The sequence below is a fragment of the Lepidochelys kempii genome, chromosome 13 (assembly GCF_965140265.1).
Source record: "Lepidochelys kempii isolate rLepKem1 chromosome 13, rLepKem1.hap2, whole genome shotgun sequence".
NCBI lineage: Eukaryota > Metazoa > Chordata > Testudines > Cheloniidae > Lepidochelys > Lepidochelys kempii.
The window spans coordinates 36,752,355-36,823,603 of record NC_133268.1 but is presented as its reverse complement, the minus strand read 5'-3'; the positions used below and the strand labels follow the sequence as shown (position 1 = coordinate 36,823,603).

General features: G+C 49.1%; 2 protein-coding genes and 1 pseudogene across 2 annotated transcripts; 1 reads left to right on the top strand and 2 right to left on the bottom strand.

Annotated features, from left to right (window-relative positions):
- Positions 1-23,502: 23,502 nt before the first annotated feature.
- LOC140896771 (olfactory receptor 10D3-like) lies at positions 23,503-24,435 on the top strand. Its single transcript, XM_073308808.1, has one exon. The coding sequence runs from the start codon at positions 23,503-23,505 to the stop codon at positions 24,433-24,435; it is 933 nt and encodes a 310-aa protein (XP_073164909.1).
- Positions 24,436-30,694: 6,259 nt separating this feature from the next.
- Positions 30,695-34,655, bottom strand: LOC140896770 (olfactory receptor 10G6-like; annotated as a pseudogene).
- A 7,772-nt stretch (positions 34,656-42,427) lies between these two features.
- Positions 42,428-49,787, bottom strand: LOC140897071 (mast cell protease 3-like). Its single transcript, XM_073309351.1, has 5 exons — positions 49,721-49,787; positions 45,560-45,707; positions 44,570-44,705; positions 43,514-43,786; positions 42,428-43,198 (listed from the first exon to the last, which is right to left on the bottom strand). The coding sequence occupies exons 1-5, from the start codon at positions 49,785-49,787 to the stop codon at positions 42,986-42,988; spliced, it is 837 nt and encodes a 278-aa protein (XP_073165452.1). The 3' UTR covers positions 42,428-42,985.
- Positions 49,788-71,249: the final 21,462 nt, after the last annotated feature.

Genomic DNA, 71,249 nt, shown 5'->3' with positions numbered 1-71,249 from the left:
CCTTCACCTGATTGGGGTTAGCAGCCCGAAACACCTGATGTTGGGTTTTACCTGGGCTGGTTTCACATTGGTGTGGGGTGCCAGCCAGATGTAATCCAGCTACCCAGACTACGGGTTCCTTTCACACTTCTGCTGTGATGTTTTCTGCCTGTAGAGCCAGCAACCATTGGGCAATACGCTGCCCACTCACTGGTCCCTGTAAGACAGTGTGCATGTTTAACAGCCGCAGGGGTTGTGATGAGATCCGACTACTACTTTCTGCATTCCCGGGAGGCACTTGAATTTCCCTGCCCCGCAGTAGGTGCACAAGACCTTTCCACACCATCCCTACTTCAGTTCCACAGCACTGAAAAGTCGGTTCGGTCCTTTGCCCCATACTCCCGTGTTAACGCACGCCCAATGGTGGTGTCGGATACCAAAGGGTACAGATGAAAGGGTTTCTCCCCATCTGGGGAGGCCAGCACTGGAGCACTGGCCAGGTTTTCCTTTAGTACCCTCACTGCCTCAGGATACTCTTCCGACCACCTCCAAGTTGAGACTCGGGTTAGGTGAAATAGAGGCCGGGCTATTTCTGTATAGTTGGCCACAAAATCCCTGCAAAATCCAGTTAGATCCAGAAAACTTTGCAAACTTTTAACGTCCGTAAAAGGGATTGGCAGGGACTGGATCAAATGCATCTGTCCCTTATCGATTTCCCTTCCCATCTGGGACACTTCCACCCCTAGATAGGTCACTCTTGTCTGTTCTATTTGAGCCTTTTTCCTTTCCCATTGACCTTTAGCCCTGCTCTTGCCAAAGCTTGCAGGACCTGCTCGGTTAGTTCCCTGTCTTCCTCCTCTGTCCCTGACATTAGCAATAGGTCATCTACATATTGTGTTCACCTTGCTGAATCCACCCCCTCCAGAGCTTCTCTCATGTATCTGTGGAAAATTGCAGGGGAGTCCCGATATCCCTGGAGTAGAACTATCCTGCAGAATTGTCTGCCCTCCCATGTGAATGCAGTTTTATACTGACACGAGGTAGCTAGTGGCAGAGACCAAAACCCATTCACTATGTCCAAAACAGTGAAAATTCGGAATTGGGGTCCAATATGAGCAAGCATTTCAGGGTACGCTGCCACCGCTGAGGCTGGTAAATTGGCCAGAGCGTTTAGTGCCCTGTAATCCACAGTGAGGCACTAGGTACCATTTGGCTTCCTCATGGGCCACACAGCAGCATTACAAGGGGATGCAACCGCTCTAATCAGTCCCCTCTGTTCCAATTCCCCAGTCGTTGACCCCACCCCCACCAGTGCCTCCCGAGGAATAGGGTACCATTTCGGTGGGCAGGGTCCCCTTCTTAACAGCCTGATGTTACACTAATTTAATGTAATTTAGATAGAACGTAAGGATGTGACTTTCTGCTTCTCAGCTAATGGCTGCTGCTTTGCTTAGTCAAAGGCCTTAGCTTAAGAACAAGGCCTTACACTATCATAGCGAGAGAAGGCCTATAAACAGGCACACTGTGATTTTGGTTCTTCTTTTGTACCTCTATAACTAGCTAAGTGATAAGAATACACCTACATTCTTAGAGTATAGGCCTTTAGAGAAAGGCCTGAATATCTATATCCTAACAATAATTGGTTATACAACCACAAACTAAGAGTAACTATTAAGGGAATGATGCTGGATTGGAGGGAGGTCTCAAGAGAGGTTCCTCAGAGATCTGTTCTGTGTTAGGTGTTGCTTAACATTTGATCAGTATGCTATCTATCCCTACATACTGGTGATTAAGAAAGGACCAATATGTGAGGATAGATCACATACTGATCGAATTTGCAGGTCACACAAAAGCGGGGTGGGGTTGCTAGCATTTTAGAGGACAGCGCTAAAATTCAGAGGGAACTTCTTAAATTGGAGAACTGGGCTACAGACAACAAAATGAAATTCAACAAAGACAAATGTAAGGTGCTTTATCTGGGGAAGAAAAACCAAAGGCACAAATACAGAATGGGGGGAAACTGGCTTGTCTTCAGCAGAGGTGAAAGTGGGTCGGTGCGGGCCTGTACGGCATGCCAGGAAGAACCAGCCGCTGCTACCGGCCCATACACAGCTGATGTTCAAGCATTGCCATGGCAGCTCTTTCATGTCGCACCCTCTTTTGCTCCCCTCTGTTGGCAGCCCTGCCAGTAGGGTCCAGCAACACTGCCATGGCAGCACTTCGCTGCGGGGCAAAAGGGGCAGCAAAGTTAATGCTCCTTTTGCCCCGTTAAAGCAACATTAAAGTCCCAGGAGCCCCAGGCCCTTCAAATTGTCACCAGAGACCGGGGAGAGGCTGGGCACAGAGCACTGAGACACTTAAATATTGAGAAATTTGGAAAGAGGTTGTATGCAAATGCTAGATGTCTAAATACTAAAGTGAGTGAACTTCAGTGCCTGGTATTAAATATGGTTATTGATTTGATGCTGTAGAAAAAGGAAGCTAACTGGCTACACTAATATAGTCACCACTGTTACAAAATTGCAATAAATGTTGTACAAAGTGTGCCATGTAAGGTATCAATGGAAAAGATATAGTCTGTTAAGTATGATTATCCTGTTTAAATCCATGTACTATCATTGTATCTGAAGTTATGAATATTGGCTAGGTGTTTGTATCTCAAGGGTTAAGGTACAGCTAAGCAGAACTCAAGTTTTCCTATATAGACTGAGGTCAATCAGGAAGTAAAGGGGAGGGGATTGGAATCATGTTTTGCTAAGGGGGGGAACAGGAACAGGGACACAGGCAGGGCTTTGTGGTGTCAGAGCTGGGAAGGGGGACTGTCAGGGTTCCCTCCCCACTCTGAACTTTGGGGTACAGATATGGGAACCCGCATGAAAGACCGCCTAAGCTTAGTTCTACCAGCTTAGGTTAAAAACTTCCCCCAAGCACAAATCCTTCCTTGTCCTTGGATGGGTACTGCTGCCACCACCAGGTGAGTTAGACAAAGATTCAGGAAAAGGACCATTTGGAGTTGCTGTTTCCCCAAAATATCCCCCCACGCTGCTTCACCCCCTTTCCTGTGGAGGCTAGAGAATAATATACCAATCAAATAGGTAAACCAGGTGAGCACAGACCAGACCCTTAGGTTTTTAGGACACTAAAAACCAATCAGGTTCTTATAAGCAGAACTTTATTATAAAGAAAAAAGTAAATGAAGCACTTCTGTAAAATCACGATGGAAGGTAATTCTACAGGGTAATAAGATTTTAAAAAAAAAGAGGATTCCCCTCTAGGTAAAACTTCAAAGTTACAAAAAACAGGAATAACCCTCCCTCTTAGGATAGGGAAAATTCACAAGCTAAACCAAAAGATAATCTAATGCATTTCCTTGCTATTACTTACAATTTCTGTAATTTTAGATGTATCATTTCAGTAGAAGCTGGATTACTTGCTTGGTCTCTCTCTTTGTCTCGAGACACAGAGAGCACACACAAAACCTCAACCCCTTCCCCCTCCCCAGATTTGAAAGTATCTTCTTTCCCCATTGGTCCTTCTGGTCAGATGCCAACTAGGTTAATGGAAATGATTAACCCCTTACAGGTAAGTGATTCTGTACCTCTGGCCAGGAGGGATTTGATGTTACTGCATATATAAAGGTTGTTACCCTTCCCTTTATATTTATGACAGGGACATGGGGTAAATGCTCTGTGGTGACAGAACTGGGAAGGGGGACATGGAGTAAACGCTGTGGGGTGTCAGAGCTGGGAATGGAACATGGGGTAAATGCTCTGTGGTGACAGAGCTGGGAAGGGGACATGGGGTAAATGCTCTTTGGTGACAGAGCTGGGAAGGGGACATGGAGTAAACACTGTGGGGTGTCAAAGCTAGGAAGGAGGACACAGGGTAAATGCTCTGTGGTGTCAGAGCTGGGAATGGAACATGGGGTAAACGCTCTGTGGTGACAGGGGACACAGAGGAAGGAAACTAAACTCATGGGGGAGGGATAGCTCAGTGGTTTGAGCATTGGCCTGCTAAACCTAGGGTTGTGAGTTCAATCCTTGAGGGGGCCATTTAGGGATCTAGGGCAAAAATTGGCAGGATTGGTCCTGCTTTGAACAAGGGGTTGGACTAGATGATCTCCTCAGGTCCCTTCCAACCTTGATATTCTATGATTGCTTTGTGAAAGTTAACCCCAATAAACATTGAATTGTTGGCACCTCCAGACTTCGGGTATTGCTGCTCTCTGATCACACGAGAAGAACCAAGGAAGTGGGAGAGTGATGGGATAAGCCCTCTAACAACATCCTGTTCTTTTGTTATTTCCCATTTTCCTTCTACTCCTGTTATCCTTTGTCTCACTAGTTTCCATTCCTGTTCTTCATACTGTGTGAATGCTTTGTGTTGCTCCAGAAGGTTTTGATCAGTGGTATCAGTGTTTGTTTCCAGTTTTTCTGGGTTTACTTCTTTTTCCTTCTGAGTTTGAGTTACCACTTTGCCGTTACTGTGGACAGAAGGTGACACAGCTGCTGCCTCTTTGGCCTTCTTATCCACTTTAGCAATATCATATCCTTCTAAGCGATTGTCTAGCATGAGCCTTGGCATGCTTGACTCCTGGAGAGCCAGTCCTTCTCTGGACAATATCAATAATGGTTTTCCAGTAATCCCAGTATGCAACTTCTTTGCCCTCTTGTTGTTCCCACATGGGTGCCCATATCTTCACTCCTTGCTCCGTCCATTAGAATCAGAACATACGGCCATGTCATAGTCCGGGGGCGGGGGGCGGGGTGGTTGCTTCAAATGCCAGCTTAACTGCTGCCACTTTGCATCTTTGGGCTGACACCCTTTTACATGGGATCACTCGTTCCTGTTCTGGAAACAAACAAACAGCTGCTGCTCCACAGACAAGTTCACCCTCCTTGTACTAACTTGACCCATCTGTAAACCCTGCCCCTCGTGATCCAATAGTGCCTGTAGTAAATCCCCGGTTTCCTGCACAGGCCACTTGTGCTGTGTCTGTACGGGTATGGGGCACTCATGGTGTTGCCCTTCTATTATTAGAGCAGATGGAAGTAGTGGGGGTTCCTTTACTTTATTCACCACAAGCCTGCGGCTCTGTAGAACTAGGGCCCACTTAGCCGAACGATGATCACTTACTCTAATATCAGAACTCTTTCTTTGCAGGCTCAGCTTCACAGGAATATGAGCTGTGATGACAATAACAGGAGCTTGTCCTGTCATGTATTCCGATTTCTGTAAAGCCCTTATAATAGCCAAGCATTCTCGTTCACATGGAGAAAATCTGGACTCATGGGGTGTTAATTTGCGGCTTCCGTAAGCACCTGAGTGTTACTTTCCATGTTTCCTGCAATAGTCCTGCACCCAGGGCTCCCAAGCTGTGTGATACCGTTAAGTAAAAAGATTTAGTTGAATCTGGATATGCTAATGCTGGTGCAGTCACAACAGCTTCCTTTAACTTTTTGAATGCTTCATCGTGTTCTGGGCCCCAGTCCCATTGTCGTTTTTTCTTTATTAGGGACCACAGGGGTCTGCAAATTGCAACAAAATTTGGGATAAAATCCTGGACAAATCCCATAGCTCCTAACAATACCCGAACTGAATGCACATCCAGTGGCTTAGGGAGGGTGCTTAAAATTTCCACTCTTTGTTTCCTGGTAGTACAACCCTCCTGTCCCAAAACAGTGCCTAAATAGTCAACTTCTTGCTGTACCAGCTGTGACTTGCCCCATGATCATTTAAAATCTGCTTTCTCCATTATTCCCAAAACCAGCTTAGTTAGATGTTTACCCTCCTCCTGGGAAACCACATAAGAAGCAACCCCCGGCTTATCCAAATCAGGGAGTTGGTCTCACATCCTTGTCACGTGAACATGTGCTATAGCCAGAGCATCGTGGTAGCCTTAGGGTGACCAGATAGCATATGTGAAAAATCGGGACAGGGCGTGGGGGGTAATAGGCGCTGATATAAGAAAAACCCTTGAATATCAGGACTGTCCCTATACAATCGGGACATCTGGTCACCCTAGGACACGTTGAAATGTGAGCTGAATGTTCTGGAATGTAAAATCAAACCGAGACTGACTCTCAGGGGTTAACGGAATAGCAAAGTAACAGTTATCAATATCCAGCACAGAGAACCATTCAGTGGCTGCAGATATACCAGCTAGTACAGCTGGGAGATTAGCTACTATTGGTGCCATCAGGACTGTAGCCACATTGACTTTTCTATAATCAATCGTGAGACGCCACCTTCCGTCTGGTTTTCGCACAGGTCAGATGGGAGAATTGTATGGACTTTGGCATTCCACCACCACTTGTCAGGATAACTCACATGACTGAAGTACTGTCATGGATGGATATAAACTGTTCAGGAAGGACAGGCAGGGCAGAAAAGGTGGGGGAGTTGCACTGTACGTAAGGGAGCAGTATGACTGCTCAGAGCTCAAGTATGAAACTGCGAAAAACCTGAGTGTCTCTGGATTAAGTTTAGAAGTGTAAGCAACAAGGGTGATGTCGTGGTGGGAGTCTGCTATAGACCATGGACCAGGGGGATGAGGTGGACGAGGCTTTCTTCCGGCAACTCACAGAAGTTACTAGATTGCAGGCCCTGGTTCTCATGGGAGACTTCAATCACCCTGATATCTTCTGGGAGAGCAATACAGCAGTGCACAGACAATCCAGGAAGTTCTTGGAAAGTGTAGGGGACAATTTCCAGTGCAAGTGCTGGAGGAACCAACTAGGGGCAGAGCTCTTACTAGGGGCAGAGCTCAACTAGGGGGGAATGTCCGGGTTCCAGCAACGCGGACACAGGTAACTAACCGCTTTCATGTTCTCTCCACAGGTACCATTGCGGAGAGTGGACCAGATGATATGTCTGGGGGGAGAAAGCAGAAGGAGACTCCGCTGGCTGGAAGGCATGAGATGCACTGTCCTGAGTTTGGGGGTTCCACGACCACCACTCCCAAGAGAAGAAGGCGGGTGGTGGTGGTCGGGGACTCTCTCCTCCGGGGGACTGAGTCATCTATCTGCCACCCTGACTGGGAAAACCGAGAAGTCTGCTGCTTGCCAGGGGCTAAGATTCGCGATGTGACGAAGAGACTGCCGAGACTCATCAAGCCCTCGGATCGCTACCCCTTCCTGCTTCTCCATGTTGGCACCAATGATACTGCCAAGAATGACCTTCAGCGGATCACTGCGGACTACGTGGCTCTGGGAAGAAGGATAAAGGAGTTTGAGGCGCAAGTGGTCTTCTCGTCCATCCTGCCCATGGAAGGAAAAGGCCAGGGTAGGAACCGTCGAATCGTGGAAGTTAATGAATGGCTACGCAGGTGGTGTCAGAGAGAAGGCTTTGGATTCTTTGACCATGGGATGGTGTTCCATGAAGGAGGAGCGCTGGGCAGAGACGGGCTCCACCTTACAAAGAGAGGGAAGAGCATCTTTGCGAGCAGGCTGGCTAACCTAGTGAGGAGGGCTTTAAACTAGGTTCACCGGGGGAAGGAGACCAAAGCCCTGAGGTAAGTGGGAAAGCGGGATACCAGGAGGAAGCACAGGCAGGAACGTCTGTGAGGGGAGGGCTCCTGCCTCATACTGAGAATGAGGAGCGATCAGCAGGTTATCTCAAGTTCTTATATACAAATGCACAAAGCCTTGGAAACAAGCAGGGAGAACTGGAGGTCCTGGTGATGTCAAGGAATTATGACGTGATTGGAATAACAGAGACTTGGTGGGATAACTCACATGACTGGAGTACTGTCATGGATGGATATAAACTGTTCAGGAAGGACAGGCAGGGCAGAAAAGGTGGGGGAGTAGCACTGTATGTAAGGAGCAGTATGACTGCTCAGAGCTCCGGTACGAAACTGCAGAAAAACCTGAGTGTCTTAAGTTTAGAAGTGTGAGCAACAAGGGTGATGTAGTGGTGGGAGTCTGCTATAGACCACCAGACCAGGGGGATGAGGTGGATGAGGCTTTCTTCCCGCAACTCACAGAAGCTACTAGATCGCACGCCCTGGTTCTCATGGGTGACTTTAATTTTCCTGACATCTGCTGGGAGAGCAATACAGCGGTGCATAGACAATCCAGGAAGTTTTTGGAAAATGTAGGGGACAATTTCCTGGTGCAAGTGCTAGAGGAGCCAACTAGGGGGGAGCTTTTCTTGACCTGCTGCTCACAAACCGGGAAGAATTAGTGGGGGAAGCAAAAGTGGATGGGAATCTGGGAGGCAGTGACCATGAGTTGGTTGAGTTCAGGATCCTGACGCAGGGAAGAAAGGTAAGCAGCAGGATACGGACCCTGGACTTCAGGAAAGCAGACTTCGACTCCCTCAGGGAACGGATGGGTAGGATCCCCTGGGGGACTAACATGAAGGGGAAAGGAGTCCAGGAGAGCTGGCTGTATTTCAAGGAATCCCTGTTGAGGTTACAGGGACAAACCATCCCGATGTGTCGAAAGAATAGTAAATATGGCAGGCGACCAACTTGGCTTAATGGTGAAATCCTAGCGGACCTTAAACATAAAAAAAAAGCTTACAAGAAGTGGAAGGTTGGACATATGACCAGGGAAGAGTATAAAAATATTGCTCGGGCATGTAGGAATGAAATCAGGAGGGCCAAATCGCACCTGGAGCTGCAGCTAGCAAGAGATGTCAAGAGTAAAAAGAAGGGTTTCTTCAGGTATGTTGGCAACAAGAAGAAAGCCAAGGAAAGTGTGGGCCCCTTATTGAATGAGGGAGGCAACCTAGTGACAGAGGATGTGGAAAAAGCTAATGTACTCAATGCTTTTTTTTGCCTCTGTCTTCACTAACAAGGTCAGCTCCCAGACTGCTGCGCTGGGCATCACAGCATGGGGAGTAGATGGACAGCCCTCTGTAGAGAAAGAGGTGGTTAGGGACTATTTAGAAAAGCTGGACGTGCACAAGTCCATGGGGCTGGACGAGTTGCATCCGAGAGTGCTAAAGGAATTGGCGGCTGTGATTGCAGAGCCATTGGCCATTATCTTTGAAAACTCATGGTGATCAGGGGAAGTCCTGGACGACTGGGAAAAGGCTAATGTAGTGCCCATCTTTAAAAAAGGGAAGAAGGAGGATCCTGGGAACTACAAGCCAATCAGCCTCACCTCAGTCCCTGGAAAAATCATGGAGCAGGTCCTCAAGGAATCAATTCTGAAGCACTTAGAGGAGAGGAAAGTGAGCAGGAACAGTCAGCATGGATTCACCAAGGGCAAGTCATGCCTGACTAATCTAATTGCCTTCTGTGACGAGATAACTGGCTCTGTGGATGAGGGGAAAGCGGTGAACATGTTGTTCCTTGACTTTAGCAAAGCTTTTGACAAGGTCTCCCACAGTATTCTTGCCGGCAAGTTAAACAAGTATGGGCTGGATGAATGGACTACAAGGTGGATAGAAAGTTGGCTAGATTGTCGGGCTCAATGGGTAGTGATCAATGGCTCGATCTCTAGCCGGCAGCTGGTATCAAGTGGAGTGCCCCAAGGGTCGGTCCTCGGGCCGGTTTTCTTCAATATCTTCATAAATGATCTGGAGGATGGCGTGGATTGCATCCTGAGCAAGTTTGCAGATGACACTAAACTGGGAGGAGAGGTAGATATGCTGAAGGGTAGGGCTAGGATACAGAGGGCCCTAGCCAAATTAGAGTATTGGGCCAAAAGAAATCTGACGAGGTTCAACAAGGACAAGTGCAGAGTCCTGCACTTAGGACGGAAGAATCCCATGCACCGCTACAGACTAGGGACCGAATGGCTCGGCAGCAGTTCTGCAGAAAAGGACCTAGGGGTTACAGTGGATGAGAAGCTGAATATGAGTCAACAGTGTGCCCTTGTTGCCAAGAAGGCCAATGGCATTTTTGGGATGTATATGTAGGGGCATTGCCAGCAGATCGAGGGACGTGATCGTTCCCCTCTATTCGACATTGGTGAGGCCTCATCTGGAGTACTGTGTCCAGTTTTGGGCCCCACACTACAAGAAGGATGTGGAAAAATTGGAAAGAGTCCAGCGAAGGGCAACAAAAATGATTAGGGGTCTGGAACACATGACTTATGAGGAGAGGCTGAGGGAACTGGGATTGTTTCGTCTACGGAAGAAAAGAATGAGGGGGGATTTGATAGCTGCTTTCGACTACCTGAAGGAGGGTTCCAAAGAGGATGGATCAAGACTGTTCTCAGTGGTAGCAGATGACAGAACAAGGAGTAATGGTCTGAAGTTGCAGTGGGGGAGGTTTAGGTTGGATATTAGGAAAATCTTTTTCACTAGGAGTGTGGTGAAACACTGGAATGCGTTACTTAGGAAGGTGGTGGAATCTCCTTCCTTAGAGGTTTCTAAGTTCAGGCTTGACAAAGCCCTGGCTGGGATGATTTAGTGGCGGAGTGGTCCTGCTTTGAACAGGGGGTTGGACTAGATGACCTCCTGAGGTCCCTTCCAATATTCTATGATTTTATGATTCTATGATTCACTCCTTGTTCTTTTAAATCCTGTAGCAATTCCTCTATGTGTGGAGACCTTCTGCAGGATAAGAATATTGAGGAACTGGTTTTACAAATTTTCCTGCTAGGGAGAGTCCATTCTGGCTTATTGTGCTAGAATGTTGTTGGCAGGTTCTCTAGCTGATATGAAGGAAAGGCAGGTAACAGATTTGTTATATGATGGTTTAAGGGAACCTATTAAGATGTTTATAGGTTCTCGAGAGGAGCTGGATCAGGCCAAACTGATTAAAATGGCCCAAAAGGCAGAAAAGGTGGAAAGCAGAAGTGGTTCCACCTAGAAGGCAGTCAGCGAAGTCTCTTACAGCAATCAAACAGGTTACAGTGGTCCCAGTGATAGGACACCGTAAGTTTTGGACAGATTCCGTGGTCTGTGATAGCATGACTGAAAATCCTATCTCAGGTGCAGATGTGGTACAGCAGGAGCAACGGGCAATTGATCTGGTAGGAGGTTGGCTGTGGAAGAGGGAGACAGAGATGGTGAGCGAGCAGGTGATTTCAGGAGGATTAAGCAAAGGAGCTTGCAAAGCGATATCACGTGTGGTGTTACCAGATAATGAATGGACACAAGAGTTTCCTATGGTACGGGCCAACCAGAAACTTTGTAAAACCCTGTCAAATGCTTTCTCTGCATCGAGAGATAAAGCGACAGAGGGCACATCTGACATCTCAGGATTGCTGGATCAAATGAGCGATTTTTCTAATATTCGCAAAAAGAAAAGGAGTACTGTAGCTGTGAGCTGTAGCTCACGAAAGCTTATGCTCAAATAAATTGGTTAGTCTCTAAGGTGCCACAAGTCCTCCTTTTCTTTTTGCGAATTCAGACTAACACGGCTGCTACTCTGAAACTTTTCTAATATTATCAGCAGCCAATTTTCCATTAATGAAACCAACCTAATCTGTGTGTACAATTGATGGGATGATGGTGTTCAGTCATGTCGCTAAAATGTTTGCAATTATTTTACAATATGTGTCAAATAGAGATGGGGGGCAGAAGTCGCCACAGTTGCAACCACCTTTGTTCATCTTCTATATTAAAGTAAATAAAGCAGATCTCATATCATGAGACATCATTCTTTTTTGCAATCTTTCAGTGAAGACCTTTCAATGAGTAAGGAGTAACCTCAAAGTGGGGGGCATAAAAATAGAAAAGTTAAGACTGTGAAGCCTTCAGTTGGCTCTTTGTGAGCAGAAAATCACTTAGATAGGGTGATTTTAAGGGTGGCACCTTAAAGGCTAAGACATTTATTTGGGCTATAACTCACTTTGTAAGATGCATGGAGTGGAGATTACAGTAGGCAGGTATAAATATACTAACACATGAACAGATGGGAGTTACCTTACCAAGTGGAGGACCAGTGCTAAGGAGGCCAATTCAATCAGGAAGGAAAGGTAACTCCCATCTTTTCATGTGTTAGCCCTGGTCTACACTAGGACTTTAGGTCGAATTTAGCAGCATTAAATCGATGTAAACCTGCACCCGTCCACACGATGAAGCCCTTTATTTCTACTTAAAGGGCTCTTAAATTCAATTTCCTTACTTCACCCCTGACAAGTGGATTAGCGCTTAAATCGGCCTTGCCGGCTCGAATTTGGGGTACTGTGGACACAATTCGATGGTATTGGCCTCCGGGAGCTATCCCAGAGTGCTCCATTGTGACCACTCTGGACAGCACTCTCAACTCAGATGCACTGGCCAGGTGGACTGGAAAAGAACCGCGAACTTTTAAATCTTATTTCCTGTTTGGCCAGCGTGGCAAGCTGCAGGTGACCATGCAGAGCTCATCAGCACAGGTGATCATGATGGAGTCCCAGAATCGCAAAAGAGCTCCAGCATGGACTGAACGGGAGGTACGGGATCTGATCGCTGTTTGGGGAGAGGAAACCGTGCTATCAGAACTCTGTTCCAGTTTTGGAAATGCCAAAACCTTTGTCAAAATCTCCCAGGGCATGAAGGACAGAGGCCATAACAGGGACCTGAAGCAGTGCCGCGTGAAACTGAAGGAGCTGAGGCAAGCCTACCAGAAAACCAGAGAGGCGAACGGCCGCTCCGGGTCAGAGCCCCAAACATGCCGCTTCTATGATGAGCTGCATGCCATTTTAGGGGGTTCAGCCACCACTACCCCAGCTATGTTGTTTGACTCCTTCAATGGAGATGGAGGCAATACGGAAGCAGGTTTTGGGGATGAAGAAGATGATGATGATGATGATGATGAGGTTGTAGATAGCTCACAGCAAGCAAGCAGAGAAACCGGTTTTCCCGACAGCCAGGAACTGTTTCTCACCCTGGACCTGGAGCCAGTACCCCCCGAACCCACCCAAGGCTGCCTCCTGGACCCAGCAGGCGGAGAAGGGACCTCTGGTGAGTGTACCTTTTAAAATACTATACATGGTTTAAAAGCAAGCATGTGAAAGGATTACTTTGCCCTGGCATTCGCGGTTCTCCTAGATGTACTCCTAAAGCCTTTGCAAAAGGTTTCTGTGGAGGGCAGCCTTATTGCGTCCTTCATGGTAGGACACTTTACCACTCCAGGCCAGTAACACGTACTCGGGAATCATTGTACAACAGAGCATTGCAGTGTATGTTTGCTGGCATTCAAACAACATCCGTTCTTTATCTCTCTGTGTTATCCTCAGGAGAGTGAGATATCATTCATGGTCACCTGGTTGAAATAGAGTGCTTTTCTTCAGGGGACACTCAGAGGAGCCCATTCCTGCTGGGCTGTTTGCCTGTGGCTAAACAGAAATGTTTCCCGCTGTTAGCCACAGGGAGGGGGGAAGGTTGAGGGGGTAGCCACGCGGTGGGGGGAGGCAAAATGCGACCTTGTAACGAAAGCACACGTGCTATGTATGTAATGTAAAAAGCAAGGTTTACCCTGAAAGAGTGTAGCCACTGTTTTATAAAATGTGTCTTTTTAAATACCGCTGTCCCTTTTTTTTTCTCCACCAGCTGCATGTGTTTCAATGATCACAGGATCTTCTCCTTCCCAGAGGCTAGTGAAGCTTAGAAAGAAAAAAAAACGCACTCGCAATGAAATGTTCTCCGAGCTCATGCTGTCCTCCCACACTGACAGAGCACAGACGAATGCGTGGAGGCAAATAATGTCAGAGTGCAGGAAAGCACAAAATGACCGGGAGGAGAGGTGGCGGGCTGAAGAGAGTAAGTGGCGGGCTGAAGAGAGTAAGTGGCGGGCTGAAGACAGGGCTGAAGCTCAAATGTGGCGGCAGCGTGATGAGAGGAGGCAGGATTCAATGCTGAGGCTGCTGGAGGACCAAACCAGTATGCTCCAGTGTATGGTTGAGCTGCAGCAAAGGCAGCTGGAGCACAGACTGCCACTACAGCCCCTGTGTAACCAACCGCCCTCCTCCCCGAGTTCCATAGCCTCCACACCCAGACGCCCAAGAACGTGGTGGGGGGGCCACCGGCCAACCAGCCACTCCGCCACAGAGGATTGCCCAAAAAAAAGAAGGCTGTCATTCAATAAATTTTAAAGTTGTAAACCTTTAAAGTGCTGTGTGGCCTTTTCCTTCCCTCCTCCACCACCCCTCCTGGGCTACCTTGGTAGTCATCCCCCTATTTGTGTGATGAATGAATAAAGAATGCATGAATGTGAAGCAACAATGACTTTATTGCCTCTGCAAGTGGTGATCGCAGGAAGGAGAGGAGGGTGGTTAGCTTACAGGGAAGTAGAGTGAACCAAGGGGCGGGGGGTTTCATCAAGGAGAAACAAACAGAACTTTCACACCGTAGCCTGGCCAGTCATGAAACTGGTTTTCAAAGCTTCTCTGATGCGTACCGCGCCCTCCTGTGCTCTTCTAACCACCCTGGTGTCTGGCTGTGCATAACCAGCAGCCAGGCGATTTGCCTCAACCACCATAAACGTCTCCCCCTTACTCTCACAGATATTGTGGAGCACACAGCAAGCAGTAATAACAGTGGGAATATTGGTTTCGCTGAGGTCTAAGCGAGTCAGTAAACTGCGCCAGCGCGCCTTTAAACGTCCAAATGCACATTTCTACCACCATTCTGCACTTGCTCAGCCTGTACCATAGAATCATAGAATATCAGGGTTGGAAGGGACCTCAGGAGGTCATCTAGTCCAACCCCCTGCTCAAAAGCAGGACCCATACCCAATTAAATCATCCCAGCCAGGGCTTTGTCAAGCCTGACCTTAAAAACTTCTAAGGAAGGAGATTCCACCACCTCCCTAGGCAACACATTCCAGTGTTTCACCACACTCCTAGTGAAAAAGTTTTTCCTAATATCCAACCTAAACCTCCCCAACTGCAACTTGAGACCATTACTCCTTGTCCTGTCCTCTTCCACCACTGAGAATAGTCTAGAACCATCCTCTCTGGAACTACCTCTCAGGTAGTTGAAAGCAGCTATCAAATCCCCCCTCATTCTTCTCTTCTGCAGACTAAACAATCCCAGTTCCTTCAGCCTCTCCTCATGACTCATGTGTTCCAGACCCCTAATCATTTTTGTTGCCCTTCACTGGACTCTCTCCAATTTATCCACATCCTTCTTGTAGTGTGGGGCCCAAAACTGGACACAGTACTCCAGATGAGGCCTCACCAATGTCGAATAGAGGGGGATGATCACGTCCCTTGATCTGCTTGCTATGCCCCTACTTATAGATCCCAAAATGCCATTGGCCTTCTTGGCAACAAGGGCACACTGCTGGCTCATATCCAGCTTCTCGTCCACTGTCACCCCTAGGTCCTTTTCCGCAGAACTGCTGCCTAGCCTGTAGTTGAACAGCTCCTGACTACTGTCCAGGCTGCCTGTGTACGGCTTCATGAGCCATGGCATTAAGGGGTAGGCTGGGTCCCCAAGGATACATATAGGCATTTCAACATCCCCAACAGTTATTTTTTGGTCTGGGAATAAAGTCCCTTCCTGCAGCTTTTGAAACAGACCAGAGTTCCTGAAGATGTGAGCGTCATGCACCTTTCCCGGCCATCCCATGTTGATGTTGGTGAAACGTCCCTTGTGATCCACCAGAGCTTGCTGCACTATCGAAAAGTACCCCTTGCGGTGTATGTACTCGGCGGCTTGGTGCTCCGGTGCCAAGATAGGGATATGGGTTCCGTCTATGGCCCCACCACAGTTAGGGAATCCCATTGCAGCAAAGCCATCCGCTATGACCTGCACATTTCCCAGGGTCACTACCCTTGATATCAGCAGATCTTTGATTGCGTGGGCTACTTGCATCACAGCAGCCCCCACAGTAGATTTGCCCACTCCAAATTGATTCCCAACTGACTGGTAGCTGTCTGGCACTGCAAGCTTCCACAGGGCTATCACCACTCGCTTCTCAACTGTGAGGGCTGCTCTCATCTTGGTATTCATGCGCCTCAGGGCAGGGGAAAGCAAGTCGCAAAGTTCCATGAAAGTGCCCTTACGCATGCGAAAGTTTCGCAGCCACTGGGAATCGTCCCAGACCTGCAACACTATGCAATCCCACCAGTCTGTGCTTGTTTCCCGAGCCCAGAATCGGCGTTCCACAGCATGAACCTGCCCCATTAGCACCATGATGTATGCATTGGCAGGGCCCATGCTTTCAGAGAAATCTGTGTCCATGTCCTGATCACTCACGTGACTGCGCTGATGTCGCCTCCTGGCCCGGTATCGTTTTGCCAGGTTCTGGTGCTGCATATACTGCTGGATAATGCGTGTGGTGTTTAATGTGCTCCTAATTGCCAAAGTGAGCTGAGCGGCCTCCATGCTTGCCTTGGTGTGGGGTCCGCACAGAAAAAAGGCGCGGAATGATTGTCTGCCGTTGCTCTGATGGAGGGAGGGGCTTCTGACGACACGGCTTACAGGGTTGGCTTCAGGGAGCTAAAATCAACAAAGGGGGTGTCTTTACATCAAGGAGTATTTCAGGCAGGACTTCACGGAGGGTTCCAATAAGAAATGGTGCACCTAAGTTATTGTTCTTATTGGAACAAGGAGGTTAGCCTGGCCTGATTGATACATGGCTAGATTTACCTCGCTGCACCTTCTCTGTGAGTGACTGCAGTGTGACCTAGAGGAATGAGTCCCCTAGACAGGGGAGGAGACAAATGAGTACAAAACAAATCTGGTCTATTTCTTGTTTTGATCCACTCCATCTATCTTTTACATCTTTGGCTGGCAGCAGACGGTGCAGAAGGACTGCATGCCATCCACATCTCATGGCTGCTCGGCAGAAGATGGTACAGTACGACTGCTAGCCATTCTCATCTCTTGCCTGCCTGGCAGAAGATGGTACAATACGACTGCTAGCAATCCTCATCTCTTGCCTGCCCGGCAGAAGATGGTACAGTACGACTGCTAGCAATCCGTATCGCCTGCCTTCTCACCATAAGACGGTTCAATAGGACTGACTGCAGGACTAAAGAGAATGACCTGGTGAAGTCACTCCAAATTTAGTCCCTGCACCCATGTCTGCCCAGGCGCTCCCAGCCGACGTGGCCAGGAGCACTTCGGACATGACGAGGACGACTACCAGTCATACTGCACCGTCTGCTGCCAGAAGGCAATGGGTTGCTGCTACTGTGTAGCAATGCCGTACTGCGTCTGCCAGCACCCAGGAGACATAGGGTGACGGTTACCTGAGCGGGCTCCATGCTTGCCGTGGTATGGCGTCTGCACAGGTAACTCAGGAAAAAAGGCGCGAAATGATTGTCTGCCCTTGCTTTCACGGAGGGAGGGAGGGAACGGGGGCCTGACGATATGTACCCAGAACCACCCGCGACAATGTTTTAGCCCCATCAGGCATTGGGATCTCAACCCAGAATTCCAATGGGCAGCGGAGACTGCGGGAACTGTGGGATAGCTACCCACAGTGGAATGCTCCGGAAGTCGACTCTAGCCTCGGTACTGTGGAAGCGCTCCGCCGAGTTAATGCACTTAATGCACTTAGAGCATTTTCTGTGGGGACACACACACTCAAATATATAAAACCGATTTCTAAAAAACCGACTTCTATAAATTCGACCTTATGCCGTAGTTTAGACATACCCTTAGTATGTTTATAGTTCTCTGAAAACATCAACTCAGTGTGCAGTGGCAGTCAAAAAAGCGAACAGAATGCTGGGAATAACTAAGAAAGGGAGAGATAATAGGACAGAAAATATCATGTTGCCTCTCTATAAATCCATGGGACGCCCACATCTTGAATCCTGTGTGCAGATGTGGTCGCCCCATCTCAAAAAGGATATATTGGAATTGGAAAAGGTTCAGAAAAGAGCAAGAAAAATTATTAGGGGTATGGAAGGGCTTCTGTATGAGGAGGGATTAATAAAACTGGGACATTTCAGCTTGGAAAAGAGACAGCTAAGGGGAGATATGATTGAGGTCTTTAAAATCATGACTGGTGTAGAGAAAGTAGATAAGGAAGTGTTGTTTACTACTTCTCATAACAAAATAACTAGGGGGTCACCAAATGAAATTAATAGGCAGCAGGTTTAAAACCAATAAAAGGAAGTATATCTTCACACAACGCACAGTCAACCTGTGGAACTCTTTGCCAGAAGATGTTGTGAAGGCCAAGACGATAACAAGGTTCAAAAAGAACTAGATGCATTCATGGAGGATAGGTCCATCAATAGCTATTAGCCAGGATGGGCAGGGATGGTGTCCCTAGCCTCTGTTTGCCAGAAGCTGGGAATGGGCGATAAGGGATGGATCACTTGATGATTACCTGTTCTTTTCATTCCCTCTGGGGCACCTGGCACTGGCCACTATCGAAAGACAGGATACTGGGCTAGATGGACCCTTGGTCTGACCCAGAAGGGCCATTGTTATGTTCTTATACCTGCCTACTGTAATTTCCACTCGATGCATCTGAGGAAGTGGATTATAGCTCATGAATATGTCCAAATAAATGTCCAAATAAATTTGTTGGTCTTTAAGGATTCCTTGTTGTTTTTACTGTGGTAAAAATTATTCCTTTCTCCCATCCATTTCTCTTGTAAGTTCTTTGGGGCAGGGGCTGTCTCTGGCCATGTGTGGGTGCAGCCCCTATTGCAACTCGGCTTCCACACAACAGAAGCAATAGTGCATTGTTCAGAATTATCCCTGACACATAGGATATGGGTTTTAACCTTGTCCCTTGAAATGAAGAAATAATACAACAAAAGAAGTGAAAGGAACCTGGGGGAGATGCTGTGAGCCTGGCCCCTGGCCCTTCTCCCTGCAGAGCAGCACATGCGAGCCCAACACCACGGCCACAGAAACAGTCCTGACTCGAAGCGAAGAGCGCCCCCTACTGAGTTTCCTGCACCACCCCCTGTGCTGCAGCGCCCCCATTGCACTGTGGGGGTTTGTCCTGAATTTTCTCTGTTGTTTCTTTGTCTTTCTCCAGGGAACCAATTTCCACAGAGCCACAAATCCAGACTATGCTGCCTGAGAAATGAAAACCTGGAATGGAAGTTCAGTGGAGAAATTGTGCCCATTGATTTCAAAAACCGCAGTAGCTTCTGATGGACAGTAGGAAAGCTCTCTTTACCTCCAAGCCATGGGCTCTGGGTGGCCGTAGAGGGAGAAGCAGGGCGAGCAGATGGCTATAGTATTTTGTAACTGAGAACTGTATCAACTCAACCAGGGTGATCAGACAGCAAGGTGAAAAATCAGTTCAGGGGGTGGGTTGTGAAGTAGGAAGAGAGCCTGAGACATAAGCCGTTGTAGCAGAGGCCCGGTCTGAGGCCTGGGCTAAAGTAGTATTGATATAAAGTACAGACTAGCTGTGAGGAAGAGGCAGGACCGGCTCATCGAATCAGGCAAGAACAGGGCTGATATCGCAGTAATACAGGTTCCTAAGAAGTGCCAGACACAGAGCACTCACGCAAACCCATCCTGATATCACGTGGTGCCAGAGCATCCCGATATCAAGGATGGTACAAAAGCATTCCCCAAGGATAACAGGAACACACTGGCCCCTCTTAAAAGTTAAGGTCTGGATGACAGTACATAATAGAGATATTTTGATCGTACCAACATATACCAGGTGAGGGTGATAACTAGCCAGATCAAGGAGGCGGGGGCAGTAACTAACTATGTCATAGGGGCAGTATGGAATTTGTTTGTTTCTGGGTATAAAGATGTATCTCAGAGGGAGTGTCTTTGTCAGTCCTTAGGGAGAAATGGAAAGTCCCACTGTTCACTGAGTTGGTACATTGTTACGGGCACACATGTATTAGGAGTCTGATAGGGTCTGCGGGATACTGGTACCATGCTTCATCGAATATAAACTTGGCTGAATGCCCTCATCTCTTAACAGATCTTGTGGACATTGGGTGGTTCGCTCGAGATCTGCTGTGCCAGGTGTCTACATGGGGCTGGGGTGGCACACACAGGGAACACACACATGCAGCCAGACATCTCACTGCATGGAGTAATAGGTGCCTATATAAGAAAAAGCTCCATATATTGTGACTATCCCTATAAAAGCAGGACATCCGGTCACCCTAACTCAACACACCTACATTTAAAGAGCCCGTGAGAATTATTTGCAAAGCATTATTTTGTGGGTAAGACAAAGGCCTGGGACACAGGAGATCTGGGTTCCAGTACAGTCTCTGTAGAAGTGTCCCTGTTTGCCCTTCAGTAACTCACTAAATCGCTTTGTGCCTCAGTTTCCCCATCTCTTATACATGGCTAGTTAAATCCTTTGTCACTCTCAGCTTTTAAATGTCTATCACATTCAGATGGGGGCTGTCTCTTACTCTGTGTCTCTGCGGGGTATGGCAAGAAGCGGCCTACATCTCAGTTCCAGACTGTAGGTCCTACCATTATACCGATGATAAAAATAGTGATAATACAAACTAAAATACCCAAAGGCAGTTCCCGCTCTGGTGGTTGTGGCAACAACACACTGAACTCAGCTCATGCAAGTCAAGAGCAACGTCTGAGCAGTGAGAAGGCTCAGCCTGGGGGCTCGTTAGAAATATTAACATTTTAATTAATCTCAGTGGCCATTGCACCTCATGGGATGTTATGCCTGGGCTGGGGTAACACATCTACAGAGATTAATTATCATGTCTGCTTCTGCCCATGCGTTCTGGCTCCCAAGTACGGTGCCCCCCAGAGGAAGAGCGGGAAATGAGAGAGATTAGAGGAATCACAAGGGACCTTATTATAACTGCACTGCTAGGACACCAGGAAATGGATGGATGAGATCATTGCTGGAAACCCCCTTAATCTAGCCCTGTCTCTCTCACATCCCTCTCTGTGCAGGGGTCTGTGGATATGTCCACATTAAAGTACTTCACACCTATTTAGCTAACCACTCCTGACCCCTTAGCGCAGATGCACAGTAGGGGTCCGAGACAAGGCGTGGGTCTATTATTCCACTTTCTTGGCTTGTAAAGAAGCAGCTTTGGTTCAGTTAAATCAGCCCCAATACTCTAAAGGCCCCGATTCCTGAACCCTGCTTGCACAAAGAGGAGGGTAAGAGAACAGGCCTGAAGCTTAAAGAGATGCAGAGCGAGGTTCATCCCAATGGAAGGAGAAGGCTGTTACGGCCAGTGCTCGGGCTGGAACCCAGGAAATCTGGACCAGATTCCCAGCTCTTCCACAACCTCCCTTTACCACCTTGGACAATTCAATCTGACTGAGAGTTTCAGCAGCCAGTAGGAATTGGGTGTCCAATGCCCAGTGAACTGGAATGAGTTGTGGGAGCCTGGCTCCTTTGAAAATCCCACCCTGAAATTCACTGTGCCTCAGTTTCCCCTTGTAACATGTGGCTGATAACTCTCACTGTGTTTGGTTTAGTTAGCTAGTGAGCTCTGACAGGCAGAATCTGTCTCGCCCTGTGTCTGAGCGGCATCCAGAACAACAGTGCCAGGATCTAGCTGGAGTTGCTGGGACCTACTGTACTGCCCAAAACGACTCGATGCTCTTCTTGGAGTCTCTAGTATCTTGTAAAAAGCAATGTGAAGTCGTGCGCAGGCTGTCCTCCATCTGCACAGGGGTGAATTTCACCCTCACACATAACCACACCACTGCATGAATACATCCCTGTGCATACAGAGACACAGAGATGAGGGCAGGGGAACAGGACATATAAACCCAGGAGAAAGCTGTGCTGGATACAGAGCCCTCCAGCTGAACCTCTGGCCCAGTTTACTCCTATTTCACGCCACGGGGCGGGGAGGGGGAGGAATTCCCTGGCTTGTGTCACAGAGCTGGAGAGCCTAGACAAGCATGAATGTCCCATCCCCCCTTCAATGGCTGGGCCAGATTCTCAGCTGGTAGAAATCTACACAGCTCCCTTGATTCTAGTGGTGTAACTCCTGATTTACACCAGGTGCGTGGCTAGGTGCTAGGGGAGAGAGCCCCAGGGAATCCAATGGAAATTGCTCAGGAATCAGGTCAGGGGGAGCAAGACTTGAATCCGGATGGATGGATGGATGGAGGTAGAGTAGGGATCTGGCCGATTCAGTTCCATGGCGCTACACTTACTGATGCTGCCTGAGGGCCTGGTCCCAGAGCTCCATGAGCATTAGCTGAAACGATGCCAAATCTCCATTCATTGAAGACTCTTCCAAGATCTCAGACCAGGAGCCTCGTGGGAATTGAGGGCCCTGGTCCTGAAGGGCCCGAAGGAGATTTAAAGACCAGGGAGAGCCGTAAGGAGGCTGGAAGCTGTGAGAAAGCAGTGGGGTCTGCAACAGCGTGGGGTGATATGCTGCAGATTAGGTCTCCCGTTTGGATACCAAGCACCCAGGCTGTGCACCTCTCCTGGGCGATGGGCCATTTGGGATAAGAAAGCTGGATGGTGCTAGACAAGATTCACGGCCGGGAGACAGAAAGGGAGAATTCCTGTCAGCTGGAGCGGCCTCTCCCAATGCAGCCAATGTAAGGCTCCTGCTTTGGTAAAGTTCTTCTCTCTTTGTCCCTCAGTTTGTCTCTGTCTCTGAACCTGCCAGTCTCTGCCTTGCGCCGAGAAAGGTGTCAGACAAATATTTTCTTTAGAGAGAAGTTGATCCAGCTGCCCATCCATCCTTCCCTGTGCAGTACCTGCCTGCCTGTCTCTGTATCATTTATCTTCCTCTCTCCATCTGTCAGAACCTGAACCCACCAGTATCTCCACTTCCTGTGCCTCTCCTGCCTGGGAAACTCCCTGGCAAAATGCAAACAGGCACTTCACCATTGTCCTTCAAATCTCACCTTAGAAAGCCCCCTTCACATCCGCAGAGTCCAGCCTGCTGTTCACAGCAGAGTGATGACAAGCTGTGCCTCGGGGCCCTGGAACAATGGGGAGTGAGGATGCTGAGGGCCATTCAACCAAACTGTGAACCCTGGATATGATGGAAACTATGTCAAGCCCCAATTCCACCACCTCTGGCTGTGGCTCTTCCCCTTCTCCTTCTTTCCTTTTCCTTCCCTCTCTAACCCCCATAAATACCCCCAAACAACGCACAGCACGAACAAAGCTGAGGTCATTCATCACCACATTCATTGGTTTGTATGTTCCATCCGCCCCCTCTTTCTTAACACAAACCCGTCGCAGCTCATGCATTTATAACAACAAAACCCGACCAAAACACAGCGCTGCACTGCACACACGGCCATTCCTCTGCAGAGAGGGTGAGAGAGAAAGAGAGAGAACAAACCGCTAGTAAGAAATGTGAGCCACAAATGGAAGGCTCTGAGGTACTGTGGTGAGAATGGGGGGTAAGGGCCTAGATAGAACAGAACTGAAGAAATTGGAGTAGGTAAGGAGAGAAGAGAAGAAGAACATAGAATAGAATAGAATAGAATAGAATAGAATAGAATAGAATAGACGTCCCCCTTGTCTGTTCTTCTCTGGACAGTAAGATCTTCAAGGCAGATATTTTCTCTCTCTATGATCAGCGCCAGCCCAGTGAGGACGTGATCCCAACTGGCAACCCAGTGACAGAAATATACACCACTCCGAATGACAGTGAGTAACGGGGGCAGTGGAAGGAAGGGTGACCATTGCAGCTATAGGACATAGGTCTTTTTGTTTCAGTAACTCACTGGCATTATTTCTCTCCCCTACCCAGGAATAAATCTCACATGGGGCTGGTCAACCACACTGTGGTGACTCATTTCATCCTCTTAGGGATCCCCAATGCCGATGACCTCCAGACCATCCTCTTCATCATATTCTTAGCCTTCTACCTCTGTACGCTACTGGGCAACCTGACCATCTTCTCAGCCATCCTCGCTGACCCCCGCTTGCACACCCCCATGTATTTCTTCCTCTGCAATCTCTCCTTGCTAGACATTGGAATCTCTTCCATCATCATCCCTAAATATCTGACCATCCTCTGGGGTCAGAGCAGAGTCATCTCGCTGGGCGGGTGCATGTCCCAGGTCTTCTTTGGGCACTTCCTGGGCAGCACCGAGTGCCTGCTCTACACTGTCATGGCCTATGACAGGTATGTGGCCATCTGCCACCCGCTGCGGTACCTGCTCATCATGAACCGGAGGGTGTGCGCCCTCCTGGCCGCCGGCACCTGGATCACTAGCTCCTTCCACGCCACCATCCTTACCAGCCTGACCTTCACGCTGCCCTACTGTGGGTCCAATGTGGTGGACTATTTCTTCTGTGACATCTTCCCGGTGGTCAAGCTGGCCTGCGCAGACACGTACATCATCGAGACCGTGACCTTGACAAACATTGGTCTGGTGCCCATGACTTGCTTCCTCCTCATCCTCGCATCCTACATCAGGATCATCTACTCCGTCTTGAATATGAACTCGGCCGAAGGGTGGCGCAAAGCGGCCTCCACTTGCGCCTCGCATCTGGTAGTGGTGACGCTGTTCTTTAGTCCCTGTGCCCTGATCTACACTCAGCCCCAGCAGAGCAAAGTGCTGACGACTGCTGTGCAGATCTTCGGCAACGCGGTCACGCCCATGCTGAACCCAGCCATCTACACGCTGAGGAACAAGGAGGTGAAAGTGGCTCTGAAAAAACTGAGAGGGGGTCTAATGCCTGCACATTGATGTGCAGCAGCTGCAGGAATTGCACGTGAGTCTGCATGGAAATACATCTACAAATACATCTGCATGCTTGCATCGTGGCTTCTGTGAGCCTCGGTGTGTCTCCCCATCCCCACACAGCCCCTTCTATCTATCTGGAGTTCTACAAATCGCAGAAACACTCCTGAAAATCCCTTCCTCTCGTTTAACATACGGTAAGGCTGACATTTTCAAAGCTGCCTAAGGGCCCATCATACTCAGTCTGCATCAAAATTAAAAGTAATTGGAGTGCCAAATTTTGTAGAAGACTCTGAAAATCTCATCTTTATTACACAGATCTGCAGAAGCAAGTGCAGCATCTTCTGCAAACCAAAGGGGAAGGAAAAAAATTCCCTTCATCTTCTGGCATGAACCACAGCTCACCAAGCACCTGCCCTAGGTAGCTGCCTAAAATTCCTGGGAGAACCACTGGATTTTTCACCACGCCCTAAAGATCAACTTATTTGTGGTAAAATTTGCAAAAACCACCTAAGTGATTTAGGAACCTAACTCTCACTTTCAAAATTGATGGAGGCATTTAGGAGTCTTATTCTCTCTGAAAGGCTGTGGGAAGTACGTGTCTGAGGACCAGATTTTCAAAGGCATTTTTTAGACACCTAATAAGGTTTCTAAGAGCACCTTGAGTGAGTCCGGCACCAGACTCCCAGTTACTTTCCATAGGAGTTAAACACTTAGCCTATTTAGAAGCTCTTTGTGCCTAGTGGAATTTATTTAACCCCTTCATAAATCTACACCTTATGGCAGATTTTTAAAGATAATTAGGCACCTAGTGGGATTTTCAAAAGATTTTCTAATAGAAATCAATGAGAGTTAGATGTCCAGTGCCAGATTTTTCAAGGTGTGACAGATACGGGAATTTCCTGAATAAACCTTATTGAATTAAGTTTAATCCCTTTGGGGTCTGTTGTATTACAAATACAATTGTGCATGCGTTATTGTGGACTGAATGTAACTTTTGTAGGAGACTGATGAATGAAATCTTGGGGAAATGTGAGAAACTTCAAAGAACTGTTTGGGACAGTACGTGTGAAGGGGGTCACGGAGTACTCTGGAGGTCTTTCAAAGCTATGCCGCATGGAGAAAAAACCCATTCTCTATGGATTACCTGCCCCTGGAAACTCCAGATCAAAGACCCCCATCCTGCATAAAGAATGAACTAAACTTGTCATGCTGGAGCTAGTTCTGAGCTGAGGCTGTTATGAGCTGGTGACCATGGAAGAGACCTGGTTGTGCGGTTTGAAGGACTAATCCCCTGACAGAGCCCATGTTGGAGTTGGGGTGATCTCTGCTAAGCTTATTACTGTGCATGCAGGTTCTTTTATGTTTTTTCTCTGTATTGCTTTTACCTTAAGAATAAAATACGCTTGCTTAGGAAGAACTGTATGGTAACATAACTGAGGCCATTACGCCGTGCACCACCCAGAGGGAAGAAGCAATGCAGGGCTGCTTAGGTAGGCTGGTTTTTGAGGGAATAGCATGGTGAAGGGAACTGTTAAGCCTGGAAAAGCCCCAGTCAGGAGGAAGAGAGACATAGGTCTCCACCCAAGGAAGCCTACAGGTAGGGAGCTGGAAGCCTGAGGGAGATGCCCCTGCTGGACCACTATGGAGAAATACCAGTGCAGTTGCTCTGAACTGTGACAAGAATCTGGACCGAAACACCAAGGCCCATTTGAAAATCCCACTAGTTGCCTATCTGCACCTGTAGGTGGCGATATACCTTTGAAAATCTGGCCAATGTCCCCATGGAATTTCAGTGAGAACTGGGCACCTGAATGGCTTTTGAAAATGGGACCTACTTTCCTAGGTCAATTAGGTGTTTTTTTAAAAATTCACCCCTACTTAGATAGAGCTAGAAAGATAAATAAGTAAAAAAAAAAGGAATAAAAATGCTAATAGAAGATTTAACTAATGTGAGGACTCTACACTCATCACACACAATGTGTTTTGGGTTTGTGCTGCTTATGTATTGTGTCTTCTGCACGCGGTTGTGCTTGAAGTTTGAATAATATGCGGTGGGAATAAACCTAACCCAGGAATAAAACTTTTTTTCCCCTGCCCTCAGCTGTTGTTTGATTGGAACTTGTCTCTAAGTTTTCTGTGCTTTTTCTAGGTGTTCCAATGAAAAATAAATCTGGAAACCAGTGTCTGGAGTGGTTTAGGTTGGACATTAGGAAAGGCTTTTTCACTAGGAGGGTGGCGAAGCACAGGAATAGGTTAAAGGGGTGGAATCTTCTTCCTTAGAGGTTTTTAAGGTCAGGTTTGACAAAGCCTTGGCTGGGATGATTTAGTTGGGGTCTGGTCCTGCTTTGAGCAGGGGGTTGTACTAGATACCTCCTGATAGTCTATGATTCTATGACTGGGCCCATTTATAAGACTGGCAGAGAACAAGTGAAATTTAAGAGAACAGTAAAAATATGAAATGAAAAAATAGTTGGATTTTAAGGCTGGAATTTCCAAAGGAAGACAAAAGTCTATGGCAGTTAGACACTTAGATCCTGGCAGGTGCCTTTGAAATTCACAACCTAAAGTAAAAGTGTGATGGTCTGCTCACTGGTTACATACCACTTAAGCCCTAAACCATTTTTTATATTTGTACACTTAGCCTGACAAACTCATGGCCACAAAATATTGAGGCCAAGAGCTTTTTAGATTTCAAAAAAGGGTCAGACAGGTGTACAGATGATGAGAACATCTTGAGTTATATAAAAGTCAGTCAATGTCATCTTTATTAAGGACTAGTAATAAATGATCCTTTGAAGCTTTTCTTTGGTGGAAAATTGGGTTTTCAACAGACCTGCACAGGGGAAATCACCCACTAGATGGGAACGTGAACCTCTACGACTGAGAAATTGATTACGTCGACACACAGTGAACTGAGCACCAAGGAAAGTAATTCTACTGGGCCAGAAAGTTATAGAAATCTCACTACATATAGATATGGCCATATGACCAGCCCCTTACTGGTATAAACTGACATGTCCCCAAATACTTCAATTCACACGAGTTGGAGATCTGAACCATTGACTCCAACTGAGCTAAGGCACTGTGCAGAGTCAGTCCTTGTCCTAAAGCGCTTATGTCCTAACCAGCCTAAAGGGAGTGGCACTAGTCCCGTTTTACAGATGGGAAACCATGGCATGCACAGTGAAAGTGACACAGGCTGTCTGGAGTCCCACTGGCACCGACTTTCAAAAGTGTAGGGGGGTGCTCAACCCCTGGCTCTGCCCTAGGCCGCACCTCACTCCACCCCTTCCCCCTAAATCCTCCTCCTCCCTGCCTCTTCTTCCCTGCTCCACCCTTGCCCCACCTCTTCCTGCCTATTTCACCCCCACCCCCGAACATGCCACGTCCTTGCTCCTCCCCTCTCCCCCTCAGAGCCTCACAAATGCTGAAAAACAGCTGATTGCAGCGGCCAGGAGGCACAGGGAGGGAGGGAGAGGCGCTGGTCAGCGGGGCCCAGCAGCGGGTGGGGGCAACTAATATAGGGGCTGCCGATGGATGCTCATTACCCACCAATTTTTCCCTGTAGGTGCTTCAGCCCAGAGCACCCATGGAGTCTGTGCCTATGTGGAGTCCCACTCCAGTGCCTTCACCACAGACCCTTCCTTCGCTGGGAATCATTGCAGGTTATTTTTCATAACACCGACATGCCTACAGGCCCCTGGCAAGGATCGGAGACAAGACAAATCAAGTGCATGAGTATACCGGGGTGGGGTAGGGGTGAGTTTTACAAAGATAAGATCATGTGGTGACATATGCCGTCATGTTATTTTTATGAGCGGAAGAGCTTGGACAGTTCCAAGGGCTGGACTAATGGGATGGATGGCCCAATGGTCTGATGTTGTTTGGCCTTTGCTGTGTTCCTAAAGCAAGTCAACATCTTGGATTCATCTCTTCTTAGATGAGCTTGAAACGTGGCCAGAATGGCTTTTCTCTGGCTCCTCACAACCCTCGGTGTTAGGTGTTAGGATATAGATATTCAGGCCTGTCTGTAAAGGCCTATACTCTAAGAATTTAGGTGTATTCTTATCACTTGGCTAGCTATAGAGGTACAAAAGAAAGAATCAAAATCACTGTCTGCCGGTGTAAGGGCCTTCTCTTACTGTGACAGTTTGTGGCCCTGTTCTTAGGCCAAGGCCTTTGGCTAAGCAGCAGAGGCAGCCATAAGCTGGGAAGCGACCGGGCACAGCCTCACATTCCAAACTAGTCACACTGAAATAAGGTGCTATTCGGCTGTTAGGATACAATCCTGTCCTGATAGTGCCCATCGCCTCCAGAGAAAGGGAAGTGCCTAGAAAATGTAAAAGGAAACTTAGTTTGATAGCATCCTGTCTGGCAAGAACTCACTTCTCAATAGCTGGGATGTGAAATCCTCACTTCTGTATTGTTTTGTCATTATAGTTCCCACTTTGCTGTTGTTTGTCTGTATAATCTCTGTCTGGTTCTGTGATTGTTCCTGTCTGCTGTATAATTAATTTTGCTGGGTGTAAACTAATTAAGGTGGTGGGATATAATTGGTTACATAATCATGTTACAATATTTTAGGATTGGTTAGTTAAATTTCAGGAAAATGATTGGTTAAGGTATAGCTAAGCAGAACTCAAGTTTTACTATATAATCTGTAGTCAATGAGGAAGTGAGTGGGTGTGGGTGGGAGGGGGTGGATGTGGGTGGGGGAAATGGGAACAGGGAATTTGGGTAAGGAAATTGGAATCATGTTTTGCTAAAGGGGGAGATGGGAACAGGGAATGGGGGTAAGGAAGTTGGAATCATGTTTGGCTAAGGGCAGGAATGGGAACAGGGACACAGGTATAAGGCTCTGTGGTGTCACAGCTGGGAAGGAGGATACTAAGGAAGGAAACTGGAATCATGCTTGCTGGAAGTTCACCCGAATAAACATCGAATTGTTTGCACCTTTGGACTTCGGGTATTGTTGCTCTCTGTTCATGCGAGAAGGACCAGGGAAGTAAGTGGGTGAAGGAATAAGCCCCCTAACATTAGGCAGTAAGAAAATGACACGCCTGAGGAAACTGATGCCAAGTGATTTGCCCAAGGTCATGCAGGAGCCTGCAGCAGAGCTGTAAACAAAAAACCCAGGAGTCCTAACTCCCAGCCCTCCCTGCTTTTACTACCAGACACCACTCCTCTCCAAGAAGCAGAAATACAATCCAGGAGTGCCAGTCTGAGTGTCTCTACCCACCAGAGAATTGGAACAAACTCCAATAGCTCCGAGGAACCAGGAGTTCAATCGGTAGAACCCACTCCCCTCCCAGAGCCAGCGAGAGAACCCCAAGTCCTGATGCTAATCTCCAGATCCCTCTCTCCCTGTCCAATTCCCAGACAGCTCCTGCTGGACACAGGACAATCATGGCTCAGGCCCCAGCAGTTTGCTGTCCCTCAGTCTCATCAGGGCATCCTAGGATACAGGATCCTCATCATAGGATACAGAGGGACCTAGACAAATTGGAGGATTGGGCCAAAAGAAATCTGATGAGGTTCAACAAGGACAAGTGCAGAGTCCTGCACTTAGGACTGAAGAATCCAAGGCACCACTACAGACTAGGGACCGAATGGCTCGGCAGCAGTTCCGCAGAAAAGGACCTAGGGGTTACAGTGGACGAGAAGTTGGATATGAGTCAACAGTGTGCCCTTGTTGCCAAGAAGGCCAATGGCATTTTGGGATGTATAAGTAGGGGCATTGCCAGCAGATCAAGGGACGTGATCGTTCCCCTCTATTCGACATTGATGAGGCCTCATCTGGAGTACTGTGTCCAGTTTTGGGTCCCACACTACAAGAAGTATGTGGAAAAATTGGAAAGAGTCCAGCGGAGGGCAACAAAAATGATGAGGGGACTGGAACACATGACTTATGAGGAGAGGCTGAGGGAACTGGGGATGTTTAGTCTGCAGAAGAGAAGAATGAGGGGGGATTTGATAGCTGCTTTCAACTACCTGAAAGGGGGTTCCAAAGAGGAGGCTCTAGACTGTTCTCAGTGGTAGCAGATGACAGAACAAGGAGTAATGGTCTCAAGGTGCAGTGGGGGAGATTTAGGTTGGATATTAGGAAAACCTTTTTCACTACGAGGGTGGTGAAACTCTGGAATGCGTTACCTCGGGAGGTGGTGGAATATCCCTCCTTTGAGGTTTTTAAGGTCAGGCTTGACAAAGCCCTGGCTGGGATGATTTAGTTGGGGATCGGTCCTGCTTTGAGCATGGGGTTGGACTAGATGACCTCCTGAGGTCCCTTCCAACCCTGATATTCTATGATTCTATGATCCTTCATCTCCTTGTTCCTCAGCATGTTGATGAAGGGGTTCAGGAGCGGGATCACCGTGGTGTAGAATACAGCCACCACCCTGTCCACACTGTGCTGGGAACCTGGCCTCAGGTAGATGAAGACCACAGGGACATAGTAGGTCACCACCATGGTGACGTGAGCCTCGCAGGTGGAGAAGGCCCAGCGCCTGCCCTCAGCAGAGTGGATACTCAGGATGGCCGAGATAATGTAGACATAGGATGTCAGGATCAGCAGGAAGCAGGTGAAGGTCAGGAAGCCAATATCCAAAAATGTCATCAGCTGGTTGAGCGCCATGTCCCCGCAGGCCAGTTTCAGCACAGCCAGAATATGACAGAAGATGTATCCCACTCGGTTCCCCTGGCCATAGGGCAGCTGGAAGGTCAGTGCGGTCTCTATCAGCGAGTGCAGGGGACCCCAATCCCTTCCCATCTCTGGGGATAGAATCCAGGTGTTCTGACATCTAGCCTGCCCTGCTCTAATCCAGTAGATCGCACTCCCCATTCCTGCATGGGCCGAATCTCAGCCCCCACTGAACCCCATTTGCCTTCCCGAGCCAGCTTTGAATTCATGTAAAGTAACCAGATGTCCCAATTTTATAGGGACAGTCCAGATATTTGAGGCTTTTTCTTATATAGGCTCCTATTACCCCTCACCTCCGTCTCCATTTTTCACACTTGCTATCTGGTCAGCCTAAACCCAGGAGTCCTGGCTCCCACCTCCAATGCTTCAGCCCACTAGACCCTCCTCTTCTCCCACACCCAGGAACAGAACCCCAGAGTTAAACAGAGACACATTCAAATTACAAACAAAGTTCACATTGATATGTGTGAGGGTGATTAGCCGTGGGAATGGACTCTAAAGGGAAGTAAGGCATGCTCTGACTTTTGCGATCTTCGAGTCAAGATGGCCTTTGTTGAAATAGGTGTTAGTGAGACATGAGTTATTGGGCATGACATTCTGTGGTATCCAGGAGGTCAGATTAGATGCTGCTGCTGGTCTCCTCTGGCATTAATCTATCAGTCTATGAATCCGCACATCCGGCTGTGGTGCCTGGCTATGCGTCCAAGCTGGGCTGCTATGGCCAGCATGCTAAGCCATTCTCACCTGCTCCATGCCATGCCCTGAGATCTCCCTTGGCCTTCACCCCTCTACATCTCCCGCACCCAACCCTTCACATAGAATGTAGCCTTGTCCCCCACGTGAAGCCAACCTCAGCCTGGAAGGGCTTAAGGGGAAACTTGCATGTGGAGATTAGCCCAGAGTTGCCCACTTCAGGGTCCTTGCCCCTGCCTCTGACACAGCTGGTACCAGGCACTGTGGGACACCTGGTTGGCATGAGGCACTGTGGGATGCTAATCCTAACAGGTAGTTGCTCTATTTCTATTCCTTTCTCTGCTCTATTTAGTTTCTTCTTCAGCTTGGACATGTCCTTTCTTTCTGCAGCTTCTTATAACCTTGCACCTTCTCTGTTCTCTCTCCACTTTTCCCCCGGTGTATTTCACTCCCCTGGTCACACAGAGCTAGGTCAGTGTTAAACTGTTGACATTGGCTGTGTTTTAAAGCACATAATGATGCCCTCCCACTGGCAAACTCCAATGGCCCTTATTAGAATCGTTGTTTGGGGCAAAGTGAAAGAGCTCGTTCATGTATTTCATCAGAGAGGAAAGTCTGTGGCCATGCTAGAACGGGTGGCTCGTGCAGGTTGCATCTGGTGATCACTATGGGCATTACACCGAAGGTCCTGTGTTTCTTTAATGTAATGCAGCAATTCTCACAGAAAACTGCTCTCCCTGATATTCCAGGCCTGGCCTCCTGCTCTGAGCCAGTCCTGAGCCCGGGGCTCTGCGAGACGGTGCTGTATTGCAGAGAGTGGAGTGGGTTACTCATTAGGATGTGCGCTCTGCTTGGAGTCAGTGCCAAGCCCAGTGTCCCAGCAAGCTCCTAGGGGGGCATTGTATTGCTGGAAGGACAGTGGGGGGCTCAGTAGATGGCCCTGTCCTCTCTGAGTCATTGCTGACCCCCATGTCCCAGCATGGCAGCAAGGGGCGCTCTGCTGCAGAGAGTGGTCTTGTGGGGCTCAGCAGGGAGTGTTTGGAAACCTCATGGCACTTTTTGGTCAAAGAAGATATTTTACCCTTCACTTTCTGGCTAAATGCTAACTTTGTTAATTCCATTCCAGTTACAGAGGCAGCTCTAATGAGCAGGTCGTACCCCCAGCTGGAGTAATTTGCCAAGGCACCATGGGAGTTATTGCCCCTCTGTCTTCTTACACTGAGAAAATTCACTTTGACTCTTGGTAGTAACATGTAGTCTCCTCGGTGCATGGCTCTCGGACTATACGAGAGCAGGTCTGCTTTCAAAGCAGGCCTGGGCAGCAGATGGTTTTCCCATTCCATGGAAGTTTTTGGCATTTTGAAATTGTTCCTGTTATAAATCAGGATGAAAAGTCAAAATGTTTGTGAGTTAAAAATCTGAAAAAAAATAATTTGGGTGAATCAAAAAATTTAAAAAAACCCACAAAATTTCTGAAATAAAAAAATAATAAAATAAAAAAACGTTGTTTTTAGATAATTTAACAATGTTTTATTTCTATGTTATTTCTCTGTTAACCTTCTATGATAACTTTTTTCCCTTTTAAACGTTTTAGTGTATATTTACTACATTTCAAAATGAAGTTAAAACTCCTCAAACTATCGTTGAAACTTTTCTAGCCAAAAATGTTTTGAGTTGGGTGTTCCACTGAATGCAAAACTGCTTCGCGAGCAGTTTTCATTTTGCTGTATTGGCATTTTCCAACTAAAAAGTCAGGAACATTTCCCCAGAAAATTTCCATCCAAATCTCCTATTTCAAAGGTCCTTCTTCCTGGCATCTGGCTGAGCTAAGGCCACCTAGGGCTGGAGTCTGGAGACTTTGAGGGCATGCCTCTCGCTGGTTCCTCTATGACCCCCCCCCACCCCCTGAATTCACTTACACCAGTGAATCTATCCTCACGGCTGTGAGGTAGGGAAGGGTTATTGTCCCCATTTCACAGGGTGAGCACCAGAGACATTAAGTTTCACCTGGGCTCCTGGGATCGAGGCTACCCACCTCCTGAGTGCCCTCCTAGAAGCTATGTGTGATACTGCAATCTTTTTCCGCTCATGACCACCTCACACCCCCACCCTCCCAGGTTGCCAACCCCCTTCCAGGTCTTCAGTGGCTCAGCCCTCTGGCCAAGTCACACAGTATAAAAACGGACCTGCTCCAGAGTAGCAAAGAGTCCATCAAACTGTGTGCCTTCACCCGGGACTTCAACCCGGTCACTGGGCCTTTTAAATGCCACCCTTGGTTCAGACTTCTAAAGGAGACTTTGTCAGTGGCCGGTGGAGGAACCCACCACTCTGCGTTCCAGCCCAGGGACCCTGATCCCAGCTGCCATATCCTGCTCCCTTTAATTAGCTGCTGTTGCTTCCCCCAGATGGACAAATCCCCTCTGGTTCATGGTGCTGGCATACTGAAGAGGGTCACATGTAGCCATGTATTGGTCGTAGGCCATGACCATCAGCAGGAAGCACTCAGCACCTCCAAAGAAGTGGAAAGAATACAGCTGTGCCATGCAAAGCCAAAGGAGATGGAGTGGGAGCCCGCCAGGAACTCAGCCAGCATCCTGGGGAGCGTGACACTAGAATGACATATGTCCAGGAGGGACAGCTCTCTGAGGAACTAGTACACAGGGGAGAGTAGCTGAGGGCTGAGACTGATGGTCAACAGGCTGACAAGATTCCCCAGCAGAGTCAACAGGTAGATGGCTAGAAAGAGCAGGAAAAAGTCAATCTTCCATTCCTGTGCCTCAGAAAATCGCAGGAAGGTGAATTTCAGCACATGGGTGACATTCTGCCTTTGCATTTGTCCCTAACGTGGTTCCTATTGCTATGGACTTTTGTCTGAAGGCAGAAAAGAAAATGATATAATTTAGTGAGGAAGAAGCACATGGTGAATTGTCTGACAATTTACAAGTAAATCTTGGTTGAGTGACACATGGGGAGATAGACAGACAGACAGATAGAGAGACAGAAAGAGACAGAGAGAGAGAGAGAGAGAGAGAGAGAGAGAGAGAGAGAGAAGCATATTCCTCATTCTTAGAAAGAAGAGCACTGTGGATTCATAGATATTGCTGGCCAGAGTTCAATTTAGTACAGCATTCTGCCTCCAATGATAGCCAGTACTAGATGGATGACAAACTTAATATGAGCCAACAATGTAATCGACATAAGAATGGACATGCTGGATCAGATCAATGGTCCATCTAGCCCAGTATCCTGTCTTCTGACAGTGGCAAGTGCCAAGTGCTACTGAGGGAATGAAAAGAAAAGGGCAATTTATCGAGTGCTCCATCTGCTGTCATCCAGTCCTAGTATCTGGAAGTCAGAGGCTTAGGGTGACATCCCAGGCAATCTTGGCTAATAGCCATTGATGGACTTATCCTCCAGGAACTTATCTAGTTCTTTTTTGCCTTCACAACATCCCCTAGCAATGAGTTCCACAGGTTGACTGAGCGTTGTGTGAAGAAGTACTTCCTTAGTTTGGTTTTAAACCTGCTGCCTATTAATTTCATTTGGTGCCCATAGTTCTTGTATTATGTGAAGGAGTAAATAATATTTCATTATTTACTTTCTCCACACCAGTCACGATTTTATAGACCTCATCATATCCCATTTCTTTTCTAAGCTGAACAGTCCCAGTCTTCAATCTTTTGTCATATGGAATCTGTTCCATACCCTTAATAATTTTTGTTACCCTTCTCTGTACCTTTCCCAATTTTAATATATCTTTTTAGAGATGGGGTGACTAGAACTGCATGCAGTACTCAAAGTGTGGGTGTAGCATTTACATACTGTGATAGACCCAGGCCAGTTGGGTACAGCAGAGTAGCCCTTTTGGGATCCAGGAAGTGGGCGGGTGAAGCCCACCCACTACTAAATGATTCCCCCTCCAAGAGGGGGATCCACAGGATCTGGACACCAAATAAATACGGGGGACAACTAATGAAATAACAGGGACAGGAGAGTGGTCAAAGGGTCAAACAAAGGGAACCGGACAGGGACACCGAGCAGAGAACCCTGGACAGCGCCCACTGCTCCTCAAAGGCGTCAAGGGAGTCAGTGGACGCCGCTCAGAGGAACTCTGCCCGGAGGCGTGAACGGACGGAGGATTGGAAATAGGCCCCAAGTCACAGGAGACTCCATCAGCCAACCTCCTCACTCTGGTTTTATAGATGGCCATTTTAGCCAGGATCAGGAGGAGGCTGACCAGGACTTTGTGGGGCCACAGATAGGGAGTGCACAGATAAGGAGGTGAGGGGAAAAGTGCAACCAAAATCTTAACAAAAGGTTCATAAGGAACCGGACTAGAGGCTGCAGCCTGGCGCACTCCAGGTATATGTGCGCCAGGGTTCCCTTCACACCGCAAAAGGGGCAGGTGTCTGAGATAGGGGTGAACCACGCCAAGTACACAGTCTTCAAATACGTTAATGGCTGTTATAAAGGGGATGGTAACAAATTGCTCCCCATGTCAGCTGAAGGTAGGAGAAGACGTAATGAGTTTAATCTGGAGTAAAGGAGATTTAGGTTAGATATTAGGAAAATCTTTCAGACTCTGAGGATAGTTAATGTCTTGAACAGGCTTCCAAGGGAGATTGTGGAATCCCCATCACTGGAGGCTTTTAAGAAAAGGTTAGACAAACACCTGTCAGGGATGGTCTAGGCATATTTTGTCCTGTCTCAGAGTGGGCAGGTTGGACTAGATGACCTATCGAGATCTCTTCTAGCCCTACTTTTCTGTGATGCTATGATTCTGTGCTTCAGGGGATCATGTAAGACACTCTGCAGCGGTTAGTTATGGTATTGCCCATGTACAGGTGAAGTATTTACTTAACCCACTTTGTGGAGTGGTTGGGTTTGTTTCCCGGAGCTGGAGGTTTCAAGTATCCTGCTGTGCTCATATTCCAGGTGAAACAGTTGAAGTGAAGAGTAAACCTTTAAAGGAGGAAGTGTTTTTGATCTTTCTTCTTTCATCCCTGAGAAAAGCTTCCCAGAGAAAGTGGAAGCAGAGGCATCAGCCTTCTGAGCAATCATTGGATTTTACATCATTTCAGTGAAATGACAGCTGGCAAGGATGGGCTGCTTCTTAAATACTTTAATGTCTGAACAGTTTCTTTTGACCTACGTAGCTGTACCAGTATGGAGGTGGTTGACCACAGTTCCATTGTTAAGGTGGAGCTGAGGCTTGGACTTAAAGTAAGGATTCAATACCTTTGTTACATACAAAGGAATTGGAGAAGGTTCAGAGAAGAGCTATAAAAATGACCTGAGGGCTGGAAAAATTTGCTCCACAGAGGTTTAAGGGGGTCAATCTATGTAGCTTATCAGAAAGAAGATTGAGAGGTGACTTGATGACAGTGTATAAGAACCTTCGTGGGGAGAAAAGACCAGGTACTAATCACCTCTTTCATCTAGCAGAGAAAGGCACAACAAGAACTAATGACTGGACACTATTGTTGGATGAGCGCAAATTAGAAACAAGCCATGAATTTTTTTAACAGGAAAGGTGGTCAATTATTAACACAAGCAACCAAGGGAAATGGTGGATTCTCCATCTCTTTAAGTCTTCAGATCAAGGTGGATGCCTTTCTGGAAGATACGCTTTAGTGAAAGACAAGTTATTGGACTCACTACAGGAGAAACCTTATGAAATTCTCTGGCCTCTGTTACTAGAAGATCTAATCTTGGCCTTAAAATCCAGGAATCCATGAAAAAAATCACAGCATAGTAAAATATTACAGCTCTTACTCTCTGGGCACAGGATGACCTTTCTCATGATTTACAAATAAATCAGTTAATTTGTTGATGGGTTAAAATGGGTTCTTTTAATATTAACACCTGGTGTCAGATCATTTCTTTGAGGTGAAGGATCTTAACAATGAAATAGCTCTGAGGTGTCGAACTTCCCAGATAGTTAAAATTACTTGAAATCTTGTGCGTTGGCTACAGTTGGAGACTTTAATTAGGGTCCATGGTCCATCCCCCCAATTTTTTTTCATACATGAAAATTTCTCCTCAGAAGGGTCTGATGAACAACATGCTCCTACAAGAGGTACATGTAGATCTGCCCTCTTCCCACAAGGCTGCCATCTCCCACTGTTCTTAATGAGACTCAGGAAATAATGCGCCCAGTTTGATGGCCATATATCTCCCATTGTTCTCACCATGACTGAATCATAGACTAATAGTCACGTAGGACTGGAAGGAACCTTGAGAGGTCATCAAGTCCAGTCTACTGCACTAATGGCAGGACCAAGTACCATCTAAACCAGAGGTGCGCAGACTACAGCCCAGGGGCCACATCTGGCCCTCCAGACATTTTAATCCGGCACTCGAGCTCCCGCCGGGAAGTGGGGTCTGAGGCTTGTCCCGTTCCGGTGCTCCAGTTGGGGAGCAGGTTCGGGGTCTTGCCCCACTCCGCATGGCTCCCAGACGCAGCATCACAACTCCACTCTGGCTCCTAACGTAGGGGCATTCAGGAGGCTCTGCATGCTGCCCCACCCCAAGCACCACCTCTGCAGCTCCCATTGGCTGGGAACTGCAGCCAAGGGGAGCTGCAAGGGCAGTGCCTGCACACAGGGCATCGCGGAGAGCCGCCTGGCCGCACCTCTGCATAGGAGCCGGAAGAGGGACATGCCACTGTTTCTGGGAGTTGTTTGAGGTAAGCGCCACTGGGAGCCTGTCCTCCCGACCCCCTCCCGTTCCCAAACCCCCCGTCCCAGCCCTGATCCCCCTCCCTCCCTCCAAACCCCTCAGTCCCAGCCCGGAGCACCCTCCTGCACCCCCAAGTCCTCACCCCCAGCCCCACCCCAGAGCCTGCACCTCCAGCCGGAGCCCTCACACCCACCTGCACCCAACCACTAATTTTGTGAGCATTCGTGGCCTGCCATACAATTTCTATACCCAGATGTGGCCCTCAGGCCAAAAAGTTTGCCCACCCCTGATCTAAACCATCCCTGACAGATGTCTGTCTAACTTGCTCTTAAAAATCTCCAATGATGGAGATTCCACAACCTCCTTAGGCAAATTATTCCTAACCACCCTGACAACCCTGCTTAGGGTTGCATTCCCATTTCCCATGGTAAGTGAGTCCTTCATGCCACAGAACAGCCACTTGCTCCTTGATGGTGGCCTGAACTGGCAACATCAGGGGAAGGGCAAAAACCTCTGCAGGGGACAGTTCCAGTATTGACTTTCCAGAGTGTTTTTTTTCCTATCCCAGGTCACTTAGAAGTTGAGTTTGACCCCAAAATGGGAAGTTTTATCCCCTTCTGATCTGTGGAGCACCCCGGTTGAAATCCACACCTGCGCAGTGGGACTAGCATGAGGACTAGACACCTAATTCCTCAGATGGGGGGCTCTAGAAGGACTTCCTGTTGTCAAGTGTGGGCTGCAGGGAGTTAGAAGATGAGGAGGGGACACTGGGAGCAGGTCTCCTGGGTTGTAGGGTTGTAACCCCAGCCCCGGGAAGGGAATGGGGTCCAGTGGGTAAGATTGGGGGTGGGGTGGGGCTTCTGGATTATTTTCACAGCTCTGGGTGGTAAGTGAGATGTCAGGGGTGAGGAGGGGATGTGAGTCAGGTCTCCTGGGTTATATTTCCAGCTCTGGGAGGTAAGTGGAGTCCAGAGGGTTACAGCAAGGGGGGTTGTTTGCCAGGACTTGTAAGTTCAGGTCCCAGCTCTTGGAGTTGAGCAGGGTCAAGTGGCGTAGAGCAGAGGGGAAGAGGCTGGGAGTCAGAGCTTCTGGGCTGGATTCTTCCCCTGGCACAGGAGTGAATCTTGTCCCAAATGCTGCTGCAAAGATCATCCATTGCTTCTCTGCTCATTAATTAACACCCCGGGTTCACCTTCAAAAACACAGACCGAGCGAATGGAGTGTGGGAACTGATCCCAGCTGAACCCATTTCATCCTGGTGGGGCTCCCATACCCCCCCAGAGCTGTGGGTTCCCTTGTTCCTTTTTTTCCTCCTCATCTACCTGTTGATGCTGTGTGGGAACCTGCTCATCTTGCTGAAGTGATGAAGTGAGCTGTAGCTCACAAAAGCTTATGCTCAAATAAATTGGTTAGTCTCTAAGGTGCCACAAGTCCTCCTTTTCTTTTTGCGAATACAGACTAACACGGCTGTTACTCTGAAACCTGTCATCTTGTTGGCAGTGGCCCGGGAGCCCCAGCTGCACAAGCCCAGGTACTGGTTTCTCTGCCACCTGTCCTTCCTCGACATGATGGCCTCCTCGGTGGTCGTGCCCAAGGTCGTGGCCAGCTTTCTGCCAGGCGGTGGGGCCATCTCCTGCCAGGGCTGCGTGGCCCAGCTCTTCTTCCACTTCCTTGGCTGCACCAAGTGCTTCCATGGCACAGGAACCACAGTGTGTGCATGTTTCACACACCCCCAACCAACCCCACTCTCCTGCAGGTAATAGCTTATCTAAAGTGATCACTCTCCTTACAATGTGCATGATGACCCTGAAGTTTCTGAGGGTCTCAGTAAGAAGCCACATCAATCTCCCACAGGCCTGTGCGTGTGTCATGTGGGCTTTCTAAGGGGTGCAACCTCTCCATTTCTGGCTCCCCCTGCCTCTGCCTATAGAGGGGGAGGCATCATCCCAGTTTCACCTGATTCAGCCCCACCGTGCAGGAGCTAATCTGTGACAAGCAGACCCAAATGCCAGGCCTCACGTGATTCTGAGCGAGATACATCTGGGCCAAGCCACTGCCACTAGCTCTGGAGCTCCCAAGGCAGGCTCCTGGAGCCAGGCCTGCCACTGGGCATCTTTCCTGGGTGTGTGTGATACCACACTCCAGCTGTCCTGGACCAGTGCTGCAACCTCAACAAACACCTCCCATCACTCTTCAGGGTGCGCCAGGAGATGCCGTCAACCCAGCTTCCCATCTGGAACCAATTTGGGCCACCCGTGTGCAGGACAGAGGAATTCAGACCGGAGCAGATGCAGAGAAGGGCTGTGAGGGCATTCAGGGGACCAGAGAGAAGGTCTGACGAGAGGAGAGTGAAAGAGCTGGGCTGGATTAGCCTAAAATGCAGGCTGAGGTGGAGTCTGATTACTCTCTATGTTGGTGGTGTGGGGGTGGAGGGTTTGTGGAACATCAGTCTATCTTCTATGGGGAGAGGGGGCTGTAGAGTTTGGATGGCCTCCACCTCAGGAGAAGGGAGACCAATCTCCATGGGGACAGGTTGGTTAGAGGAGTCAAGGCGGGGGGCTAAACTAATAAGAAAAGGGGAGGGTAAAAAGGGGCAAGAAATGAGCTCTCAGCAAAAATCAAGAACAAAATTAATCCAGGAACCCCAACTAAATGAAGAGAAGAAATTCGTGGCTTGCCCCTGCACCAGTGCAAGGAGTCTGGGGAACAAACACAAGGTACTGGAATTGCTCCTCTCGGAGCAGCAGTTTGATGTAGCAGGTGTGACTGGAACCTGGTGGGATGATTCCTGTGACTGGACGGTTAAAATCCATCATTACCAGCTGATCAGGAAGGATCAAGTGGACAAAAGGGGAGGGCGTGCACTCAATGTCAAAAATGGCACCACCTGTTTCCAAGTCACTGATAACTGGGAAGAAAATGATCCTGGATACTTATGGATCAATGTCCTACCAGATAAAACACATGAGAGGTTAGTTGGTGTCAGCTATAGACCATCACATCACACTTGGGAAGAGGATGTGTGGCCCCTTGAGCACCTTTCTATAATGTGTAGGGAAAAAATCCATGTGATGTTGTTACCCGGGGTTCTTTCAACCCAAAGCTCTTGGTAACTTTTACTCTGTGCGAGGTGGTGTCAGGAAATAAATCAGGGGAGACACAGCCGTCCAACCGATAGATGGCTGGCACATATAGGACGACACAAGAGTGCTTTCACTTAAAGCTAAACAGGTTAGTAAAACACCCCCAACCCTCGATAATTACCGAAGCTGAGTGTGGCTCTCGAGTGGCACAGCGCCGGTGGGGAACACAAGATTCATCCAGAGGGAGAGTCCAGTCCAACTACCTCAAACTTTTCCCCCTTATTTATAGATTAGTAATACAATGACATGTCCCTTAAAGAAAACTTATTAAACAAGCAGTGTCAATGGTCAAGCAAGAGGTCCCTTCTGATTATTGATTAACCAGGTGTGGGTTTTTCCATAGTTTGCAGTCTTGAGGCCCCAGTAGACATTCCTGGGGCTCTTCTAAAATGCATGTATCAGCAGCTTCAACACAATTCTTATCAGGAAGGACGCGGGGTCAAGCTGCCCCTTCTGTGTCACCCAAACCCCCTCCCCTCCTGCCTTGGTCAAGCTGAGGCTGCTGCATGGCCACTTTAAGGCCTGCTGACTTGGCTGCATTTAGCAATAAGCAGTAGTGGTTTCAGGCACTTTACTGGTTTGCCAAAATCTCCCCATACAATGTGTCCTAAGTCCCAGCTTAGTGCATTAACCACGAGCCCAGCCTTCCCCTGTAGGGGTGAATTCCCGCCTGGCCCTGGCCGATGCAGCAGCTGCTCTGGATTTCACAGCTTGGGTTGATGGCTCAATACCTGAAACACTTTATTTTTTTTTGGTAACTTCATTTTTATTCATTGCTGGCAATGTAGCAGGGAGCGAAATGCAGCAGGCCGCGCGGCAGGGAAGGTGGGAAGGAGGCGATCAGCGCCGGGGATGGATCTGCAATCCGTTCAGTGCAGCCTTTTCTGCATTCCCTTCCCACTGGCCTTCCCAGCACTGGGAACAGGAGTATTTGAAACGGGTGGTGGCCAGCCCGATGAACTAACCCATGGGATAGGTCCAGTGAGGCCAGGGCAGGCTGCAGTTTTCACAGGAGTTAGCAGGTCAGGTAACAATGAAAATCCCCCAATAAATGATCACTCAACCAGCTGACATGGGGGAGAGCTACAAACTGCCAGGTCTGACCCAGGATTTGGTTTATGTCTGTTACCCTCGAGGAAATAAACCAGCTGTTTCCCTAGCCTAAGGGTTGGGGTTTGGATTGCCAAGGGAACCAAAGGGATGTGGTCTTGAACCTGGCTCCTTATTTCCCCTAGGCTCACTGCCTTGATGCTTATGGGTTGGGCACTGCCTGAGTGGAGCGATGGCTGAGGGGGCTATCCTGGGGAGAGGGGAGCTCAGCCAATCTGCAAAGCAGGACCTACATCTGGGCATCACCAGAGGACAGAAGCGATGCAGCTCCAGCCCCCGCTGCTATTCCCGGCTTGGCTCTGGGCTGCAGCCTTTTCATCGTTGCCCGTATCCAGGGGATGAAGGTGGAGACTTTCGTGTACACCCCGGGAGGGGTGGGAGGCCCCCAAGAGACGATGCCCTGGGCTGTATTCCTGCACACCAGGGGGCCTCCAGAATCGCCCTGTGAAATAGAACAAGTCACAGGTGGAGAACAGCTCAGTGAGTCATTCCCGCTGACGCACAGCTCAGTGACATCCCCCTATGTCCACCCATTCCCTGATTGGCTCCCCCAGTATCCAGCTGGTCTGAGCCCCCGTGCCCCCACCCCTAGAACTGTTCTCTGCCTCCCCCTGGGAGAAGACCCGATATTTTCCCCTTCATTTATACAGCGCAGTGGGGCCTGATCGCTGACAGCTGCTCGTAGGCCTGATTGCAACACCAGCAGCCTCATTAATAATGATTTATCGAGGATGCTTGAAGCCAGAAGGACATTCACCTTCCAAGAGTCTTTGCCCGTCTTTGGATCCCCCACACACATCATGGTGGAAGCATTATAGTAGCGGTATGGCCTGTAAGTATTCGTAGGACATGCAGCATCCTGCATCACCAACACGTCCACCTCCTGGAGCCTGGCCGGGGTCGATGTACAATCTGTGTGAGTGCGGCCCCAGCCGGCAACGCTGCAGGTGGCCCCGGCCTCAACTCTCTCGCTGGCGCGGGGCAGGGAGATGGTATCCACCGATTTGTTCAGCTTCGCTCTCTTTGCCAGCTGAGACACAAGACCGATGAAGATCAATGTGAGGGTCGCACTCAGGGACACAGAGACACACCCCAACCCCCAGAAACAGGCAAACCCATGACTGCGAGGTCACTGGGGATGGGATGGGGAGGTACCTGCAGCTGTGTGAGGTCACTGGGGGCAGGGGGATGGGATGGGGAGGTACCGGCAGCTGTGTGAGGTCACTGGGGGCAGGGGGATGGGATGGGGAGGTACCTGCAGCTGTGTGAGGTCACTGGGGGCGGGGGGATGGGATGGGGGAGGTACCTGCAGCTGTGTGAGGTCACTGGGGGCAGGGGGATGGGATGGGGGAGGTACCTGCAGCTGTGTGAGGTCACCGGGGGCGGGGGGATGGGATGGGGGAGGTACCTGCAGCTGTGTGAGGTCACTGGGGGCAGGGGGATGGGATGGGGGAGGTACCTGCAGCTGTGTGAGGTCACTGGGGGCAGGGGGATGGGATGGGGGGATACCTGCAGCTGTGTGAGGTCACTGGGGGCAGGGGGATGGGATGGGGAGGTACCTGCAGCTGTGTGAGGTCACTGGGGGCAGGGGGATGGGATGGGGGAGGTACCGGCAGCTGTGTGAGGTCACTGGGGGCAGGGGGATGGGATGGGGGAGGTACCGGCAGCTGTGTGAGGTCACTGGGGGCAGGGGGATGGGATGGGGGAGGTACCGGCAGCTGTGTGAGGTCACTGGGGGCAGGGGGATGGGATGGGGGAGGTACCTGCAGCTGTGTGAGGTCACTGGGGGTAGGGGGATGGGATGGGGCAGTACCTGCAGCAGCATGATGTCATTGTTATAGGACTCCTTGTTATAATCCTTGTGGGGGTACTGGCGTCTCACAGGGATCACTTGTCGGCTCCCTTCCCATTTGGTAATGTCATGGGCTCCCAGGATGACAGTGATCTTGCTGCAAAAGCCAAGAGCAACATGTGGGTTGTAGGGGCTAGAACATGGGATGGGATGGGATGGGATGGGATGGGCATGTGTGGGTCTGACACAGGTATACGGCTACTTGTGGGAACAGGGCAGCCTGGGGTCTAAAGAAGTGATTTCGGACTCAGTTCGCAGCCAGTAAAAATGTAAGATTCCCATTCCCATTCTCTGATCCAGACCCTGGACTGGAGACTTACTCTTTTGGGGGTCTGGGGAAGGGGAGACAAGGCCTTTTCCCTCTAGCAGAGCTCGCTCCGATCCATCTTGGGAGAGAGACTGGCTTGCTCAGGTGGGGTGGGGCATGGCACAAGGGCCTTTCCCCTATGTCAGGCACTGGCTCCAGCACAAAGCATCTGCCCAGAGGTGTTGGGGTCCCAGCATGTGTCTTCACCAGCCCTTGTGCTGTCCCACAAGCGGCTTCACTCCCATTGTCCTCCCGGCCCCTGGGTTTCAGGTTCCCTTATCCCTGTGACCCCTCCCAGCTAGATCCAGACAGGGGTCCATGCCCAGGCCTCCCAGAGACCTGCAGAGCTTTCCTAGGGCTGTGAGAACCTCCCTGCCCTGATCTGGGCAATGGGCCAGACCCCAGCTGCTCACACTGGCTATAGCTCCATTGAACTAACCAGCGTTGGTTCTGGACCATGGTTTGCAGAGGCCCCCAGAGACAGGCCAACGCCCCCTGAGCAGATCAGACCCTTGGGCTCTGCTCTCCCAGCCTGTCGCACTAACTGCTCCTTCCCTGCAACTATGATGGCGCCAGAGCTCCCGGCTCCCCCATCACCTGCTAACCCCGACCTGCCCCGACATCCCCAGCACAGAGACGCTTACTCTCCCTTGCAGTGAGCGGCCGTCAGCACGAAGTTCTGCGACACCAGGAACCCTCCACAGAAAAGATTCTTGTCTCCACGTTGTATTGACAGATAGGCCATGTAGGGTCTGGAGTGGGGCTGGGCTTCCCAGCCCCCGATGATCTCACCTGTGGGGGAGACCAGGTTCATACAAAGAGCTCCATTTTCTCCCAGGGCCAGGCTGGAACCGAACTCCCCATCCTGAAGGGGAGTCCCCACAGCCTCAACCCATCCCCTGTGATGCTTTTCTGGGGGGGATCCCTGTGCCTGGAACCCTGCCCCCTGCTCCACTCTGCCCCAGAGTGGACACCCCATAGTGCTGGGGGTAAATCTACAGCTTTGACCTCTCTGGGTGGCGAATCAGTGTCAAACACATCGGGAGTGGGGCAATAATTGCTCTGCCTTGAATTAACGGATTTGGGAGGCAAAGTCAACCAGAAACCCACTGACATGTCCCCTGCTGATGTTTCACCTTCTCCATCAAGCCACAGTGACAAGCCAGGGCTGCTCCCAAGCTGGCCCTCCAAATTCTTTTTCAACAGAAAACTGGGTTTTCTAGATCATGAAAAGTTTCTTAGACCACACCTCCTCTCCTCAACATTTTGGCATTTTTCTTCAAAATCTGATTCTTTCCCCCAGTTTTGGGCACTTTTCAGTTGAATATTTGTAACTATTTTGCCAGAGCAGGGATAGTTAATTATTTTTTGTCAAGGTCCACATTTCTTGGTCAAGTTATAATCAAGGATAAATGCCACAGAACATAATCATAAAAAGCCAACAATAATGGTAATAATAATAAGTAAATAAAAAGCTTTTGGGGTCCATTCAAAAGTGTCTGGACCAGATTTGGTCCAGATTTGGTCCATGGTCCGCCTATTGAATAACTATGTGAGAGAGTAAGGAGGAGTGGCAAGGTTTGCAACAGTAACATGCTGTCTCCCATCTGTTTATCCCACTTCCTTCCCAACCCCGACCCAACCCTGCTGTCATTTCTCCAAATGTTTTGCCAGATCCAAGATCTGAGGCAACATTATATGCACAGCTGGCCAGCAAATTTGAACTAAACGCTGATCCCCTAAAGCATTGGGAGGAGGAACAAGGCCAATTATTTTCTGCTAAGCAAATGGAAACAAATTTTAGCCCGTGCTCTGAACTGCTTCTTGGACCGACATTTAAGATTAATTCCACAGGAATATGGAGGATGTATTGTGCCTCTCTTCAATCATTCAAAACAGATGCCGATAAGTCAGACAAATATTGATGCTGTAATTCGGCAGGTACTGACTTAACCCATGTGCTCTGGGAAGGCACCTAGATGCTTTGGGTGGAACTGAATTGGAGAGGGGTTTTTTTTTATTCAAATAAAATTAAACATGTATTTTTCAACCTAATGTGTGTTAACTGGAAGCGGAACAAATCTGAAAGACTCTGGCTAAGCAGAGCACTAACAGTGGTGGAAAGACTAGTTCCACAAACACAGAAATCCAAAAAGGGACCAACAATCAAAGATTGGACCATAGACATCCTAAGCTTGGCCAGCATGTAAAGAGTGGCAGACTGTGTGTAGTGTGGTGGAGTGGCTGAGGGGTGTGACAGGAAGTATAAGAGGAGCCTCTAGCCTGTTGAGCCTGAGCCAGGGAAGGAGACAGATGTCCAGGGCCTGCTGCCGAGTCAAGGATCACCCTGACTCCAGAGGAAGCTGAGAGTGGAGGGGACTGACCAGGATTGCTGGCAGGTTAGTACCTCGATGAGACAGAGGACCCGTGGACTACGGAACCCCTTGCTCAGACTGTGGTCAGAAGTAGCTGAGGGAAAACAGATGCTGGTCCAGTTTGTCTGTCAGAACCCGAGTCACCATGTTGTGGTAGGATCCCCGCTGAGTCATCTGCCCTTGTTAGAGCCCTGGGCTGTGACCCAGTGGAGTAGGGTGGGCCCTGGTCCTTCCTACTCCTGTTGCCTGGGGTGGCAACATCCTCACCTTAGGAGGAATGGCCTGTTTGTTGCTATGCCATGCCCAAGGATCAGCGCCACCGAGCCTACGTGGCAACTCAGCCCTACCCCACTAAAGGGTCTTCAGGTCCATACGTTTGATTCGCTAACTCCCCAATACTGGGCGGTGCCCCTGTGATATAGTGAGCCAGAAGGGGAGGGATAATCGCTAACCCTCTACACTGTTACAGAGATACCAAGAAAAGCTGTTAGAGATATGAGATGCTTTCCTGGAAGTATCCGAATGATCCGATCAAATGCATCCCCCCCCGCCCCCCGCACCTCCTTCTCTTCTCTACCCACTTCCTTCCCCTACCCATCTCTATCCCCCTCCTCTGACTTTTGCTTCTAGTCATTTTCTTCCTTTAATAATTTTCCTTTAGTGGGATTTTTATAAGCAAATTGTGTTTGTAAATTGTGGAACATAGTGAGGGATTAATATTCTAACCATTCATATTACAGATAACATCTCAAGCCTAGCTAAGGTGAGTAGCAAATATCTAATATCTTATGAGAAGTTTTTGGTTTATGAGGAGTTTATGTATGTTTTGTTGTTTATTTTCGCACTTTCTCTCTCTGTCTTTTTAAAAAATTAATAAAAAGTTAATAGAAAAAGACCTAACTTTGGGAGCTTTCAAAGAAAAGTCAAAATTTCCCATGGAAAAATAAAAGCCTCTTCGGACCAGTTCAGAACAAGTCCCAACACACATGGGTCTCTGGGCATGAAATAAAATCTAGACAATCGATGTAAAGACATCAGGGTGGAGGGGACAGAAGGGCAAGGGAAGAGCTAGTGACGCTGAAGGACAATTGTCCTAACAAGGACAAATGGGATAAACTGGGCAGGAATAGATTGAGGTGGAAATGAGAAAGTCTCTGACCATCAGAGGGATGCAGGATTTAGGAACTGCGAGACTGCACCGTTTGCTTTAACTCCGGGCAACCCCCCCATATGCAGGCACTCATATGGGTTGACCCACCGTTGGTTCTGTGGGGCTAGCTGGCCCCTGGGAAATTTCCAATGCTATCAGCCAAGTTTAAATCACAGGGAAAGCTGAACCAGTTGAACTACAGATGTGGTTTAAAATCAGTTTAGTTAAACCAATGTAAGTCTGTGTGTAGCTCACACCTGACCGCTTTCAGAGATGACTTAGGAATGTTAATTTGGCATCCATATCAACCAGGCTGTTTGAGAGTCTGTTGCTGTTATTTGCATATGGTACAACCAACCGAGATCAGGGCCCCATTGTGCCAGGCGCTGTACAAACCCCAACCGAGATGAGTGTCTCTATTGTGCCAGGCGCTGCACAGACCCCAACCGAGATGAGTGTCTCTATTGTGCCAGGTGCTGCACAGACCCCGACCAAGATGAGTGTCTCTATTGTGCCAGGCGCTGCACAGACCCCGACCGAGATCAGTGTCTCTATTGTGCCAGGCGCTGTACAAACCCCGACCGAGATCAGTGTCTCTATTGTGCGAGGCGCTGCACAGACCCCGACCGAGATCAGTGTCTCTATTGTGCCAGGCGCTGTACAGACCCCGACCGAGATCAGTGTCTCTATTGTGCCAGGCGCTGCACAGACCCCGACCGAGATCAGTGTCTCTATTGTGCCAGGCGCTGCACAGACCCCGACCGAGATCAGTGTCTCTATTGTGCCAGGCGCTGCGCAGACCCCGACCGAGATCAGTGTCTCTATTGTGCCAGGCGCTGCACTGAGTCTGGCCGAGATCAGGGCCCCATTGTGCCAGATACAGCACTGCCCCTTCCCTAAACAATTTCAACCCAATGTGACAACACAGACAAAGGAGCTAGAACCCAGGAGTCCTGACTCCCAACCCCGCACGCTGCTCTAACCTCTGGACCCCACTCCCAAGCTAGGGATAGAACCCAGGAGTCTGGGCTCCCAGCCCCTACTTAAGACCCCCCTGTGTCTCTCTCCTGCTCTCTCTGTGTCTCAGGGGGTTTATCTCGGTACCAGCTCTGCCACCCGGGTTCCATCGCCCCCACCTCCAAACCCTTCCCTAGCCAGGTCCTGGGAGCCAACGGTCGCCCTGGCAGAAGCATCTGACTCTAGGGAGGAGCCAGGATTTGCAAACAGTCCAGAGAGCTGCCGGCTCCACTCCCCATGATCCCTCATCTCCCTGTACTCACCAGCCCCAGCCCAGGGGGGCAGGAGAAAGGCCACCGGCAGCAGGATCAGGATCAGCATCGTCACCATCCTGGGATAGTGACAGTGCTCGAGCCTCAGTCCTGGGGCATTTATAGAGCCAGCAGCAAACCACAGGTCATGTACGCAACCCCCTCGCGGGGAGCTGGGACCACACAGGCACCCTCAGAAACCTCAGCATCACGCCGCTGACACGTGGGGGACAGGAGGGAGGGAGCTGGGGCTGGAAAACAACCTCCCTCTGGGGGAAGGAGCCCAGAGGAAAGTCACTCGGGGTCAGGGAATCTTTGCCCCCTCTCCCAGAGCATCTGGGATCAGTGCCCCCTGGGGCCTGCCTGGAGCCCAGCACACCTTTCACCGAGCTCATCTGGATCTCTCCAACTCCTCCCTCCAACAGCTCATCTGGTGGGGAGTGCAGCCGATGCTGAGTCACCCGCTGGCTTGGCTCAGCTCCCCGCTTCCTCCCCAGCGTGTCTTTCAGAGCAGCAAGCTGAAGACAGGGCCCGGCTGTGGGTTTCTGGAGCCCAGCCACAGAGCCCACAGCCGACGTTCTCCCAGAGGCTGGGGAGCACGTGTCCTGCGAGGTGGTGGACCTGGGGCAGCACAGCTACCATGGGGATGGGCAATGGGGAAGGCCCTGAACAGCCGGCACAGGAGCCGTGTCCCTGTGAGCCTGCCCCATGGCAGGCATGGTTGAGTAAAGAGCAAACACCCCACACAACAAGGCTGACCACCAGGAAATGTGACCTTGGCTGTCCAGACGTTTGAATCTCTCACGTGCCTACAAGTCTCTGCCCCAGAAAACAGCTTAAAAATCACCCTGAGACCCCGGCCCCATTTCTCCGAGCCCCCCTGAAATGGCTCTGTATTTTTTTGTTAAGCTCCAGTGCCAGGAGTCACAGGAACACCTGCAAATCTCACCTTCTTGTGTGTTCAAATTGGATGTTTCAAGTCTATGAACCTGTGGAGAAGAGCTTGAAGACAAGACCCCTACATGTAAAAAGCCCCCTGGCCTTCTCCTCACCTGTCCCACTTCCTTATGGTGCCCCATAAACATCACCTACAAAGTGTGGGAACCTCCCTTTCTCTCCCAGGGGGCCTCCTCCAATCCCCCACGAGTGGCATTTTCATGGCCAGTTTAAGGAGGGGGGGAGTGCTTCTATCTGGACCCAGGAGGTTTGCAGCCCCAACTGGGTGGGGACAGGGTATGGGTCCCAGGGCCTGTACACCCAGACATATGGCAGGGAGAAAGGACAGGCCCCCAACATCTGTGGATGCATGGCATATTGCGCCCTGCACAGCTGGGGCTGTGTCCAGTCTGGTCCACACCCAGGGATCAATTGACTCACTCTCTGAAACTTGCTGCTATGGTGATGTACCCCCAGTGGCCATTCCTTGGAAGATAAAACCCTCCCATCTGTAGCAGACTATTAGCCCTGAGGCCTGACTGTCAAGCCAAGTGTCTGAGCAGGGACTTCTCCCAATCCCCCAGGCAGTGAAAGGTGTGTCTCCACACACAGTTGTGTCACGAACAGAAACAGTTCTCAGAGTCAGACATTAGGGAGCATAAGCAGACCTGGCTGAGGGTGAGAATCCAGGACTGGGATGGGGCGGGGGTGCTGCAGGTCAGGATTGAGAGTCACCGGCAGAGATGACCCATGCCCATGGAAAGGGGGCAGAGTGAGGGCAGCCGGCTTCAGCGGTGTTTCTGAGCATCCTCAGGCCATGTGAGTGTAACCCTTCTGCCCGTCAGAGTTGGCAGCAACAAGGGCCGGGTTCAATATCTAGGGGTTCCATTCCAATAACACAATGCAAACCGGCTCGAGCCCCCACCCAGTGACCTGGGACAAATATATACCACCCCCGCTGGGCGCCTCCAAGAGGCAATACTTCCCCTCTCCCAAGCACATAGTCTGAGGGTAGCAAAAGCCTTTTAATAACAGAGAGAAACAATGTGGCATTATGTTGGGGAAACACCACCAACAGGATTCATAACACAACCCATGAGCAAAACAACCCCACCCCAAGCAAATTGGGGCATGCCCTTTTCCCTTTGGTTCTTGAGTCCAGCAACCCCAAATCACCCAAAGTCCCAAAAGTCCAATGCCCCAAAAGTCTCTGTCCCTGGTCAGGGCAGCCCAGAGTTCCAAAGTTTATCGGCGGAGCTTTACCTCCCAACCTGGGTGGAAATGGGACGGGGGTAAGAGGCACCTTACGTGATCTGAAGCTGACCGCCCCATAGCTCCATAGCGGCGCTCCGCTCCGCCAGCCGCCCCACAAAACTCCTTCGCTCAGCTGCACTCCGCTCCGCCAGCTGCCCCACGAACTCCTTCGCTCAGCTGCGCTCCGCTCCGCCAGCCGCCCCACGAACTCCTTCGCTCAGCTGTGCTCCGCTCCGCCAGCTGCCCCACGAACTCCTTCGCTCAGCTGCGTTCCGCCAGCCGCCCCACGAACTCCTTCACTCAGCTCCACGGCCCACAAGCAGCTCCTGCCATCCACACACTGCTCCGCGTCGAACTGCTTCACCAGCCGTCCTGCAAACTGCTCCACAATATATCTTCAGGCTCCCCCACTACTTAACACAACACTCAGTGATTTCAGCTCTTAGGTAAATTCAGCTTATAGTAGGGGAGCCCCAGTGCTGGTGCACTGTCAGCCCAAAGTGAGCTCAGCAGCCTATAACTAGACTTCTAATGAAATCAAAATTAGCTCTGATATTCCACAGTGGAGAGAGGAGGAAGTGCCATCAGCATGTAAGGCCCTCACCAAGGGGCCCATGCCACCAAGTATTAATACTTGTCCCCAGCCTCTCTCCATTCACACAGTTTTGGAACCCATGGCCCTTGCCTAGCGAGTGCTACTTAGTTGATGGTGAATCCCTCCATCATAACAAAAGGCCACGTACAGTTTCAAGCACAGTTCCCATAATCAGGGTAATAACAATTTATTCTTCCTGCCCCAATAACAGGGACACTGGGGATCCCACGGCAGCCAAAGTGACCATTTGGGCAGCTATGGTCTCATTCTAGGCGTGGTGGGTGTACCTATGCAAATGAGATCGGCCCCTGAAGTTCTTTTCCATAACTTGCCACACCTCACCACCAGATGTCAGGGTGGAGCTCATCCTGACACTGCTTACATCCTCCCCCCAGCCGAGACTTTGTCGTCCCGACAAATCACACTCCCTTTATACCAACTCATTGGTTTCCTCCAAAGGGCCTCAGGAAGCCCACTTTAGCTTCCACAAGCCTGTGTGCTAAATGTATTGGCTCCTCACTAGTCACCCCAGGTGCATCATAAGTTAACCGTTTCACTGGTCTTATCACCCTGTCTCGTCTATTGAGAATCTCTGTTGCCGAAGTAAGGGGAACATCCTCTTGAGTGACGGATGGAGAGGCTTCCCTGGAGGGTCCCTCGGCTACTGGCGTAGGCCCCTGCACTCCTAGTGCTAACGCTGGAGGGTCCAAGGTGCCCAGGACATCCTCTACCTGTCTGTCCCCATTGTCCAATAACCTGTGTGTGTCATCACAGGGGGGTCTCATCAGCAGCACCGGGGTATCAGAAAGGGGCCTAAATAGTTCCGCCATTGGGTTTAGGGCGGAAGAGGGAAAACTCTCGTTTGGTTCAGCTGATCGAGACTGAAATCTTGTCTCCATCCCAGGATACACCAGGATTGTGTCTTCCTCCTCAGACTCACTCTCAGATGTGCAGAATAGGGGTAAGTTAGCTGCAGGGGGCCCACTGTCTGTGTTGGATGGCGGCTTTGGTCTAGTACCTCTGTTCTGCCCGGCGGCCCTGCCGTGGCCCATCTCACAAGGGGTGCTTACCAATTCCCCCACAGGGAGCAAAAGGTTTCTATGCACCGTCTTTATTTGCCCTGGACCGTCTTCAGGTTTGATCTTGTAGACCGGCAGATCTCCCAGCTTTTCCATCACCAGGTAAGGGATTGCCTTCCATCTGTCAGCTATCTTGTGTTTGCCAGCAATACCCAAATTTCGCAGCAGGACTCTGTCCCCCGGCTGGAGCTCCTGCGAACGCACTCTAGCATCATATCGATGTTTGTTGCGGTCTGCGTTCTTCCGAGCCGCAGCGGTAGCTAAGCGATAAGCATCCCGCAGCTTTTCTCTTAGTCGGGATACATATTGCTGATGAGTTTCATAGCTATCTCCATCCTCTGATACACCAAAGCACAAGTCTATGGGTAATCTTGGTTCTCGCCCAAACATCAAGAGATATGGGGTGACTCCCGTAGCATCGTTCTTTGTGGCATTGTAGGCATGCACCAGAAATGCGACATGCTGGCTCCAGGTTGCCTTCTGCTCTGGTCGCAAAGTTCCCAACATATCTAATAGGGTTCGATTGAACCTCTCTGGCTGAGGATCACCTTGGGGGTGATAAGGCGTTGTCCTAGACTTTTTAATTCCTGCTATCTTCAGCACCTCCTTCAGAAGGTGACTCTCAAAATCCCGCCCCTGATCAGAGTGTATCCGAGCCGGGAATCCATAGACTGAGAAATATTTGTCCCACAATACTCGAGCAATGGTGGTGGCCCTCTGATCACGTGTGGGATATGCTTGTGCATACCGTGTAAAATGGTCAGTCACTACTAGAATGTTTCCAACATTCCTCTTGTCTACCTCTACAGACAAGAAATCAATGCATACCAACTCCAAAGGTTTGTTGCTGGTGATGTTCTTGAGATATGCAGCCCTCGTGGGCAGAGTTTTCCTTTGAACACATCGAGCGCAAGTCTCACATTTCCTGCGAACATCTTCAGCCATTCGGGGCCAATAGAACCTACTACGAATAAGTTCCAGGGTCCTCTCCATCCCTAAATGCCCAAAGTAATCATGCAGGGCCCTCATGGCCAGGGCTCTGTACTTTTTTGGCAGTACTAGTTGTGCTCGTTGTTTTTGTAAAGGGTCAGTGGTCATTCGGTGTAGCACTCCCTGAATCAGTTTTAGTTTGGTCCATTCTCTCAATAGTAGTTTACCCTCCGGGTTAGGTGGGACAACCGCAGCTGGGCTTCGCCCCTCCCTTTTGGCAAGTAGTGTATCACGAATGTCAATATCTTGCCGCTGGGCTTCTTGCCAGTCAACCGCATTGAGCATGGGCAAAGGAGATTGGTCTAATGCAATATAGTTCACCGAAGCAGAAGGCATGCATTCAGGGGGCAGGCCCAAAGCTTCTGCAACACATCCCTGAAAGTCTTCACGGGCCTCTGGCTCTCGGCGACTCACACTGCAAATAGCTCTCACTCCATCTGTGGGTATCACAGCAACTTCTGGAGCCTGCGGACGCCTGGACAATGCATCTGCATCTACATTGCTTCTCCCTGATCGGTACTGAATGCTGAACTCATAGCTAGCCAAGGCGGCCACCCATCTCTGCCCTGTAGCATCCAGCTTAGCACTTGTTAACACATAAGTCAGTGGATTGTTGTCTGTCCACACCTGGAACTGAGCACCATACAAGTAGTCTCGAAATTTCTCAGTGATGGCCCATTTCAAGGCCAAAACCTCCAGCTTGTGGGTGGGATAGCGAGTTTCACTATCAGACAATCCTCGGCTGGCAAAGGCTACAGGTTTACATTTGCCTTCCACTTCCTGGTACAGGACTGCTCCCAGACCCTCCAAACTGGCATCAGTATGCAGGATAAATGGTTTGCTTGGGTCAGCAAAAACTAGGACTGGAGCATGAGTTAGGCAAGTAATGATTTCTCGAAAAGCCCTTTCACATCTCTCATCCCACCGTGGCCCAAATTGTGCAAAGGGGCCATTGTCTCTCTGCACAGGAGGCTTTGGGGACCTCCCCTTATTCTTGGACTTAGATTTGTTCTTGCTGGACTGATGTCCCCTGGTAAGATCATTCAGAGGCTTTACAATCGTAGCATAGTTTTTCACAAATCTGCGGTAGTAGCCACTAAATCCAAGGAAGGTCTTGAGTTCTCTGTAGTTACTTGGACGTGGCCATGTAGTGAGTGCTTCTATTTTATCAGGATCAGTACTCACACCTTCTTGGGACACAATGTGACCCACATACTTCACTGAGGTTCTGCAGAACTGGCATTTGTCAATTGAAAGCTTCAGACCATAATCCTCCAACCTATCAAGCACTTTAAGAAGTCTTTCTTCATGCTCCTCTAAGGTTCTTCCAAACACAATCAGGTCATCCAAATAAACTAACACTTGCAGTAAATTCATGTCTCCCACAACTTTCTCCATGAGACGTTGAAAGGTGGCAGGTGCTCCAGAAATCCCTTGGGGCATGCGTTCGAACTGATAAAACCCTAATGGGCAGATGAAGGCTGTCTTCTCCTTATCTTCTTCTCCCAGAGGGATCTGGTAGTATCCACTTCGAAGATCCAACACAGAGAACCACTGGCTTCCCAGCAAACAGTCTAAGGCATCTTGCACTCGAGGCATAGTGTACTGGTCGACCACAGTACGGCTGTTTAGGGTGCGGTAGTCAATACACATCCGGATTTTCCCATTCTTTTTGCGGACTACCACAATGGGTGAGGCGTATGGGCTGCGGGACTCTGTAATGATGCCATTCGCAGCCAGCTCCTGAAGATGATGTCGCACATCTTCCATCTCAGAGAGAGCAATCTTCCTAGATCTCTCCCTGAAAGGTCGAGAGTCATGTAGTCTGATATTGTGCTCTACTCCTTTTGCACATCCCACATCCCACTCATGCAGTGAGAACACCTTGGATCTTTCACAAAGTTTCTTCCTCAGGCGATCTTTCCAGTCCTCGGACACTGGTGAATCTCCAAAGTCAAACTTTGCTGGGTCTATTGCTGGAACTGGAGTTTCATACTGGGGTTTTACAATTGACTCAGGCTCAAAGAGGTCTGCTATCTTTTGTCCTTGCTTCACAAAAATATCACGACTCGTTTCATTAGCAATCAGTATAGTCACCCTTTCCTGGGCTTCAGCAGGTAGAGTTATGACTCCACTGGGGACCAGCACTCCTTCAGGGAGCTCTCCTCCCATCGGCTGCTCTATCATTGCTAACGTCCCTTTACTGCCTTTCAGACAGGTACTCATGACAAGCACTTCTTGCTCCGTCCTTGCAGGCACTACTAAGGGGGTTGTGCCCGCGTACTTCAGTGCCCCAAGCGGTAGCTCAGATGTGTCCCTTTTAGCGCTCTCAATTTTCCTATAAGCTTTAGCACAAAGCGTATGGATCATCAGGGTATTCAGGTACTGGTCCCCAGCCCGCCTTCTGCAGTAATCTGCGAGTACCTTGAAGAGACTGGAGTTGGTCCCTATCAGCACAGACACATCAGAAGTCCCTTTAGGGTCAGGGCATATTAAGGCAGCTGTGTCTACCTCTTCTCTTACCCCAGCAACCTCCTCTGGGAATTCCAGGTGCACTATGACATACCCTTGATAGGGGTATTCATCCATGCTGAGGCCACATAGGCCAAGGCCAGTCAGTGGCTGTATAGGCAGGTGCCTAAGCATCTGTTGGTAGAATGACTGAAATATAATAGTCACTTGAGATCCAGTGTCAAGCACTGCTTTACACTCCACCCCTTCGATCCTCACCATGACCTCTGCTCGAGGCCCTATCAGTCCTGCAGGGATCCCAGCTGGACAGTCTTTTCTGGGGGAATCTTCAAATCCTGCAGACCTGGGGGGTCCCTGTCCCCAGACCCTCTGGCAGCTACCGGATCTCTCCCAACTGATCCTCAGCTTTCCATACACTAAGGAGGGGTTTTCTTCATTACAGCACTTGGCAGCACTGTGTCCATCCTGACCACATCGGTAGCAGAAGAATTGGCCTTTCCCCCTTCACCTGGGGGGGATGGTGGCTCTAAGTGCGGGCTTCTCAATCACCACAGTTTGAGGCTTCTTATTCCTAGAAGTCTTAACTCGGTCAACGGTACTTTGCAGCTCAGCTATCCGTTCCGTCAGGACCTGCATTTGTTGGGCAAGTTCCTCTCTGGTGCTCACCATCAGTACACTGGCCATTTGCAGTGGTGTTGTGCTGGCTGGCTCCGATGATTGGGCTTCCCAAAACTCACTGGCAGCCTGCCTTTCTTCCTCCTCTCGGACCTCTTTTATCAGCTGGGAGTAACTTGGGGGATGTTCCCGTCGTTCTCTTAGCCGGAAATGAAGTAGAATCGGGTTCTGATACTGAGTTCCTCTTACAATTTGAGCCAGACTGGTCTGATCCATCTGCTCAGCAGTCACTGCTCCCCTCATGACAGCTCTCTGAAGCAGTCTCTCCAGTCTCTGTATGTAGGCTGAAGCCTTCTCGCCCTTTTGTTGTCGGGAATTAAGGAACTTACAGTAGCTGTCTTCAGGGCCCTCTACGCTCCCAAAGTTGTGTTCAAGGGCCTCTAGGCAGTCCTTCACACTGACCCCAGGGTCAATGAGCTTCAGGGTGCGAATCACATCTAATGCTGGGCCGCCAAGGCTCTCTATAAGGCATCTTCGCTTTTCTGCATCTGGTACGGCCCACTCTTGCAGCATTTCAGTGGTATGCTCTAACCAGGGTTCAAACTCCTCCTCCCCAGCAAATAATCTTAACTTACGACAAGAGTCTGACTCAGCATGGGGCAGCACAACCTTTTCCAATATTTGCCCCAGAGCTTTTGTCCAATCATCAGCCGAGGCTGCAGCCTCCGAGCTAGAAGCTGCTGAGCCAGGGCCCAACAAACCTGACATATTAGCCATTATACAAACAGTAATTTCCTCAAAATATAAGCACAAACAAAAAAAAATATAAATTGTTTCCCAATGTAGTGGATCACTCAACAGGTGCTTGCGAGGGGTACTGACCCAGGCATCCCGGACGAGCCCCCAAAAATGTAACCCTTCTGCCCGTCAGAGTTGGCAGCAACAAGGGCCGGGTTCAATATCTAGGGGATCCATTCCAATAACACAATGCAAACCGGCTCGAGCCCCCACCCAGTGACCTGGGACAAATATATACCACCCCCGCTGGGCGCCTCCAAGAGGCAATACTTCCCCTCTCGCAAGCACATAGTCTGAGTGTAGCAAAAGCCTTTTAATAACAGAGAGAAACAATGTGGCATTATGTTGGGGAAACACCACCAACAGGATTCATAACACAACCCATGAGCAAAACAACCCCACCCCAGGCAAATTGGGGCATGCCCTTTTCCCTTTGGTTCTTGAGTCCAGCAACCCCAAATCACCCAAAGTCCCAAAAGTCCAATGCCCCAAAAGTCTCTGTCCCTGGTCAGGGCAGCCCAGAGTTCGAAAGTTTATCGGCGGAGCTTTACCTCCCAACCTGGGTGGAAATGGGACGGGGGTAAGAGGCACCTTACGTGATCTGAAGCTGACCGCCCCATAGCTCCATAGCGGCGCTCCGCTCCGCCAGCCGCCCCACAAAACTCCTTCGCTCAGCTGCACTCCGCTCCACCAGCCGCCCCACGAACTCCTTCGCTCAGCTGCGCTCCGCTCCGCCAGCTGCCCCACGAACTCCTTCGCTCAGCTGCGCTCCGCCAGCCGCCCCACGAACTCCTTCACTCAGCTCCACGGCCCACAAGCAGCTCCTGCCATCCACACACTGCTCCGCGTCGAACTGCTTCACCAGCCGTCCTGCAAACTGCTCCACAATATATCTTCAGGCTCCCCCACTACTTAACACAACACTCAGTGATTTCAGCTCTTAGGTAAATTCAGCTTATAGTAGGGGAGCCCCAGTGCTGGTGCACTGTCAGCCCAAAGTGAGCTCAGCAGCCTATAACTAGACTTCTAATGAAATCAAAATTAGCTCTGATATTCCACAGTGGAGAGAGGAGGAAGTGCCATCAGCATGTAAGGCCCTCACCAAGGGGCCCATGCCACCAAGTATTAATACTTGTCCCCAGCCTCTCTCCATTCACACAGTTTTGGAACCCATGGCCCTTGCCTAGCGAGTGCTACTTAGTTGATGGTGAATCCCTCCATCATAACAAAAGGCCACGTACAGTTTCAAGCACAGTTCCCATAATCAGGGTAATAACAATTTATTCTTCCTGCCCCAATAACAGGGACACTGGGGATCCCACGGCAGCCAAAGTGACCATTTGGGCAGCTATGGTCTCATTCTAGGCGTGGTGGGTGTACCTATGCAAATGAGATCGGTCCCTGAAGTTCTTTTCCATAACTTGCCACACCTCACCACCAGATGTCAGGGTGGAGCTCATCCTGACACTGCTTACATGAGCACGCTCAGTACAAGCCATGCAGCAAATCTGGGGGTGGGGGGAATCTGACCCTGCATTCCTCCCCTTCCCCCAGCCTCTGGCCCACACCGGCAAGACTATTAGAAGTCTACATCTTTGTCTGCAAATTTGTCATTTCTTTACTTCCCATTTGCCGAGTCATTTCCTTTTACTTCCTATTCTCAGGAACTTTTCAAGACCAACTTTGTTTTCTTGGTTTGATGTTTCACATCTGCCTGGCCAGTCTCCAGATAATGGGCAATGGAGGAAAAGGAAGCTCAGAGGATTTAACCTCAGAAGACAATTCACAGGCTAGAACCATAGAGATATCAGGGTGGAAGGGAACTCGAGAAGTCACCTGATTCAGCCCCCTGTTGTGAAGCAGGACCACATCAACTTAGACCATCCCTGACAGGTGTTTGTCCAACTTGGTCTTAAAACCCTCCATTGATGGGGATTGCACAACCTCTCTTGTGATCTGATTCTAGACATTAACTCCATTTAGGGTTAGAAAGTTTTTCCTAACAACTAACCACAATCTCCCTTGCTGCAGATTAACCCATCACTTCTTGTCCTGCCTTCAGTAGATATGGAGAACCACTGACCCATGTCCACTTTATAACAGCCATTCACATAGAATCATAGAATATCAGGGTTGGAAGGGACCTCAGGAGATCATCTAGGCCAACCCCCTGCTCAAAGCAGGACCAATCCCCAATATTTACCCCAGATCCCTAAATGGCCCCCTCAAGGATTGAACTCACAACCCTGAGTTTAGCAGGCCAATGCTCAAACCACTGAACTACCCCTGCCTCCCCCCCCCATATTGAGAGATTGTTCTCAGGTCCTCTCTTAGCCACCTCTTCTCTAGCAGAAACATACCCATTTTTTTTCACCTTTCCTCTTAGGTCAGGTTTACTAAACCTTTGATCATTTTTTTGTTGCTCTCCTCTGGACTCTCTCCAATTTCTCTACATCTCCCCTAATGTGTGGCACCCAGAACTGGACACAGTACTCTAACTGAGACCTCACCAGTGCCAAGGAGAATGGAACAATTTCCTCCTCTGTCTTACATATGACACTTCTGTAAGCACCAACTCTTCTGGGTTTCCTGAATTCTTTGAAGGTTCTGTTGCACTAAATCCATCATACACAGTAAATTCTCCTTCAGACAGGATATACTCCCCTACTGGATGTCTTCTCTCCACAGCACTGCCTTCCCTAGATCCTTGAATCAAATCATGGGTCCCCTCACTTGCCTCCCATACAGGAGATCAAAGCGGGGCAAAGCCAATAGTTTCCCGAGGAACACTTCTGTAGGCATTGTGACAAGATGGCCAATGTTAGTATGGTGGGTCCTGCACTTTTCTTGGTGGGGGGCTAAGATGCCACCCCTTGCCCCTGCTCTTGGGGCACCGAGGTTCCCCCCTAGTGACCCGGAAAAGTGGTAGAGGAGGGAAGCAGGGGTGGGGTCTGGGTTTTCTCCTCACTCTGAGCCCCAGCCCCTCTCACCCCCAGCGGGCTCTTACCCTCTTCCCCCTTGGTTGGGGTACCTGTAGTCCTTAGATGCTGGGGAAGGGTCTCCCCTACTTCAGTTCTCTGGTTTTCCAAAACACACCTCCAGGCTCCAGTCTCTCTTTTTTCCCCCTCCTCCCCCCCCCCCCGACTGCCTGAAGCAGGGGGTTTTATTAGGTTCCTGACAGGGCCTTAATTGAGAACAGGTGCTCCAATTAACCTGTAGCAACCCTCCCTAGTCTACAGGGGAAACCACACCTTAATTAGCCTAGGGCTTATATATTTCCCCTCTAACACTCTACCACTAACCTCCTTCTAGCCCTAGCCAAAACAGCCATTTATAAAACCAGAGAGGGGAGGTTGGCTAATGAAGCGTCCTGCGATTGTAGGGCCATTTTCCGATCTTCAGTACATTCACGTATCCGGGCGGAGTTCATCTGGGCGGCATCCACTGACTCTCTTGACGCCTTCGAGGAGCGGTGGGCGCTGTCCGAGGTTCTCTGCTTGGTGACCCCGTCCAGTTCCCTCCGTCTGACCCTTTGATTGAGGGGAAGAGCGAGAGACCCCAGCCCCAGCTGTTGCCACTGTGGATACCATCATCACTGTCACCGAGGAGGGGTCCTATCACACGTGGGTGTACGTCCCCCCCCGACCCCCAAACCGCTCACCTCGCAGCCGTGCCCATCTTGTCGGGCACTCTCAGGAGAGGAATAATCGGTGACACTGGGCGTGGCACTAGGTAACTCGAGGGGGTGGAAGACCACGAGTGTCGAGGAAGCCCCCCCGCTCTAGGCCACCAGGTAACTCAGGAGGGTGGAGACCACGAGTGTCGAGTAAGCCCCCCTGCTCTGGGCCCAGGCTAGCCTGAACACTTCTCCCTCCTGAAGGCTGTATGTTATACCTTGTGTTTGCTTTTGTTTTGTTGCATAGGTTTGCTTTATCCTTTTTGGTGATTCTTTGTAAGTGTTACATAAATAAAATTCTTTTCTGCTTCAAAAAAAAAAAAAAACACTCTACCACTGCTCCCTGGCCCTCCTGTCTCACAGCTTATAGAAGATAAGGGAGACACACGTCCCAGTCATTCTCATGCCTGGATATATATATTCTTAGCATAGCTTTTAAAGTCCTATGAAATCATTCCAAAAGCCCATCCATTTCTGTATGATTGGGAGCAGCCTTTATTTGTTTTACTATAATTCCCATAACTTTTTAGAGACATGAAATTTGCTCCACGGTCTGTCAAGATTTCTCTGGGATCCGCCAGGGGGTGTCCCCTTCTGGAATCCCGAAGAGATGATGCTCTAAGATGTTTTTCCACACACTAGGGGGCCCCCAGAGTCGCCCTGTGAAATAAAACAAGCCACAGATGGCACACAGCTCAGTGAGTCATTCCTGATCATGCACAGCTCAGTGACATTTGTTTCAAAATCTAATGCTGCCCTCCAAAGTGTTATCAGCCCCTCCCAGCTTGGTGTCATCTACAGATAAGTACATTGTCCACTCCATCATCTAAGCCATTAATTACACAGTAGCAGACCCAGGACTGACCACTGCAGGACCCCATTAGAATTGTTCTCCCAGTTTGAGACACTACCACTGATAGTTTTTTAGTACGCTTTTTCAACCCATTTTGCCATCACCTTATGGTAATTTCCCTAGTTTAGTTATGAGAATCTCTTGTGGCACTGTAGCAAAGGCCTTACTAAAATCAAGATCTGTTATGTCATAGCATCATAGAATCACAGAATGTTAGGGTTGGAAGAGACCTCAGGAAGTCCTCTAGTCCAATCCCCTGCTCAAAGCACGACAAACCCCAACTAAATCATCCCAGCCAGGGCTTTGTCAAGACAGGTCTTAAAAACCTCTAAGGATGGAGATTCCACCATCTCCCTAGGGAACCCATTTCAATGCTTCACCACCCTCCTAGTGAAATAGTGTTTCCTAATATCCAACCTAAACCTCCCGCACTGCAACTTGAGACCATTGCTCCTTGTTCTGTCATCTGCCTCCACTGAGAACAGCAGAGCTCCATCCTCTTTGGAACCGCCTTTCAGGTAGTTGAAGGCGACTATCAAATTCCCCCTCACTTTTCTCTTCTGCAGACTAAGTAAGCCCAGTGCCCTCAGCCTCTCCTTGTAAGCCCTGTGTCCCAGCCCCTGAATAATTTCTGTTGCCCTCTGCTGGACTCTCTCCGATTTGTCCACATCCCTTCTGTAGTGGACACCTGGGATGCAAATACTCCAGGTGTGGCCTCACCAGTGCCGAATAGAGAGGAATAATCACTTCCCTCGATCTGCTGGCAATGCTCCTACTAATAAAGCCCAATATGCCGTTGGCCTTCTTGGCAACAAGGGCACACTGCTGACTCTTATCCAGCTTCTTCTCCACTGTAATCCCCAGGTCCTTTTCTGCAGAACTGCTGCTTAGCCTCGGTCCCCAGCCTGTAGCGGTGCATGGGATTCGTCCTTCCTAAGTGCAGGATTCCGCATTTGTCCTTGTTGAACCACATCGGATTTCTTTTGGCCCAATCCTCCAATTTGTCTAGGTCACTCTGGACCCTATCCCTACCCTCCAGCATATCTATCTCTCCCCCAGTTTAGTGTCATCTGCAAACTTGCTGAGGGTGCAATTAATCCCATCATCCAGATCATTAATAAAGATGTTGAACAAAAGCAGCCCCGGGACCGACCCCTGGGGAACTTGGCTTGATTCTGGCTGCCAACTAGACATCGACATGTCTACTGCTTTCCCCTATCCACTAGGCCAGTAACCCTGTGCAAGAAGGAAATTAGATTGTTTTGGCATCATTTCTGCTTGACAGACCCATCCTGGCTATTTCTTATAGCCCTATTATCCTCTAGAGGCTTCCAAATTGATTGTTTAACAATTTGCTCCTGTATCTTTCCAGGTATCATAGTTAGGCTGACTGGTCTATAATTCCCTGCATTTTCTTTATTACTCTTTTGAAATATAAGTTCTATGTTTGCCCTTCTCCAGTTCTCTGGGACCTTATATCTCCTACAGAGGTTCTTGAACATACTTCCTAATGATTCCAAGATTGCTTCAACCAATTCAGTAAGTACCCAAGGATGAATTTCATCAGGCTCTGCTAACTTGAATACATCTAACCTATCTAAATATTCTATAAATTCTTCTTTCTCCATTTTGTCCCTTTCCCCTTGCTAATATTAATTGTTAAGAGTATCTGTTCACCATTAACCTTTTTAGAGAAGACTGAAGCAAAACTGACATTAAACACATTTTTCATGTTCTTGTTTGCTAGTTCTCCTTCCTGGCTAAGTAGCAGACCTACACTTCCCTGAATCTTTCTCTTGCTCCTAATGCATTTCAAGAACCTCTTCTTATTGTCTGTTATTTCCCTTGCTAGGTGAAACTCATTTTGTACCTTAGCCTTTCTAATTTTGTTCCTACATGGCAGTCCTATTCTTTTGTACTCCTCCTTAGTAATTTTTCCAAGTTTCCCCTTTTTGTAGGATTCTTCTTTGGTTTTCAGGTCATTAAAGAGCTTCTCTTGGAGCCATTTGATTAACACTACAAAAGGTTCCCCCCTCCCCACCCCTACCCCCCCTCTCCTGCTGGTAATAGCTCACCTTAAGTGATTGCTCTGGTTACAGTGTATGGTAACACCCATTGTTTCATATTCTCTATGGATATAAATCTCCCCACTGTATTTTCCACTGAATGCATCTGATGAAATGAGCTTTAGCTCATGAAAGCTTATGCTCAAATACATTTCTTAGTCTCTAAGGTGCCACAAGTACTCCTTTTCTTTTTACTGTTCTTCACGTCTTTCCTTTGCAGAGGAATAGTTTGCAGTGGGCCTTTAATATTGTCCTCTTCAGAAACTGAAAGCTCTCCTGAACTCCTTTAAAACTTATATTTTCTTCATGTGGGAGCTCACCTATACTTTTCTGAACTGGTTAGTCTGCTTGTTTAAAGCTCATTGTCCTTATTCTGCTGCTCTGACACTTCCTGGACGCTACAGTGCTAATAAACAATGGTCACATAAACACAACCCTATACCAGAAACCTACTGGCCGCTTTTCCTACCTACATGCCTCCAGCTTTCACACTGACCACACCACACGATCCATTGTCTACAGCCAAGCTCTGCGATACAACTGGATTTGCTCCAACCCCTCAGACAGAGACAAACACCTACAAGATCTCTATCAAGCATTCTTACAACTACAGTACCCACCTGCAGAAGTGAAGAAACAGATTGATAGAGCCAGAAGAGTTCCCAGAAGTCACCTACTATAGGACAGGCTTAACAAAGAAAATAATAGAACGCCACTAGCCGTCACCTTCAGCCCCCAACTAAAACCCCTCCAACACATTATCAAGGATCTACAACCTATCCTGAAGGATGACCCAACACTCTCACAAATCTTGGGAGACAGGCCAGTCCTTGCCTACAGACAGCCCCCCAACCTGAAGCAAATACTCACCAGCAACCACATACCACACAACAGAACCACTAACCCAGGAACCTATCCTTGCAACAAAGCCCGTTGCCAACTGTGCCCACATATCTATTCAGGGGACACCATCACAGGGCCTAATAACATCAGCCACACTATCAGAGGCTTGTTCACCTGCACATCCACCAATGTGATAGATGCCATCATGTGCCAGCAATGCCCCTCTGCCATGTACATTGGTCAAACTGGACAGTCTCTACGTAAAAGAATAAATGGACACAAATCAGATGTCAAGAATTATAACATTCATAAACCAGTTGGAGAACACTTCAATCTCTCTGGTCACATGATTACAGACATGAAAGTTATGATATTACAACAGAAAAATTTCAAATCCAGACTCCAGTGAGAGACTGTTGAATTGGAACTCATTTGCAAATTGGATACAATTAACTTAGGCTTGAATAGAGACTGGGAGTGGCTAAGTCATTATGCAAGGTAACCTATTTCCCCTTGTTTTTTCCTACCCACCCCTCAGACGTTCTTGTTAAACCCTGGATTTGTGCTGGAAATGGCCCACCTTGATTATCATACACATTGTAAGGAGAGTGATCACTTTAGATAAGCTATTACCAACAGGAGAGTGGTTTTGGGGTTTGTTTTTTTTGGGGGGGGGAGAAAACCTGGATTTGTGCTGGAAATGGCCCACCTTGATTATCATACACATTGTAAGGAGAGTGATCACTTTACATAAGCTATTACCAGCAGGAGAGTGGGGTGGGGGGAGAGAAAACCTTTTGTAGTGATAATCACCCATTTTTTCATGATTTGTGTGTATAAAAACGTCTTCTGTATTTTCCACAGTATGCATCTGATGAAGTGAGCTGTAGCTCACGAAAGCTTATGCTCAAATAAATTGGTTAGTCTCTAAGGTGCCACAAGTACTCCTTTTCCTTCTGACTCCTTCATTTCATTAAGATAAGGAATTCTATATTTCAGGATCACTTCCACCTAAATTGCCTTCCACCTTCAGATTTACAACCAATTCCTCCTTGTTGGTCAGAATGAAATCTAAAATGCCTCTCCCTCCCAGCATCTTTCTCCACCTTCTGACATAAAAAGTTGTTCCCAAGCCATTCCAGGCACTTATTGGAAATGTGTCTTGCTTCATTACTTTTCTAGCAGATGTCTGAGTAGTTAAAGTCCCCTTTTCTCCCCACCATCTGACCTCTTTACTTGTTAATTTCACAGGCTGGTTTGTGTCCTCTGGAATCAACACAGAGTTTTATGAAATCCCATCCCTGTGAGTGTTTCCTTCTCTCCTGGAGCTCTGTCAGCCGGGCAAGGGGAGCCCCAGCCTCTCAGTGGTTAAGCCCAGCAGTCTGAGCTGTCTGTCAGACCAGAGCTGTAAGAAAAACAAATCACTAGGATCCAGCCACTCAATATGTATCCACCTATGCTGTCAGAGGTAATGGGGAATACAAGATGGGGTCTTTCCCCTCTGAGTGGCACTGGCTCTGATCAGGACCCATGTCTGGGGGACTGACTGGCTTGCGGGGAGCAGGGAATGCTACAGAATCTCAGCTGAGGCCTGGAATCCACAGGCCAAAGCTTGCACTAAGTTGCTCTTTCTAAATCCCCATCTGCATCTCCAGTTGAAGCCGCATCCCGTCCCCTTCATGTGAGTAAGCGGGCGGATGTCTCACATCAATAAAGAGCATTAGCCACATTCATCATCAGACCAGTGCGGATGGGGGTGCACGTGTGTGTGGAAGGACCTCCCATGGGCTGCAGAACTGCCCGAGCTCAGCTCTAGGTAGGCCTGGCTCCAGCTGTGCAAGGCCCCTGCTGTGCATTCCAAAGCTCCAGCTGTGCATGGCCCCTACTGTCTGTTGTATACCTCCAGCTGAGCATCGCATACATCCAGCTGTGCATGCCATAGCTCCAACTTTGCATGGCCCCAGCTGTGCAGTGCTCTAGGCTGTGGGCTGTTCCTTACCAAGTGGCCTTATCCCCTACATCTTGAATGTGAGAAAGAAGGAACCACAGCACTTGCATGATGACTCAGAGGTTTCTGAGGGTTTCATCCAGAAGCCACATCCATCCCCTAGAGGACTGTGCATGTGTCACCTGGGTTTTCTGAGGGGCTGAACCTCTCCATTTCCTTCTTCCCCTGGCTGGGACTCTTGAGTGGGAGGCATTGTCCCAGTTACATCTGACCCAGCCCTGCCATGCAGGCTCTACCCCGTCGCAAGCAGACCCATATCCGACCCTCACATGCTTGCACGTCAGATGTATGTGGGCCAAGCCAAGCCACTGTCCATAGCTGTGGGGCTCCCAAGGCAGGCTCACGGGGTCAGGCCTACCACCAGGCACCTTTCCTAGTGGCATGGGATACCTCATTCCAGCTGCACTGGACCAGTGCTGTGACCACAGCAAACACCTCCCATCACTCTTCAGAGTGCACTGGGAGCTTCCTGTGACAAGTTGGACCACCTGGGGTGTCACTTGTGGTGCTGGAACACCCACTGAGCCAGACTCTCCTGCTAGCATGGGCCTCCTTTTTACCTGGACTTGCTGGGCTAGGTTCCCTCCAGCTTTTTCCAGCGAACCACACACAGGCAGAGCCACACCCAGCTGCACATAGAGACAGAGATGTACTCTGAGAAGACTCAGCTTAAGGGACTTGCCCACAGCACCCAAATGTCCACCCCTCCTAGGAGTTCAAGCCCAAAATTATATTAAATTCGCCTCTCCCCTCCGTGTGGAAGAGAATATGCACAGACTCCGTGCTCCACCCCAGGTAACAATTACTTACACTGGGTTTATTCATAAGCAAAAGTGATTTTATTAAGTATAAAAGGTAGGATTTAAGTGGTCATAAGTGACAGCACACAGAACAAAGTAGGTTAGTAAGCAAAATAAAACAGAACACGCAAACTAAACATAATACACTAAGGAAACTTGTTCCATGTAGATGAGTTTCAGAGTGGTAGCTGTGTTAGTCTCTTTCAGCAAAAACAATGAGGAGTCTTGTAAATTCGTTAGTCTTTAAGGTGCCATAAGACTCTTTGTTGTCGTTACGTGTAATATGTTACCCCCCCCCCCCAGTTGTTCTAAAAATCTTTGCACAGGCTGCATGCCCTTCCAGTCTGGGCCCAAGTGCTTGTCCCCAGTTCAGTCTTTAGTTGTTTCTAGCAGTCATCTTGGGTGGGGTAGCAGGGGAAAACTGACAACCAAGACAGGTTTCAGAGTAACAGCCGTGTTAGTCTGTATTCGCAAAAAGAAAAGGAGTACTTGTGGCACCTTAGAGACTAACCAATTTATTTGAGCATAAGCTATGCATCCGATGAAGTGAGCTGTAGCTCACGAAAGCTTATGCTCAAATAAATTGGTTAGTCTCTAAGGTGCCACAAGTACTCCTTTTCTTTTTGACAACCAAGAGTATTTCACTTCCCACCCTTAAATAGGATTTGCATAACGTGAGACTCCTTTGTCTCCCAACTCCCTTCTAGTGGAAAAGTATAGAATTCAAGATGGATTCCAGCATCAGGTGACATGGTCACAGGTTGTTGCAGAGCCAGTAGCCATTTCTGACAGGCTAATCCTCATGCTTACAGGAAAACCAAGTTTTTGCATAATCCGCTGTCTCTCTTGCTAATGGGCCATTAGCTCTGTGTCTGGCTTCTTCATTGTTGTACCTGATGAGCCGGTAATTGGCTCTTTCCTACATGAACTCATTGATAATAAATTAATAGTCAACATTTTGGAACATGTGTTCCAGTCCCCTAATCATTTTTGTTGCCCTCCGCTAGACTCTTTCCAATTTTTCCACATCCTTCTTGTAGTGTGGGGCCCAAAAATGGACAAAGTACTCCAGATGAGGCCTCACCAATGTCGAATAGAGGGGAACAATCATGTCCCTCGATCTGCTGGCAATGCCCCAACGTATACATTCCAAAATGCCATTGGCCTTCTTGGCAACAAGGGCACACTGTTGACTCATATCCAGCTTCTCGTCCACTGTAACCCCGAGGTCCTTTTCTGCATATTCTCCTAATCCCGCTGACCATCTACAAGTTTTTGGAAATTGGCGGGTGCATTCCGCAGCCCGAAAGGGAGTACATTAAATTCATACAGCCCAACATGGGTGGTGAAGGCTGACCTTTCCTTGGTGGATTCATCTAGCAGTACCTGCCAGTACCCCTTGGTTAAGTCCAAGGTAGAGATGAACTGGGCCCATCCCAGTTTCTCTAATAGTTCATCTGTGCGTGGCATTGGATAGTTGTCTGGGTAAGTTACAGCATTTAGCTTACGGTAGTCCACACTAAAACATATCTCCCCATCTGGTTTGGGAACTAGAACCACTGGAGATGCCCATGCACTGCCGGAGGGGCAGATTACACCCATCTGTAACATATCCTGGATCTCCCGTTCTATAGCAGTTTTAGCTTGAGGAGACACCCGGTAAGGTTGGACTTTAATTGGGTGAGCATTACTTGTGTCAATGGAGTGGTATGCCCGTTCAGTCAGTCCTGGGGTGGCTGAGAGCATCGGTGTGTAGCTAGTGCACAGCTCCTTGATCTGCTGTTGCTGCATACGCCCAAGGGTCATGGAGAGGTTCACTTCTTCCATGCCACCAGCACTTTTCCCTTTGTAGTAGACACCTTCAGGCCACTCAGTGTCATCTCTTCCCTGGGCTGTAAACTGACAAACCTTTAATTCTCTGGAATAAAAGGGCTTTAGAGAATTAATATGGTACACCTTAGGCTTTCGGTTGGAGGTGGGGAATGCTATGAGATAATTAACAGCTCCCAGGCACTCCTGGACCGTGAATGGCCCTTCCCACGATGCTTCCATTTTATGGGCCTGGAGCGCCTTTAAGGCCATGACCTGGTCCCCTACTTTGAAGGAACGCTCTCTGGCATGTTTATCATACCAGGCTTTTTGCTCTTTTTGAGCATCCTGTAGGTTTTCTTTAGCAAGGGCTGGAGAGGTTTGGAGGGTGTTTTGTAGGTTGGTTACAAAGTCCAGAATGTTAGTTCCTGGAGAAGGGTGTAAATCCCTCCCATTGCTGCTTCACCAACTGTAATGACCCCTTAACCTCATGGCCATATACAAGTTCAAATGGAGAAAACCCTAAACTGGGATGGGGTACAGCTCTGTGGGCAAAGAGCAACTGCTGCAACACTAGGTCCCAGTCATTGGAGTGCTCATTTACGAATTTACGTACCATGGCCCCCAAAGTCCCATTAAATTTCTCCACCGGGCCATTTGTTTGATGATGGTAAGGGGTGGCAATCAAGTGATTCACCCCATGAGCTTCCCAAAGGCTTTCCATAGTTCCTGCCACGAAATTGGTTC

What these genes read in the sequence shown, in the direction of transcription:
- LOC140896771 (XM_073308808.1), top strand. Translation starts at nt 23,503, where the DNA reads ATGGGGCTGGTCAACCACACTGTGGTGACTCATTTCATCCTCTTAGGG.
- LOC140897071 (XM_073309351.1), bottom strand. Translation starts at nt 49,787, where the DNA reads ATGGTGACGATGCTGATCCTGATCCTGCTGCCGGTGGCCTTTCTCCTG. An exon ending in GCCCCCCTGGGCTGGGGCTG is followed by an intron (nt 45,708 to 49,720) that starts GTGAGTACAGGG and finishes TCTCCCCCACAG; the next exon opens with GTGAGATCATCGGGGGCTGG. An exon ending in ATGACATCATGCTGCTGCAG is followed by an intron (nt 43,787 to 44,569) that starts GTACTGCCCCAT and finishes CTTGTGTCTCAG; the next exon opens with CTGGCAAAGAGAGCGAAGCT.